This window comes from Phoenix dactylifera, chromosome 15 (assembly GCF_009389715.1).
Source record: "Phoenix dactylifera cultivar Barhee BC4 chromosome 15, palm_55x_up_171113_PBpolish2nd_filt_p, whole genome shotgun sequence".
Taxonomy (NCBI): Eukaryota; Viridiplantae; Streptophyta; class Magnoliopsida; order Arecales; family Arecaceae; genus Phoenix; species Phoenix dactylifera.
Genome location: NC_052406.1, coordinates 2,645,464 through 2,717,552, shown reverse-complemented (window position 1 = coordinate 2,717,552; position 72,089 = coordinate 2,645,464). Strand labels below are relative to the sequence as shown.

Below are 72,089 nucleotides of genomic sequence, written 5' to 3'. Positions count from 1 at the left end.
CTTTCGGAGGTACTGGATAATTGGTGGACAGAGTGTGATGAATGCCATACAGCAGTATTTCAGCACAACCGTGATGTCTACAGATTGGCAGAGGACCCTAGTCACCCTGATACCGAAGCGACAAGATGTTTCTGAGCCTAGTCACTTTCGCCCAATCAGTCTATGTACTATCCTGTACAAGGCGACGGTGAAGTTACTAGCCTTGAGATTGAGGGATATTCTACCGAGACTGATCAGTCCAAAGCAGGGGGTTTTTGTGGGAGGGTGGAGTATTACAGATAATGTCCTTATTGCCCAGGAGTTTATGTTTGATCTTGGTAGGGCCTCGAGTAGGAGGAGTTTGATGGGAATCAAGCTTGACATGGAGAGGGCCTATGGTAGGATGAGATGGGATTTTGTGCAGCAGTCTTTGCAGGGGTTTGGCTTTCCTGAGGTATGGATCAGATGGGTTATGGGATGTATCAGAGCCCCCTCCTTCGCTATCCTGGTAAATGGAACGCCATCACGGTATTTTGTGTCTTCTGGTGGATTGCGTCAAGGCTACCCCCTCTCTCCATTACTGTTTATTATATGCGCAGATGCACTTTCTCGGGCCCTTCGGCATGCAGTGATCTCCTAGGAGCTGGAGGTTTATAGGCCAATGCTGGAGGCCACACCGATTTCTCATCTGCTATTCGCCGATGATTGTCTCTTGTTAGCCCCGACGACTAGGCAGGCTGCATGGATTATTTGGAGGATTCTTCGAGACTATTGTTCTATGTCTGGTCAATGGGTCAACTTATCTAAGTCAGCAATTCGTTTCAGCCCGAAGATCAAACTAGCTGTGAAGACCTCCATATTGGAGATTCTGGGAGTGGGAGAGCAAGAGGGCATGTTGAGGTATTTGGGAGTGCCGCTATCCGGTCAGCGTCTACGCAGCAGCGATTGCTCTTCCCTCGAGATCAGTATCAGACACAGGCTGGAGGGTTGGCAGATACATTCACTCTCCATGATGGGCACGATTACTCTGGTATGGTCAGTTCTTTCCTCGATCCCTGTCTACCTACTATCTAACTCCCTTATCCTAGTAGCGACAGTGAGGAAAATGGAGCAGATCTGTAGGAACTTTATTTGGGGGAGGAACAGAGGCAGGGGGGCATCCCTCTTATGGCATGAGAGGTTGTATGTCAGCCAACGAGATATGGTGGTTTGAGGGTGCAGTCCTTGGTGGCGAGACGGGAGGTCCTAGCAGCACGGCACGCCGCTAGAGTTGTGTTGGAGCCTAGTGGCATGTGGTCCTCACTGATGAGGGCCAAGTATGGCGTCCTAGTGCCTGGGGCCTGTTGTGAGATACGGGGCTGAAGTCGGCAGCCCTCGCCGACTTCAGCCCCGATTCGATTCGGGAGGAACCGGAACAGAGGATCGCGATTGCGATCCTCTCCGGCTCCTCTGGGGGACAAACGGGGCAAGGGCGCCGCGGGTATCCCACGGCACCCCTCCCAGTCCATCCGCGGCCAATTCACGGCCACGGATCTCGCTTGACCGCCGCGAAAATCGCGGCAGAGGGCCGTTACAATGGGGCGTTAAAACCCCATCTTTCCTTCCCCTAGGGCCACCGCCGAGCTCCCTCTTCTTCCTCTCCTCCCTCCTCCCTCTCCTTCCTCTGCCCTTGCCTCCCAAGTGGCTGGCGTGCCGCCGGATCCACCACCATCACCACCCGTGCCTTCCCCTATTTTGGAGATTCGCATCCCTTGGTTCCGAGCGCCGCCACCACCGCTTGACCGCCAGATCGAGCCTCCCCCGGCCGAGATCCGTCACTTCCGTCGACTGCCGGTAAGCCCTCTTCCCTTTATGCTCTCCGATCTTAGCCGATGCATACTTTCCTCCCTTGGTTTTGGCCCCATGAACTGAGACCATTCTCGATTGTTTCTTCACGCCGGGAGCCGCAGCGGCCGCCGGCCGCCACCATGATCGGCTGGCCATCGATCGGGCGACCGCCCCCAGCCGCCTAGGCCGGCCACCCAGGCCGACCACCCCGCCGTTTCCCCCTTCCTCTCTCGGTTTCCATCTCCCCTGTCCATGGGGAGTTTGGGGGAAGAAGGAGGCCCATCACGGGCCAAACTGGGCCCATTGGGCCCTGTCCATTTCAGGCCCAACTTGGGCCCAGTCCAGCCCGGTTAGGCCCAGTTGGGCCATACCCTATATGGGCCCAATTTGGGTCTATTTGAAATCCGAACCCGAAATCCAGTTCAACGTCGAACCCGAACCCGAACCCGAAACCCAATAGTATTATTTTTGGATTTTCGCTTAGCTCTGAAATTTACAAAGAAATTAATTAAATGTTAACAGGTGAACCTGATCTGCCTGCCTGAAGTAGGAATTAAGCGAGAAGAGGTAAGTAACTTAATGCTTCAAAGTGTATTTTTCTAAATTATTTGGTAAAATAATTATTACTGGATTAAATTTTGAAATATGTTTTGTATTTAGTAAAATGGGTCTGACATGTTAAATTTTATTTGAAAATCATGTTATATGCTCTGAAATCCATGAAATATGACTGTACAATTTATGAAATCTATTTATATATATATGCATTCTCAGCATGGCTATGATCTGTTCTGCTCTGTTCTGGCCCCGCCAATGGGGATTATACGTTGGACCTGTTGACTTGTAATCTGTGAGGAACCGGTTTCGACACCGCACCACTGGTAATTAGAATAGTGATTTCTAGACACCGTTTCCACCGGTGACTAACAATAGTAGTTTTTGGCACTCTGTGCAACCCATGCCACTGGGTTACGTGGCCGTAGCCTATCATGTTGAGATTCTGATATCATATTTTGCAAAAATGATAATAAATTTTGAAAACAGTAAAACGATGTTATTTATGATTTATTCCAGTCATCATCCTGTATTTTGATCTGATATGCTCTGACCCCACTTTAGGGTATTTTGTTGCTTACTGGGCTAGTGTAGCTCATTATTTTATTTTTTCTATTTTTTTAAGATCCAGAGGCTTGATCGCACGGGATTGGGAAGTGCGTTAGATTTTTCGATGATTTTTCAGTTATTGGCATTTAGTTAGTTTAGTTTGGACATTTGAATTATGTTAGCAAATGTTTTTTTGAAACTCTGTAAGACTGCTTTTGAACAATTTAAATAATTATGTCATCTTTAAATATTTGTGATTGCTTTGATATGATCTGCTGCCTTGCACGCCTGCGCAGCCCGCATGTCGCGCCTCGGGCTCGGGGCATGACACCTGTGCTGGACGTCGTCATTCACCGGTCTGGAGGGAGATTTGTGCTAGAGCAAGGTTGGTGTTTCCTACGATTAGATGGGTCCTTGGTGATGGTCGGTCCATTGATACGTTGGAGGATTGCTGGGTGACGGAGCAGCCTATCAGTAGATTACCGGTTATGGAGGATACATCGAGTTTAGCATGCCTCAGGGTCAGAGATCTGATGGAGCTCGGGGGCGATCGCTGGAGGGTGGAGTTGATCAAAAAGACTTTTGGGGAGCAGTTGGCAGAGATGATCCTAGCCCTACCTGACCCTTTCCGGGAGGGGCCGGATAGACTAGTCTAGATGCCGTCAGGGCGATCACAGGTGCGAGCTAGGGATATTCACACGTTCTTGAGCCGAGAGCCAGCCCGACAGATAGAGAGAGGATGGATTTGGAAGATGTGGATTCACCCGCGTGTGGCGCTCTTCATTTGGAAGGTGGCATGGGGCTGCCTACCGAACAGGAGCTTGCTAGTACGGCGAGGTATGAGGATCACTCAGTGTTGTGAGAAGTGTACGGAGATCGAGGAGACAATTGATCATATTCTTTTGCAATGTCCCAGAGCTAGGGAGATTTGGCGCCTATCACCATCCTTATTACCCCATTTAGTCGAGTCGACACAGGATTTGATTCATTGGATGAGGGTTCCCATGAGGAGGCCTAGCACTGTTGTGGCCGGTATTTGCTGGGTATATTTGGCTTATTCTATTTGGTTGGACATGAATGCTGGCCTTTTTGAGGGCAGGCGGTTACCTCCGCGGAGGGTGGTGGACAGAGCCATGCTTTATGCGAGGGAGGTTGCTACAGCTGCCATTAGTTTCTCTTCTAAGATGGCAAGGGACACCTGGGGTACTCTTTCCGCTGTCACAGCGCCCAAGTTTGCCCTAGTATCTTGGGTACCCCCACCCCTTGGTCATCTCAAAGTGAACTTTGATGGTAATATGTCGGTGGACGGGGTGTCAGGAGGAGTTGGCTTTGTCATCAGAGACCATCTGGGTAGGTTGATTGCAGCTGGTGGGCGTCGTACACCGGGACTTACAGCAGTTGGGGCAGAGTTGCAGGCAGCCTGAGAGGGTATATCCTATGCGAGGCGAGTACTTCGTGCTGAGCATATATGTCTTGAGGGAGATTCCTCTGTGGTGATCGATTGGATTCGGGGAGTGGATAGATATAGTGATGGTCATCCTCTCATTTGTGAGATTCGGCGATTGGCTCAGGAGCCGAGCGATTTTCAGGTTTCACATGTTTTTCGGGACGCGAACAGTGTAGCAGACTGGGTTGCCTTATTTGTTGCCCGGCACTCCGGAGAGATCATATGGACATCTGTAGGAGATATTCCTCCCACCTTTTACTTTTTGCTTTCTTTTGATATGGCTGGATGTACTCAAGTTAGAGCTATGTGAAATGCCGTTTTCACTAAAAAAAAACTAATTAATATCTGCCATGCATTAAGTGCCATTATATAAACCTCATCTTGATTGAAGATTTTGTGCCTGCTCTTTTATTTCAATTATTTTATATTTAGGCAAAACTATATACATAAATTGATAAAATTATGTGCAAAATATTAACTTAACTATTGTATTGATTGCACATAAAATACTGATGGTGAAAGAAAAATTCTCAGTTAAATTTTTTATTTTTTTTGATATTTTGTATAATTATTGCTGAAATCTACTATACATATACTGTATTAGAAGACGATAATTTTAAATTTTATCATATTCTACTTTAGGTTCTGTTAACATTTTAGATAAAAAGTTTTAAAATTTTTGCCAAAATTATCGATATTTTAAATAAAGAAGAAAATTAGCAAGCTAACAAAAAAAAAATTATTTTAACTAAAGAGCATGTATTTTTCCTCTCAATTATCTTAAGTGGGTGATGTGAGATTGTTTAGTGCGCTGCCTATTTCATGCACTGACTACTTCATTAAATTTCTATAATAAATATATACTATAATATTTTAGTTAGAATTATATATTATTTTAAAATTTTGAAGAAAATTTATTCTTGACAATATTATGCTAATCTTAATGCTCGTTATGCATTAATTGATTCTTTTTTATCTTTTGTTACCTTATCTCATTTATATAGTTAGATAATAAAGAGTATATATGCATAGGCATCTAGATTTTATATATAAAACATGCAAAGTCCCATCGTAAAAACAGAGCATGGCGGACTTCAATACACGGGGCGGACTTTTGGAGGAAACGGTAGTGTGCGTTCACTCCTTTCCATCTCACCGGAGCAGGCTGGATCTAGGGTCGTACAAGGACGATATCCCTAACACGACTCCACGGCGGCCAGGAAACGGCCTCTCAACCGTTAGATGTTTTAAATTAGAATCTGAACCGTCCGTGGCGGCTCGGGGGCTCGGATCACGCGGGCCGCGTGAGAAGCCGCTAATCGCGGCGTGGCGGAATACGATATTCCGTTCCGCCTGCCGGCAAGCGGAGAATAAGAGCGGTAAGTTCACCGTCACGGTGAAAAATTGCATGAGCTGTGGTTCCCTGGAAGCTGACTCGTCGGCCGGCCGGTCTGACATGGACCGGACTTTGGATGGGTTCAGAACAAGTCCTGGAAAGTGGGGATTTCTTATTCTTTTAGGTGAAGATCTTCCATGGAAGGATCGTGGGAGAATTGAGACTAGTTTGTTCTACTTTCTTGACTCGTGTTTCGTGATTAACTTGTATTGCTAGCTCAAATATGGTTCCTGACTTCCAAGGCAGAAGCACGGCATGTTCTTGACTTAAAAAGTGTTTCCTTATTACCTCAACAGTCTAATTTCTTGGAGAAAAGTGTCTGCAGTTTGGACTTTAGGTCTTGGTAGGTTTTTTTTATCAGAAGTTCTATCCTAATTACAGAAAGGATCTATCATAAGCTTGAGTAGTAGAAAGCCAAATATTCTTGTGCATTTAACACAATGAGAGGGGGAGTAATGAAAAGATTTTACAAATTGGTCTTGCTGCAAATACTTATGGTTCCATTGGAGAGCTGTTCAGCTATCTGATTCCCTGGAGATTTTGCAGGAGTTCTTAAGACACACTCCATCTGGAAGCAGACTTCATTAAAATGGCAGTGAGCTGTTAGGGAGAGGAAAGGAGCCATTAGTGAGAGATGGAGCTCATGTGAGTGTTCCTAAAGTATGAATTAGGTGTGATCAAAAGGTTGGTCTCACTCCAAGAACGTTTGTCCCCATGCAAGGCGTGAAGAATTAAGATGATGGGAGCATAGCCGAGGCTACGATATCGGAGCATGGAAAGAGGCCGGCAGAATAAATAAATAAATAAATAAATAAATAAATATATAGTACTTTGTGTGCATCATCAAATGTGTGGCTTTGGACAGAGAAAAAAAAATTAGAAGAGAATAAGCACAGCTCAGCTCTGGAGTGTGGAGGTTGAAAACGAGTAACAACACGTCGACTTGGATCCTTTTCTGCTGTTATAAGTTGATGTATTAATAAAGGTGAAGAATGATTTTTTTGGAGCTTGGCTTTCTGATGCTTTGGGTTCAATTTCATGGTTTCTAAGTTGTCAAGAACGGCAAGATAGGGCTAAGGTTGAATTGGATTGGGTTGTTTTTAATGTAATCTTTGTGGATTTTGTCTAATCTTAGCAGATCTTTAGATAACAATGAAACTATAGTTCATGTTCTTGGCAGCGCCAGTTTGTGTTATATGAACTCAATGAAAAAAGTACATTTCTTCACAAAAGAGGAAAAAGGAAATATAATGTCAATAATTAGAATCAACATAACTCCATGATAGTAAAACTCGTTTTATGTTTAGTAATATTACGTCAGGTAGGAATAATAACAAAATAAGAAGAAAAAAAAAGAATAAGAACATAATATTTATATGGTTCATTCTGTTGACCTATGTCCATGGGCAGATACTTAATCAAACAACATCTCAAATATTTGTTCAATATATACACACACACATAATCCTATAATTATTTTCTTCTATTAGCATAATTGATACTATTTATTTTGTACTAACTTGTTGTATAGATTAAAGACTACCAAAATATATAATTTTAGTTTCTAAGCATTTTATTGTAGTAGAGATCATATTCAATTATTTGGATCTTCAATTTCAATAGTATATCGTTGATTTTAAAATCACTAACTCTATTTTCAAATAATTAATATAAAGTATATAGTCGAATTTATATACGATAATTATAAAATAATAGTTAATATGCATAAATTGTTTATATAAATAAGTTTCTAGCTTAGCTGAATTGGGCCCGAGCGAACCAAGCTTAGTTCTAGCTCTGCTCATGTACTAATCATGCAAGCTAAATTTGACTCAGATTTTCAATTGAAAAGAGCTAACGAGCAAGCATCTCTCAAATTCAACAGTCCTAGTTACTAGCAAGTAGCAAGGAGTGCCTTCAAGATGGACTGAGACAAGGCTGTGGAAAGCTCATTGGGACCATGACATTGGGATTAGGTGGACTATTGCCTTATTTTGGCTTTATTGAAGAAAAACTTGTTCAACGGAAAGTTACCAACCAGAAAGTTTGTGCTTTATTTTTTCAAGCCAAACCCATATTTCATCTTTGACTTCTAGCCAATCCAAGATCCATTAAGGCCTATATGTAGCAGAGGCAATATATCGGATCGGCTTAGGTTTCGATCGAAAATTTTTGATATTAACCTATTTATTTATTTTATATAAACCTATACCCGCATATTAACCTATTTAAATTTCCATTCATCAATCCTACATACAACTGAAAAAAAAAAATCATCATACTCAAAGATCGCAAATAAAAAAAAAAATCAAATTTAACTTCAAATATATTATTACAATTACAATAAACTTAAAAATTTAGGATATGTGATAGTTATTAAATAATTAAAAATAAAATTTGCTTAAAATACAATCTCATATCCTCAGACCCCATGGCCCATCCTATCAATAGACAGTACCTGAGAATTCTGCTGTACTCTGTGGTGCTATGGTTATTGATCCTGCGATTCTTCATAAACTTTTTTTTTTTTTTTTTTGAAAAGGTAAACTAAATCATATTTAAAAAATTAGAAACTTGACCTGGCAAGTTTGTCAGGTCCTGGGGACTGAACCGAAACCTATCTTTTTATAACTGAGTTGATTTTGGGTCAACCAGGAACCAACCTAAGTACAAAAAGGCCCCATGTAAGCCTGGGTTCATGGTGGTTGGCGGGTCTAGGTCAGATTTTGCGACCCCTACCTATATGTGATCTGACCATGAGCTTATTAGTGTCAGTGACAAAGGGTCATGCGAGGCAGTATATTGGGCCCTGATTGGGTTTCAGGTTTCCAAGGCTGAGTTCAAGGTTCAAAGATTGGGTGATGGGATGCTCAGATGGTGATGAGCACATTGACATGAACTAGCCAAGTTCAGTGCATGGGTAGAAGCTAAACATGGATGGGCTGCATGCAGAGGCAGCAAAACACATTTGGGTCTTAATACTATGAATTATGAGCTAAATTTCAAGATTTTAGTTACAAAAAACAAAATGAATAATTGAGATAGTAAGTGATGAAATCAATATGCTGGATCAACCCAATTTCATTGTGCTTATTCATTTACAAGAGAATTCATATCCATATTATAATGGCTGGATTTTTATTACCTTTTATAAATGGGATCCTTTGGTTCACCAATCTATTTTTCATTTATCACATTTAGTTTATTTGGAAATTATCAACCTCCCCCCTTTTTCTTTTGTCAAGTTGGGTAATTCACACTGTTCTAGCACGACTACAACCAAAAAAGTTAAAAAGCAATATATCCCAAAATTAACAACACTTTTAATGGATCACAGGTTAATGGCTTCAGTCCTCGCATAAATTTTGGGTCACTTCAAGTTTGATAGGTCTTCTTAGCCTATGGCTGGCTGGTTTCTATAGACAAAAAATGTAATAACCCAAATTTTGGGCTCGTGGGCCGGCCCGAAGTGACCGAGCCCAGCCCGAGAAACAAGGGCTAATGGGTTGCCTGAGAAGAATAAGCCCATTAGCCAGAGCATACTCTGTTGTAGTAGGAGAAAGAGAAGAAGACTCCAAACCAGAGTCTTTTTTCTCTTCCAATTTTGGCAGGATCGAAGAACATCTGAGTTCATCTAGAACTCGGGGGCTTCATCTATTTAACCCTCCTCCTCTGCTGAATTTTATCACCAATCTCTCAAGATATAGCTGTGAATCCTAAGCTTCTCCAAATCTCCTCATTGGTTCCTTGTTGGAAATGCCGCCGAAACTCCGTCGGACTGAGGTAATGGGTCAAGCTTCTTCTTCCTCTTGGTTTTTCAGCTTCATCGTTGTCGCCACTGCTTGATCTAGGGCCGACGAGCTGCTGGAATGCATAGAACAGGGTAGTCCCTGTTTCACCTTCTTCTTCCTCCAAGCTTAGCCACCGCCAACTGCTAGTTTGGCCGGGGCTATGGCCATCAACGAGTGGGGGTTGGGCCGCCATGGTTACCCCCTTGGACCTATAGAGAAAAGGGGGAAAAGGAAAGGAGAAGGGGAGGACGAGCCTCCCCATTCGTGAAGAGAGGAGAGAGAGGATTTCTCTCTCTTCTCCCCTCTTCTCTCTTTCTCTCTCCTCTCTTTATTTTTTCGCTCCAATTTCTCTCTCTTTCTTCTTCCTCTTTCTCTCTCTCTTGGTGTCTTTTTCTCTTTAGTTGACTCAGGTAGGTGGTGACAGGGACTCGGAGGACCGTGTGATGGACTCCTAGAGGATGTCGGTAGGCAGTCTAGATTACTAGTCCACTGTTTAATTTTTTTTAATATTCAAATTTGATTCTGTAGAGGGAGAGTCATCTATATAAGAAGATTCTGATCGGGATACTCTGTACTCTAGCTCGTAGATCCTGAAGCGAGTCAATGATCATTGTGTTAGTCAGTCTTGGTAAGAATTCATACACTTGAATCACCATATATATATATATATATATATATATATATATATATATATATATATATATATATATATATATATATATGTTTATTAATTTGTATCGCTGGATTTACATTGCGAGATTTGTATCAGTTTGGCATGTGACGATATATTTTTAAATAATTTTCAGTACAAATATATTTGTATAGTTATTATACGTATCACATGTTGAGCACATGATTATATAAACAAAGATATCTTGAATTTGAGAGAAATTCATTGTATATATGATAATTGATTTGACAAGAGTAACTTGTAAATCAAACCGATAAGATATAATTTGGACTAACTTCGTCATAACGCCATGGGCTGACACATGGAAAGCAACCACGAGGCTATAATGTGGGATTTTAATAGCCACCACAAGCTATAACATGGGTTGGATAGCCACCCCGGGCTATAACATGGGATTTTATAATAACTACGGGCTATAACGGGGGATTTGATAGTCACCTCGGGCTATAACGTGGGTTAGATAACCACCACAGGCTATAACATAGTACGGTATCAGTCTTGGACTGAGTTATGATCTTAGTTAGTGCAAAGCCCGAAAAAAATTTGATAAGAAGCAGGAAATCAAGTTAATGAGAAACGAATAACATGACATAAAAAAATTGTTGTTAAACAATTGGTTATATATGATATATACACACACACACACACACTTCTTTGAAAAGATGATCATGAGAACTTATGTGCATGTTATTTATGAGTTTTTTTGACTATTGATACAATATTCATTTATCTAGCATTATTAATTGATTATTTTCTTATTACTTATGGTATGTAATTTGGGATACGGATTATAAAGCTCACAACTTCCTTCCTCTATCTCTTTTTCAGAGTTGTAGATTGCATAGCATATGGCTATGGTTGAAATCATAGATGGAGTAGATGATTAGATAAAACATCACTGATATTGGTTGAAAGATTAAATTTTGTAATTGGAACAATTTTGTTATCTGTCATAAAATGAGATCATTTTGTTTCACAGATATTGAAGTTGTGATAAATTTTGAGGCCTAGCATATTCTCTAGGGATCTGCTCTAAAAAATGTGCAGCCATGTCGCATTTCGGACTTGGATGCCTGATCTGAGGTGTGACAAAGAAAGCCAGGCATGAGGAATAAAAGCACTCATACATCTTTCTTCTATGAAGGAATTCTTAGGATTGATAATACACACATACGTAGGTATGTATATAAAAGCAGTACTTCTTGCATGCTTGGGGATTGGAATTGTGTAATTGCAGACTAAAGTTATTGACACATGGACATGGGATCTAAAGGTTTAGGAAACACTTAGATGATCACTTGCAGGAGGATTGCATTAATCCCTCCAGCCTACTTTCAAAGCATTGTCTTTCCACCAAGCCCAATACAAAGGTCTGGCAAGATCATGGAAGCAGGTGCATTATGGGATTTTTTTTTCCCTTCAGACATCACTTATGCAAGACCTCGATCACCGAAGAATATTACATCATGTGGTTGGCCACACTTAGGATAATCTTTTTATGCAGAACCAACTTGAAATAGCCAAAATATCTCATCAATCGCCTCTTTAGCAAATGGCTTTGGTTCTTCTTTAGTAAGGCAGGCCTAATAGTTTAAAAGGCTTATGGTGGGACAAGAGCACCAAGAAAGTCCTGCCAATATGTAGCAAGGTTGGGACATGTTCATCCGCAACCTTCGATGTTGTGTCTGGAAAAAAATCCTGCCCATATGTGCTGTAAGATTACCATTGTTTTGTTTAGCTCCCAATGACACATTTCGTTGTGCAGATAGGAAGAAAAGAAGATTCAGGTATGATGGTAGTTTTATTTTCTTGCTGATTCAGCTACAAAAGATTGGCAGACATTTGCCTTGGCTCATTTGTGAGTAAACATTTCTAACTCTGTATATAATATGACTTCAGTAATCCCATATCCGGATATGCAGCCCGTTAGGTGCTTCAACTCTTGGAAATTTCAGTAATCTGTCACCTCCAACTTCTTCCCATCTGCAGCAATGACATCCATGGAATGATATGATAAATTAACACATTTCTCAAAAAAAAAAAAGAAGAGAAGGCTATGATAAATGAACAGAGAGTTCGCAAAGGTAAATAGGCATAAATGACTCGAATTCGTTCTCACAAAAGAGAGAGAGAGAGAGAGAGAGAGAGAGATCAGAATTTGATAGAAGCAGCATTGGAAAATGAGGCCAAGTGATTTGTTCATTATTAAGATGGAAGGTGAAGAAAACTATTGAAGAAAGAAGATTAAGACCTGTTTAATTACACTTATTACAGCATATCTATTTATAAGAATGTACTACAAGCACTTTATTTTATGGTTTAATGTACTACAGTTCGGGAGCTGGAAAAACTAAAGATCAACCCTCACTCGTGGTCATTAAATAGTGTCTCTATACATACATATATACATATGTACGTACGTACATATAATGTACATATGTACGTATACAAACATATGTATGTGTCTATGATTCATTCTAAATAATATGCACTATAGTTGAGCGATAAACCACCCTGCATTTCGTTGAACTAATGAAATCAGAAAACAAGGTGAGAAACAGCCCACAGAAGGCTAGTCCCTGAAAAGAAAACAGGGTAGGAACAATGCAGTGCCAAAAGAAAAATAAAAAACACAACGGCAGGAAGCTCTCCTCCATCCCAAGCAAAAAAACATCATAAAAAGGAGAGTGTTAAGACCATAACAGGAAGAGAAACAGCCCGCTCGCAGAAAAAAAAACATAACCCAAGAACAACAGAAGATCAATCAAGGAGGAGGAACCAAAGGGAGTAGAAGTAAATGGGCCAAAGAATATGAACTTCTGAGAAGTTAAAAATCAAAATAATGGATCCACACCTGTATTTAGTCACAAAGTGATGAAGAAACATTGCGATTTCTACTAACCCCAGTTCCTTCCCCGGGCACAGCCTGCCACCTCCACCGAATGCCAGGAAGTATTGGTGAGACTCCAGGTTCTTATCCTGTTATTGGTGACAGGGTAGATCAGTGAGTGAAGCTTCATTAATTTCAAATGAGAGTTCAGTTGTGATTTATAGGAGAAAAGTTGCTTATCGAAAATAAGATGAGAACTAGAAAATTTCGGTGGGAAGCCTCATGCTCGCTCACCAGCCATCTCCAAGGATTGAAGGCCAAAGGTTCAGGGTACATGAAAGGATCATAGTTGACCTCCCTTGTGTACACATAGATTCTCCATCCTTTCGGAATAATATATCCTGATAACAGTAGAATATAATAGAAAAGAGCAAGATCTAAAACACTACAAAAGCTTAAAATCGCCTCAAGGATATAATAGAGCAGTTCCTTTTTTTAGTTTCTGAGACCAAAAACCAGAGTACATTAAAGCTATACTCGATTCAGTTGCTTGCCCAACCTTTCATTTCCATTTCTTGTGTCGTTCTCCTCAGCACCCCGTTAACAACTGTGGCTAATCTCAAAGTTTCAAAGATCACCTACAAGAAGCGTAAGACTGGTTTATAAAACTGATGCACTGCCTACATTACAGGCTAAACGAAAGCCCATGTTGAACTCATCTACTAACCGCACGAGTAAAAATCATAGATTTGTAATCATTCCATTGCAACGTGTCCTCAGGTGACTTCCCTTTTCTGATGTCAAATTGCTCATTCTAGAAATCAAAACAATCACATAATTAAAAACAAAACAATGTAAGACAGTGAAAGGATAACTAGAACCACAACGTTTTTCTTACTCTTAATTCTTCGAGAGCTCTTGGGTGCTCACTTAGGTACTTGACAGCCATCATTGAAGTGGTAGAAACGGTTTCGAACCCTGAATAGACGAGGGTGATGATCAGATCAATAATCTGATCATCACTGAGTTTTCCTTTCGCATCATCATCATTTCTCAGGAGGGAATCAAGCATATAGTTCAGGAAGCTTGGTGAGGCTATTCTTTCCTCAATTAATTTTTCCAAAATGCTTACAATCTTCCTTCTTGCCTGCAGGAGAAGGCCACTAGTATGAAACACAAGCAACCAGTTAAAAAGATCAGGAGAGCTGGCAGAAAACCAAGTTACCTGGATCCCGCGACGGTAATTTGTACCTGGAAATTTTATAGGTAGAGACAGAGTTCCTAAAACTAGGTTCATGATCTCTGATTTGAGTTCATTGGCAAGTGGACCAATTTCAATGCCAGCAATCAGCTTCAAGGCTGAGAGACACCACAACTGGAAATGAAGGGCAAAAAGCATCAATTTTTTTCCAAACTTTTAGTTAATTTCATTGCAGACAAATTTCTGTGAGCATAGTACGTCTCTCTTTTTTATTTCTTTAGAGTTTTGTCTCGCTGCTAGCTCTCAAAGCAAAGTTGTAAAGCATAACAAGAACAGAAATAGGACTACGACACTTGGACTGTAGCTTCGCAAATCTCTATGTTTCTCTCCGTCTCTATACGTGGTGTCAGTGTCATGGGGTCCTTTTTTTCTTGATTATTGAAGTTAAAACTAGACATTGAGTACTGATTTCTAAAGCCATCTCTAGAGCTAAAAGAGTTCTGTTGTTTAATTGGGTGGTGTAGTCCTACCGACCTCCTTGGTTTTCTCCTGGATATCAATGACTTTGCCACTCCAGTTGCTGAGGTAGGATCTCAAGAATTCATCAATCTCTGAAATTAGTTGGTCTTTGATCAAACTGGGACCAATGAGACTGAGCATAGCACTCCTCATAGACTTGTGGAGAGAACCATGAACAGCTGAAATATTCCATTTACCCATTAAATCCTGCATGGATTGTGGATAACCAGGAACAAGGCCCTTCCCTTCATTCATAAGAATATATCTGTTGAGCTCTGGATCCATGCACACTACCGTAGGACTTCCCAATATGTGTGTTTTAAACAAATTCCCATACCTGTGAATGCCAAAAACAAATTGAAGTAAATTTAAACTGAAGTGAAAGGAACCTTACCTCCCAATAAGATATCGAGCTCTTGAAACTATGCATAGACTTTGGCCATAAAAGTTCTGAAGAAATATATGATTGGCATGCTTAGATTTCATGCTTGCAGACATCTAAAACAACTCGTCTTAAAGGCCACGTTCTGTGAATAAAAAGGATGTTCACATATATAAACTAAATAATCTGAACTAGGGATACAGTTGGTAAGGCCCATTAGTAGCTTCAGAAAAAGAGAAGCCAAAAGAACAGTAACGTAATTTGTAAGTACCTACCCATCAGTTGCAACAGTAATTAGGAATTCCATTTAGCAGGCATTCATCCTGGAAGAACAGCTTCAATATAATAAGACAAACTAGTTTTTAGTATAAACCACTAGAACAGAAGTCCACCTTTAAACTCTACATAGGAAGAGCGAGAGAGCAAGAGAGACACATAGACAGACAGGGACGGACGGACAGACAGACAGAGAGAATTTATCTCAAGAAAGGCTTGAGAAAGGATACTATATTCATATTTCCATGCAAGAAAGAGGTTTCTTCTTTAGCTCAAAAATTTACAGTTACCAACTAAAATGTTTGCTCATAGAATGCCTACACCATAGGAGAAAAGAATAAGAACTGCATGCACCGAAGCAAGAAAGAACAACTTTCTCTAGGCACCCCCAATTCAAATACAAGAATAAAAACATAAAAATCATTCGAAGGGATCTTCTAATACAACACATCATGGTCCACAAGAAAGTTCACAGAATCCACAAAAGACCATCACCCACTTCAACTCACCTAGCTCTCTGGTTCTTCATAAAGTTGGGGCCTTGCTTCAGAAACTCTGTGGTCTCCCCAAACACTGGCCACCCCATAGTCCCTGGTGGCAGCCCCTTCTTCCTATACCTCACCTCATTCCATCTCAACAAGCCACTGAAAATAATCAGCAGCCCAAAAGCCAGCCCAAGAACCACCTCCAAGACCACCATCTTTCCACCCCCAACAGCTCTCAGACCACCTCAAAAGGTCCGGAAATAGGATGGGTTGTTTATGCTCTTCTCTAGCCTCAATTGCACAGCTTTATATAGCCCTCCCAGATAGCACAATGCATCTAAAACCCAACCTTTTCATAACCGGTGAAACATAAAAAAATCCAATGAGTTCCAGTAGGCTCAAAGCAGCTAGCACCCATAGTCGAATCCTGGCCAGCTCAATCCTTTTGCATGCATGGACCAAGTGTTTTGTTTAGATAAGTGTTTGGTAGACCACATGACAGTTTGCAACATAGACCCTTTATAAGTAGACAATGAGATATTGGGAGGAAAGTAAAAATTGTGCCAGAATCAAAGGCAGGTGAGTTGGCACATGGTCTCCACTCCATTGGAGCAAGGACGAAAAGCGGGAACTGAAAGAAGATCCGTCCCATGCCTCTCAATTACCTTTGCTTATCCTATTAGATACGTTAAAGAGTCATTTGGTTCGTGAGAAAAGAACGGAGAAAAGTGCGGTCAACGGGAAATGAAGGAAGACTTCTTGTTTAGTTGGAGTTTTCAAAAGAGAGATAAGAAAGTAGCATTCGCATAGAAAGAAGATTTTCATATTTCATGAGAAAGAAAAACCCATAAGAGAGATAAAAAAGCTACTTTTTCATTAGATAAAAATTAGGATTTTTTTTTTTTTCAAAACCATCAAAATCCATGGATAAAGTATTTCTCTTTATTAAGGGTATAATAGATATTTCACACAACTTTTCTAAGAAAGTAGATGCTCAATCAAACATAAGCAACTCTGAAATAGCTATTTTCTTATGGTCAACCAACTATACTGAAATTATTTTTTTAGATATTATATTCCCAAGAATCAGGTTCCTAGAAAGAATATTTTAATGAAAAAAATTCTTTCCACAAACCAAATAAGTCCTAAATAATTACAAAACTTTTAGAAGCAAATAACTAGAGAGAGAGAGAGAGAGTCCCTAGAAATCATGGAATATCGGCAAGTCTACCATAAAGGGGCTTTTGACATAGTCCCTTTTTAAGACCCAATTTCAAAACAGTCCCTTTTAATGAAGTTAGTATAATGAAGTTTCTATTTTTCAATTAATGATCTATTTGTTAATAATCATCGGTTTGATGATAATTAGTTTTCATTTTTTAGCATTAAAAAGAAAGTCTTTAAAGGAAAGGAGAGACGAGAATAAATTTTCATTCAAGGATTTCTATTATAATAATAGGACAACTCAAATACAATTATTGTTCAATAGATGTGATGATAAACCAAATTAGTTGAATAATAGAAATTATTTTATCATACCATCTAAAAAGTTAGATGCTGTACATCTTTTAAGAAAGAAGGACTATTTTGGGATCAGGTTGGAAGAAAGGAAGAAGCATGTCAAAATCCCAACAAAAGATATTTCGATATATTTTTTTCTTAAAAAAGATATTCTACATATATCCTAGATTACGCACGTTTATTTGATACACTTTTCTCCATAAAAAAGAAAGAAATACTTTTCTAGCAAGAAAGAGATGCAAACATACACAAATAGGGGTTTGCCTTAATAATAGCACGTCTGCTTAGCAACAAGGTTCTACGTTCAAGTGTTAGATACTATATCTGTTTAAACCTAGCTAATTATATAATAGGAGTGAGTAATCTTTTTTATCTTAAAAATTAAAAAAAAAAAATTGGTCAGGAGTGTCAAAAACACAACATATGACTCGTAGTTTATAGGACGCTTCATCTCGCAGGACTCGAGCCATTACATATTCATCATCATCATACTTCAAAATTAGAAGAAATGGGTACTTGTTAATCAAAAGTTAAATGACGCATCGTGCATCTATACATACCATGATGCATTCATAAATATTCAGTCAATTTGATTTCTCCATCGACTATTACATACTCTTCCAAATTTCGTAAAAAGTCTAAATTCAGAATAAACAGATTGATGATTTTGGCAATCAATGTTCAGCTGATAACTAATCCTATTTTCATTGAGTAATACCATAGAGAATCCATTTCATATATTCACACGTGGCATAAGGGGACTGGTGCAACTCAGAAAATTGGTGCAATACATATGAATAGAATCCTAAGCTGCCAAGTAGGCACTATGTGGAGAGAAAGAGGGAGAGAGAGAGAGGCACTGAAAATAGGAGGCTGTACTTGAACTGGACCATATGAGATGTGATTCATATTATATCCTGGCCGGAGCCAAGAGGGCACATGGATTGGGCCTGCTGGCCGGGTCAGGGCCCAGCAGAGCGGGTCTACAGGGCTGAGGGAATGGTGTGGGTGGTGTCAGGGCGGTCCCGGCCAGGCGGTTGGAAGGGATGGCTCAGGGGTTTTGGTCTGGTCTCCCCACTATAAAACCTCTGCCACTGGCCTTTTGGCTCAGATCAGGGCTGCAAGTTGGTGAGGGTGGACCTGGACACCACCTGATCCAGACCTGAGTCTGGACCCATGTGTCGAGACCTGAGTAGTGGTGCAAGTGGGTGGGGTCAGTCCAATCGGAAAGTTGGCCATATCGGTTGGATCAGGGTCCAAAATTTAGGTCTCGGAAATTGTTCTTAAGGATTAATCTGCTTGGATACAAAGATCTTAGTCATGCTAAGTTATGCTGGGTCTGTAAGCATATATCTCGAGCCGAAACCAATACAATTAGGTTAAAATTATCAGATGAAGATGTTACATTAGCAATGCTCTTCAAATTGATACCAAATCTCCAGTGGCTATCAGAAATTGGACCCCAACCCGTAGTTGTACGAGTGCATCATGTCTCTTCCATTCATGTGGCTCGCATGGAAGATTGTCTCCCTTTTTGGGCTCAAGCCTGTGGGGCATGGAGGGGGGCGGTGTCCTTATCATTGGACTAAATAGCTAAATGGCATTTGCATGGAGATTGGATCAGAATTAAAGTCGAACAAGTCGAACAATTGATCTCCTAATCATTAATTATATAATTAGCTGGCAAATTATATGCTTAATCATTGCCAAAATTTTGATAAGTGACTGCTCACCACACTCGTAAGAAAGCTTAAATAAGTGCATGATAAAACTAAAAAGTGTGTGATTTTGTCATGCCCCCGCCTACACGGGCCACATGAGGCACCTAATACCCATATGGGGGCCATATGAGAGGAAACACGGGGCTTCCCTTCCAGATATTGTCCGATTTTGGGGACCGCATGCGCCACTTAGACCCCTCTCCGATTTTGTTTGCACCCAAAATGTGTCTACAGGATTTAAAGACACCCGCCTCATATGCCCAGGCTCTGAAATGAGTCTAACCGATGTAAGATCTTTTATTCACCCATCCTCGGACTAGAACCGTCCTCGACTCTGATACCACTAGATGTCACGCACCGAATCCGAGTCGTGACATGGCTGTACTATTGCAAATTTTTGCCCACAATAGCATGCAGCCATATAAAACTAAATGTCACGCCTCCGCCTGCGCGGGGCACGTGAGGCACCTAGTGCCCACGTGGGGGCCACATGAGGAGGGAACACGGGGATCCCCTGCCTGATATTATCCGGTTTCGAAGCCCGCATGCGCGCACACGCGCCGCTCAGACTCCTTTCTGATTTTGTTTTCCATCCAAAATACATCTATAAAATTTAGAGACACTCACCTCATATGCTCAGGCTCTGAAATGAATCTAGCCGATGTGAGATCTTTCAGATTTAGTCAATTTTTATTCATTGAAAGTTACAGGCCATTGTTTCTCAGAAAGTTTTGAGCCATTTCTTTAGCCTGATTGGTGTCGGTACCTTCCACATTCATCTCTTGATGTCAGCTTGTCTACTGACATGAAGCAAAAAATAAGCACAGCTCAAAGCTCTATGAGGGAAGGAAGACAAAACTTCTTCTCGTACCCAGAACATAAGTAGTCTAAATATGTTCTTTTGATTGACAAATCTTTATCCTCTTAGCAGTGATAATATCTCCAGAATAACATATGATTATCCACATCTAGAAAAAACATGATGATGGAACATTACAATCTACAACATTAAATTCCGCTTTGGTGAGTGGAAGAGTAGAGTGATTTAAATGCATGAATGGTTCTTGCTTCGTATATTTCTGGAATTAAACAGCCGAGCTATCGGCTTCGACTCTTAACTCTCTCAGAAGTTGGGACTTGCTGAACCTGTGACTTTTCATGGAGGGGCATCTTGTACATCTTATACACTTCCTGATTGATAGATGATACTCACTGCCAGAACTGGTCATTTTTCTGAAACAATGAGAAGAGCGATGAAAGAGAAACAAAATGGAAATGTTTTGCATGATTACCATTGTATGCTATAATAATTTGTTATGAAGAGGTTGTTTTGCAAGCTGAGTTTCCTCCTTTCATGTTAAGGAGTAGTTAGCACCATTATCATCATGGACGAGTACATGCTCGTACGAGCCCAACTCTTATGGGCTAATGAGCCGGCTTGAAGAGGCCAGGCCCATTATGCATTGATTAGAGTCGACCAATCATGGTCGACCGATCGTGAGAGAGGCGGAGAAGAAGACTCCAACCTCCCCGGTCGTGTCGGAACTCTAGAGTTTCAAGGCAATCTCAATGCCGGAACTTGCCTATTTAAGACGCCCATCCACCTTGTTAGGGGAAAAACCCCAAGTCATATATCCACAGAGGCGCTCGGCCGAAGAGCGCCGACCGGAAAGCCGCTCGGCCAAAGGATGCCGACCAGGAAGGCGCTCGACTAGAGGGCGTCGACCAGAGCGCGCGCCAAGAGGTGCCCTACCCAAAGCTGCTCGGTTAGAAAGTGCCGACCAAAGACAGCACCAAGGCGCTCTGCTAGAAGGTGCTCGCCTAAAGGGCGCCGACCAGGAGTACTTGAAGCAACCCCGCCACAGGGCGCCCCATTGGGCGACCAGCTCGGCTCGGCACTCTTGCCGAGCCGATGCCTTAACCAAATGTTCAACCTCCGCCTAAAGTCCAAGGGACTGACAACTCCTACGGCTTGCGACCTGCCACTATCTCCAAGCCATCAAGGCATAAGATCTTCGCAGGTATTCGGCACGACCTGCCATTAATGCACGAGACTCTCTCAAGCCTCCGATGCACTCAGTCATTTAATGAACACGGCCCAAGACGATCTCCGGATCACTGAACCATCAGAGCGCATGGCTCTACCTGACCGCCGGTTCATTCGGTAATAAATGCACTTACCATCCACAGACCCCAGGCCCGCTACGGCCGGCGGTTCAACCACTCCAACAGGTCCGATCGACCGTGACAACTCCCTGATTCCGGTCTGATTCGGCCCTGTTCTCCACTATGCCATAAATGGGCCAAATCGTGCCCAATTATCACAGACAGGGACAAATCCCCCGGTTACCTCCCAGGTAACGTAATCCCCTCCTATAAAAGGGAAGCTGGGAGAACCAAGGGGAGGGGGAACAAACAAAAAACGGAAACAGATCCCCGGGACTGAACCCGCCGGGAAGCATAGACACAATTGAGGACATCATCCTCTTCGTCTTCTTTATCCTATCCAAATATTCTTGCTGTCTTCTCCATATACTCTCTTCCCTGCTCTCTCCACATACTTGCCCCCTCTGACTTAGGCATCGGAGGGCCGGCGCCGGGGAGCCCGGCCACCGGTTTTCCTTGCAGGACTTGCACACCCCCCCGCAGCGGAGGACGCAGCCGGCCGGTGCACCGCCGTCCGCCCCCTGTAGCAGCGGAGCTCCTCCTTCCCCGGCTTCGCGGCGGCCCCCGGGTCCAATTTCCAGCAACACACCTCCTTTGAGATCCATTAAAAAATAGGCAAGAAATCACCATGATTTTAAGTTACTTCTTTTCGAGTTCTTCCACTGATTCCTATCAGGAAGAGTCATCGGAACGCCTTGTTGGACCGAGGTAAGATTTCTTTACCTTCTTCCCTTTCTTCTCTAGTGTTTTGGCCTTCGTTCACTTTGATTTGAGCTAGCAACCACTTGAATTTCATACAATCAAGAAATAATGATGCCAAAAAAAATTCTCTCTTGTGTAATTAAATAGGATATCACTCACCAAGCAATAATAATCTCTATAATCTATTCAAGCAATTAACAAACAAAATAATCAAGCAATCTACACACAAGAGGCAACACAATTTTTTTTAATGTAAAAAATTCTTCGATGTAAAAAAAAAATCACGGAGGCTAGTCCAACTAAAAACTTCCACTATTTAGAATAATAGGATTATAATAGATCCTCTCTAATTCAAATAGAGGTTGCACAAATATCAACAAGATTTAATCTTGGCTTCTACAATAAGAACATTCATCGCCAATGAGGCGGATTTCAATAATAAACAGCAAAATAGGAAATGAATCTCACCAAGTGTTGATGCTTGAAATAATTAATAGAAAAAACTTTTTAAAAAACCAAACCGTTCAATCCGTAGCTCTTAATGTCGGAAATAACATACTAAAATTTTAAACAATTATGAATAAAATCAACCATCTGACCATTCAGCAAAGTAGCATTATTTTCTCTTTTTCTCTGTTTTTATTTTTTGAAACTGCCTTCTTATTTTTTAAAAAAATTAAAATGATGTGGGTCCCATATGAGGAAGCACCGTGTTGCGGGGACGGCATTCTGCCGGAGCCAACCCACATTAAGCTAGCAGAGAAAGAGGACCGCGTTCCTCTCGAGGTATTGTCCGCTTTGGGGGTCGAGCGTACTCGGAGCCCTCCTCACGGTTTTGTCCCACAAAAGAGCCCTCGAGAGGAAAGGATTTCCACCCCCCATTTAAGGCACGGAACATTTCCGCAACCCCCCCCCCCCCCCCCCAACACACACACACCGCACCAACACTTACTCAACAACCCATAGCTTTGAATTTGTGGTGTAAATTAGAAATGCTCCATTAGTCAGATGCACTCGTGTGCATGGGAGTGTTGACAGATATATAGTGATTACGGAACTAAATGGGAGCAAAGATTGATAATTTTTCTCATACATGAGCTTCAGAATACGGTGGGCTTAGCATTGATGTTTACGTTATGGACTGGTCGAAACAAGGAGCTCAGCCTGATGTTTAACTAGTTTTCTTCTAAGGTCAAGTAGTTTCTTTCAACTTGGTCTCCCTTGTAAGTGTTGACATTTTATGGTTCAACTTCATTGTTCCTCAAGAGTGTTTCACTTAAGATTGCACCAAGTTAGGAACAGCAAGAAAAATAGTTTCCAATTCAACAAGCAGTATATTCTCTCTGTCAATGCCGAGATAACTTGGAATGGAGGGAGTATATATAATATTGTTTTGAGAAGTTTTGGCATTAAAAGCGATGGTCAACATTAATTTGTTTTTGTGTATACGCCAAGGCAATGGTTTAAAGTCATCACAATGAGCATGTAAAAATAATCTTATGTAACTTCATATAGGTAAAGGGCAGACTTTGCATTGGATAGTGGATATCAGCAACCCTGCATATTAAAGAAGTTTCTAAAGCCTTTCTCCTGGACTAAATGGATCAGATCGGATTTCTCTGAACCATTAGCATGACCAAGTTGATTACACAAAATGTTTTTGTGTAAAGAAGTTTCTTGCCTTAATTCCTTTTATTTGAAGCAGACTGTAATTTATTCTTATTTATTTAAAAAATATATTTTTTTTCTATATTTGTAAACTAAAAGTGGGAAAGGAATACTTTCTTCCCATTTCCTCATTCTATTCAGTTCACTCTTTTGTTTTTTCAGCAATGCCCTTTCAACTTTACACTCCCCTCCCAGTGCCATTATTTGTGTAAAAAGTAACATTTCAGATTTTTAATATTAAGTAATCACTACTATGATGGCTATTATAAATGTACAATAACACTATTGTTGGACTCTACAATTATTTTAGGTACTTTGATTAAAAAAATTAAGATTTTGAAAAGTGATATTTTATTGATAAAAGGTACATGCAAAAATAATGATCATTATTTATATTATAGCGGACCATATATGGAGCGCAAATGCATAAAAAGATTAAATAAATATTGAGAGAAGAATTCGATATAAATATTGTGTGTGTGTATAATGATACAGAAATACGAAATTGAGAAATATAATTGTTTAGATCATTTGGACATGCAACACAGTGCATAAGAGGCTTCTATAAGGTATAATTTGAGTTAGAGTCATGAAAGAACTAAAAAAAATGAGTTGGGACTAGAAATGGACTTGAAAAAATTTGCAACGGCAAAGGTTGTAAGCCTCCATAGTATTAAACTAAGAAGTGAAATCACAAGCTGACTCGAAAAAGATGAGGAGATCGAGATGAACAATATATATGATAAGGTGTCGACAGTTGAAAACATTTTTTCAATTAATTCAGACTTCTTTTGTCGTTTCAAAATGGTGAGTGACGGATTCATAGGAACAAAAGGATGGATTGGGATGGTTTGACTGCTGCTCTTTGCTGATCAATCTAGAGGGAGAGAAACAATCACAAATTCAGACATTTCAGTCGGAGTGGAAACTTCCTGATTGATGTTATACTTCACGAGAAAAAGAAATAAAGAGTAGGTTAAAATAAGTTCTAGTATCACAAATAGTGTGAGCTATAAATTATGTATCCATTGCTGATTAGTTATTAGTCATAGATCTCTAACTTTTAGTACCTTAAAATATATAAAATCCAGATCACTGTACTGTTAAACATGCCAATATTTGATGCTAATCACCGTAATCTAGTTGAAGGAATCTGAAAAAAAAAAAAAACAATTCACCTTATATTGTAAGTGTATTCATTGTTAGCCCCAGAGAATCTCTGAACAAAAGCAATGCAAATATTGCTACTCTACAGGACGGCGCAATAGATCAAACTGAACCCATCTGATAAATAGCCTGAGACACATTTAGATCTATAAGACAGGACAACAAAAAAATCAACAGGAAAGATGCACAAAAACATCCCCAGCATCTTATTACTTTTCATCTTCCTCATATGATGTCAATAGCAAACCACCAATCAGAACAAATGAGCATAAGTTCTCTTCAATTCAGTCCTTTGCGTTACCTCCAATCTACAGGAAGAAGATGTTCATGGTTCTAAAGCTTGTAGAAGAAGTACATCTGACCATCTTTAGCTTTATAGAATATAATATTTGTTTGAGAGCTGCCTGCACTAGAGAACAGGCTGGCTAAACCTGAGAGGGGAAAAAATATGGCATGGCCTGTAGGAACTCAGTTGAGGAGTATTCTTCAAATGGGGACTGTTTACTTGTTGCCAACTCCACCTCCTTTGTGAATTATATAATAATATTAATAAAAAAAACAAAAGATCTTCCTTAAAATTTCCATTCCTCACCAGGAGTAAAAGGAAAAATTAATCAAGTACAGTTTCCTTAAAATTTCATAAAAGATTTCCAATCACTCTTTGATGGCCAAACTACCCTTATTCTTTTTATCATTGAAATATACTTTCACACCATCTACCATGGTGAATTGAACATCTAGTGTGACAACATGTAAAGATCTAACGTAAGATACATGATATACAATGGATGCAACCATGAATCAATTGGTATGGATCTGACATTAATTAAGCAATCCACCATACGGATCATGGGTATAAACACTATTGTGATCGGGTGAAGTCAAAGTTCTGAGGTAAATTTTTGCATCACCCTGTTGCTTGGGATCACTTATCAGAAACATCAATTGAATGGCAAAGCAGGCTTCTTTATAACTCTATTTTACTATCAAGCATTTGAAATAGGTTAGGGGTAAAGGAGTAATATGGGATGGTGGTTAATATTTTATTAAGGTGTTTAACGGTCCCTGTCAGATCAGCTGACCGTTGGGAGGTTACCTTCAAATTTCCCACATCCTTTTCTTCCTTCCCTCTCACCAAACGCATTGCTTCAGAACAGATGAATTGAAGTAGAAGAAAAGAAGACAAGGAAGAGAGGAGAGGAGCACAGATTGATGAGAGTTTTTTTTAAGTGCCCGACAAACCAGTAGGTGAGCCATCACTCTAATGGATGAGTTCTCCTTCGATCGATCCCCTCATCTCTTTAGGAGTCACAAGCCCCTTCCTCTTCCTCTGGCCACCCAGGCTCTTAAATCATTTGTAAGAAAGCTCATAGCTTGGGTGAGAATGGAGAAGGAGAACAGAACAGAATTTTATGGGAAGTGGATGTTTCATTATCAGGCAGTGTCCATGCTCCTTGTTCAGGAAATTGGGATTTGTTATGTCAGTTCTCCTCTGCGGCATGATGTTCAATCATGCAGGTTTTTGTTCTAATCCAATTTTGTTCAAAATGCTTTGAAGTATAAATTTGTTGCTTCAATTTTTATTATTTACTACTTTCATTTGATTTGTCGATTGGTGGCATATGATCTGTTGGATCCAAACGGCAACATCACAGTAAAATGGGATGTAATTTCATGGACTCCAGATGGATATGTGGTAAGTGTCACAGTGGAATTCTGAATTTACTTTATGAGAGAACATTGTTCTGGTTTTATTGTCACAGTGGAATTCTAACATTAATTAGATTTTTTTTTTCCTGAAGGAACTGTGTCATCCAGAGCAGAATTAAAAAGTAAAAGTTTTGGAATTCAGGAAGACATTGTTAAACGTAAAACTTTGAAATTGGAAAAAAAAAAGAATTGGAAAGTCCCCAAATGGTTCAGAACTATTGAAGTGAATAGATGTTAAAATAACTGGTATATCTTTTTAAGTGTGTATCAAAGATCCGACTAATACCAAAATTATCATCAACTATTCAATAGTTCAGTTTATTTCATGAATAAATCTGGAGAAACTTCATACATTCTGTGAAGAATTGCACATATAATAGATATTATTTTGTGATCAACTTATAAAATCATTTGGCCAATGAATAATTAGTAAATACTGAGAATATTTCATTAATTGCTCATTAGACTGCAGTGGTGAACAATTTCTCCCTGATTCTACTTTTGCATCAGAAAAAAAAAAGTCTCACTCAATTATCAACAACTTTTAAATCTTACCAGATGGCTTCAGAAAAACTAATCTCTACAAGCATCACTTGTATTGTTTGTGTCTATTGAGGCAGCAACTTAGAACATTTACATCGATTTAGTCTTACACAATGCTTAGCACAAAGGTGCAGGAAAACCAAACTACCTTGAATCAATATGGAATGAATATCAAGAACATACTATAGAAAATTGAATTGAAGAACCCATCTGACATAGGAATAAGTAATGTATAGATACTGATACTGGTTCTAGTGTTCACTTCCTAGGCGGTGGTGACGATGCATGAACAATTACCAAGTGTACCGACACATCATGAGCCCTGGGTGGACCTTAGGATGGACATGGGCAAAGAAAGAGGTGATTTGGTCCATGGTGGGTGCCCAGACAACTGAGCAAGGAGACTGCTCCAAGTTCAAGGGGAACATACCTCACTGCTGCAAGAGGTCTCCAATGGTCGTCGACTTGCTCCCTGGGGTCCCTTACAGTCAGCAGATTGCAAATTGCTGCAAAGGAGGGGTGGTTGCATCCTGGGGTCAGGATCCAGCAGCAGCAGTGTCAGCCTTTCAGGTGAGTGTTGGGCTTGCTGGGACCTCGAACAAGACGGTGAAGCTGCCTATGAACTTCACACTGCTGGGACCTGGTCCAGGGTACACCTGTGGACCAGCCAAGGTGGTGCCATCCACTACATTCCTCACGCTGATCGTCGCCGGAAAACCCAAGCACTCAGTGAGTTTCTTGTGCATCATTCTGTAAGACTCACTACGAATGGAGGAACCATTGGTAAAATTCTGGTTAGTGCAGGAATATTTCTTAGAATGGTTATCAGCTTATGTTTGAGTTATGGTCTAAAGACAGGAAACAAATATCCATCTAGTCTTCTACACTTTTTAGTATTCCTGTTGGGGCTTCTGTTGATCTTAAGTTAAATGAGACTAACCAGTTGAAAAATCTAATAATAGATGCTTTTGACCTTTTTACTTTCTCAGCATGCACTTGCGTGCAGTTTTAGTTTGATATTCAGTGGAAGGATTTTTGTGTTTTTATTTTAGCGTTATGCAGCGTTAATTTGGATTTCTGTTGCATTAGTTTTCATATAGAAATGAATATTGACTTTGACATTAGAGACTTGGCATGTTTGCATCAAAACTCGGACATTTTTGGAAACCTGTTATCATATCATCAGATTTTGTTAATTAATTTTAATACTGAAAAAACTCAATATTATGTCATTTTGCCAGAAGTAGCACTATATATTATTGTCGTATGATCATGACAGAATGATTACATTACGATGATATCGGCATTATATGTGTGCTTTTATCAGCATTATCACTAATTCAGCAATTGTCATATGTTGTGTTGAATTTTATTTTGAAAAAAAATTCATTTGCTGCAGCGAACCCAAGGTTTGTCGGTATGCTTTATTTAGCGCCCATTTAACCAAATCTGATTCTAAAAAATCAAGAGTTGATATAATCCTACCTCTTTGATGACTCATGAGCTTATCTTCAATGGTTCTCACCTCTATTGGTGTGATGAGATAATGGAATATTGGAATCCCCAGATCTTGTTATCTATTCTCAGCTTTATTCCTAGAACTTAATAGCCAAATAGGGGAATCTCCCTTCACTGCATGCATTACAAGGGCAACTGGCCAGAGGCCAGCATAGCTTGCTGGATTCTATTTTGAAATGATATCCTCTCTCCAAATTGAGATCATCTCTTAGACACTCCGCTGTTTAAAGAATCTTCAATCCCTCCCATAATTGCCCTCATGCAATTAAGGCAGATTTTAATGAAACTAAGGGTTCCTGTAATTTGGTTAAAAAAGCAGAAGAAGATATTTGGGGTGATATTAATAGCCAACAAGGTGAGGAAGAACTATCTGGTATAGGCAATATGTAATTCAGGTCAAAAGACTGCCATCAAGGAAATAAGAGATATCCAGCTGAATTGTCATCCAAAGAAGACTTGGATTAGCAGGCTTTGTCATGGAAAGTTATAATGGCGAATTAAGATCTCTGGCTGACAGCATATCTAGATTTTCCTCTTACATACTAGATTTTCCACATGTTTCGGATTTTTGATGAAACCAATTTGAGTTAGGTTTCATCCCAAGAAATGGTCTATTAGGTCAAAAGATATCACTGAACTATCATCGAGGAAAAAAATTAGTCATCTTGTTTATGCTGTCACCCACCATGCGGAGGAAACTCATTAAAGCATACCTATAGTGAATTCTCAACAATCTCTTTAGAAGGCAAACCGCTGTTCCGTCTGAAACTGAACACCAAGTCATGAGCATGAGAATCCTCTTGCCAAATTAAGGACAAACTTTTTGGCTTTTTTTTGACTATTTCAGATACATACATGCATAATTTAGACCTTAGTCTGAACTATGATAGTGTGATCCCTACCGATCCTTTTGCCGTTGCTTGAGCTCTTCCTCAAACCACAATTGACGGAATGCTACATTGCTGTGCAGTGACCTGGAATGTGACTTGCACCTATTCACAACTTTTGGCATCCAAGAGCACCATCACCCCTTGCCCTGCTGCGTCTCCTTCTCATCCTTCTACAACAGCACCATCACCCCTTGCCCCAGCTGTGCCTGTGGCTGCCACCACCACAAGAACTGCATCAAGTATACTATACTTCAGACTCGAAAACTCCAATTACACATCCATCCATCCATCCATTCATGCATGGTGAACAAATCTTACAATGAATGTTGTTACAGAGGCGACTCGAAGCTGCTGACCACAACAAGGATCAACATGCCGAGGAAAGACAACACTCCCCTGTTGCAGTGCACTCATCACATGTGCCCCATCCGCGTGCGCTCGCATGTGAAGTTCGACTACAAGAACTACAGGCGTGCCAAGATTGCCATAACCAACTTCAACTACTGCCTGAACTACACGCAGTGGACCCTCGTCATCCAGCATCCCAACCTCAACAATGTCACCCAACTCTTCAGCTTCGACTACAAGCCCCTTGTCCCCTATGGCTCCATCAGTAAGCTCCAACTATACTGCCTTCCCCTTTCACTTCACGCTCTCACAAGAACAAGACATGATCCATTGGTATGCTTGCAGATGACACTGGGATGTTCCGGCATGAAGTATTACAATGATCTGCTCATGGAGGCTGGGACATTTGGCAATGTGCAGTCGGAGCTGCTTTTGCAGAAGGACCAGAACACATTCACTCTGAAACAAGGGTGGGCGTTCCCTCGTAAAGTATACTTGAATGGTGATGAATGTGCAATGCCCCCTCCAGATTCATACCCTTACCTGCCTAACTCTGCTCCTGTCATGCTACAGATGTTCGCCACTTCAGTGCTCCTGCTGATAGTATTGCTGCTGTCATGAGGGTGGGCTCGGTAAGCTCGTATTTAAGATTAACTGTTTTACAATTTTTGGACAATGCAGATAAATTGTTCTCAGGGTATAGAAGATTGGGTATTGCTTGTCACAAGGAACTTAGAAAAATTCAGGGGTTATAGAATCACCAAGCCAGTTTTGTATTTGTTTCATGAGATGGTGAATGGTCGAGGTTCTCAGTTCCTGGAGTCTTAAATGCCTACAGAAAGGTTCTGTCAAGAGCTAGACATTCTTGATGCAAGCTCTGTGCTCCCACACTTGACTACCCAAAGTCCTTCCTTTTTTATAACATGATTGAAAAAAGACTGAACAATTCACAGATTGCAAGATAGAGAAAAATACTTTCTTTCATATCCAAAACTGCTTCCACAATGTTGCTTATGCAATAATTGATGGAAGAATTCAAGAAGTTTTCAAAGTTACCTTGTAGGATTCAGACATTCTACAACTCCAAATATTAATGTCTAAGTGAATTTTCAGTTCACACATGATTTTACCATCATTTCTCAATATATCTCAGTATTTTGTATTTATGGACTTCACGATATAGTTCTTACATCGAGTAGAACTTTTCACTTGTTACAATATGTATTTACAAAATTTATTTAATGCATATAAACATCATCCTCCACTCTCCAACAACCATGAAGACAGCATAAATGACAATAAATGACAAGCTAGAATTTCCTGCGAAAAGATGCAACTCAAGGTTGAAACCAAATCAGTAAATAAAATACATATCAAATACAAATTCTCACTTTCTACAACAAATAACTACGTGTTAGTGAAATTTATTAAATTAAATAAACACCATCCTCCATTCTCCTGCAACCAAGATGACCATATAAATGACAATAAATCACAAGATAAAATTAACTGCAATCACTTTTGATTGAAGTAACTAGCCGGGGAATGGATTCAGAGAACCAATATACACTACAGTAGATGCAATTTCACTGGCTGAGCATGACACACCTGAAACTTCTTTGTACCAAGACAATTGATCCAACTTGCTTTTAAGAAATCAAAATCCACTCCTAGAAGCTTTCAGTAATTTACGCATACAAATAAATCAAAATTTTCTGGCAAGCCCAACGCCCTTTACTAGACATAAACCAGCAAGCATGCCAAGGTTGCCCAGAAGACCATGACTGGAAGAAGCAAGGGGCCTAGCGATCGAGGACTAGCATTTGGTAGCCACGGATATGCATCTGGAGGGGGCATGACGCAGTTGTCGCCATTGAAGTATATGCGCCGTGGAAAGGCCCATCCCTTCTGGAAAGTGAAGGTTGACGAGTCCTTCCGGAATAGAAGTTCAGACTGTACATTTCCAGCAGGTCCAGCTGCCATGAGTAAGTCATTATAGTACTTGACACCCCATAACATTGCAGTATCATCTGCCACACCAAAACAAAAGGGCATGCCATGAAACATAGTTTCAGAACCGCATTATTTCAACATCTAAAATATATGCAGGTACACATCATAAACAGTAAAAAATACATTCAGCACACGTGGTGCCCTCTTGTGATATTAGATCATCAAGGCATCAGGTTTGTGAGAAAATTTGATTAGCGATTATAATTAATCAGCAAGAAGACAGCGTATGGAAAAATTTCATGAGAGTTAGCATTAAAAAGGAAAGAAGAAAGAAAGAATGCTCAAATGAGTGAAGATAACTCACTTATCCCTCCATAAGGAGTTAATGACTTATAATTGAAGCTAAAGATTTGGGTGAGATTGTCGAAATTAGGGTGTTGAACAACTAGGTTCCACTGTGTGTAGTTCATCCGGTAATTGAAATTTGTTATTGTGATCTTCACCCGCCAGTATTCCTTGTAGTTGAGTTTAACATGCCAATGCACTCTTATCGGGCACATATGAGATGTACACTGGACCAATGGTGTATAGCTGTATTTTCCAGGGCCATTGATAGCAGAGGCTAAATAAGGTGAATCTCCCCTGTAATAATACAGAAGAATTAAGTCAATAGAGTAAGTTGAAACTTGCATGACAAGAAAATAGCGTTGTTAGTATTAGAACTCACTCTACACAGCTTCCTGGCTGAGTTATATTATTTTGGCAGCCACAGGTGCATGTTGGGCAGTTAACAATTGTGTCATTGTAGAAAGATGAAAGTGATACACAGCATGTGGGGGTTTTCTGAGAGAGAAACTGAGAATATGTACATGTAACATTCCATGTCACTGCAATAGAGACACAGGTTTGTGAAGAAAAGAGAATACCATGATTTCATAACCAAACCAAACATCACAAAACCTGAAGTCTTAAATTATTATCAAATAGTAATATCTCAAATTATTAATTCTCAACTCACATTTTCCTTGTCCACAGCTAAAACTATTAAAACGCTTTTAAGTATATTCCATTTAAATGAATCAAGCAACGTGCAGATTTTACTTGCAACAGAAAATGAAGGATAATGAACTTCATGACAATTTTTAGTTAGACTACTTCCATCTACAAGAAAATTTTATGAATTTCGGCATGTATCCAAGAGGTTCTTGCAATTTTTGGATAGATCCTTATAGCAGCTTAGAAATTGGAGCTCACACCCTTCCAATGGGGCATGTAAAGAATGGGCATCAATGTCATAACCTATTCCCAGATGCCTTGTCATTCCCCTTTTTTACATTCTAGTTATTAATATGCGAAGAAATGAAGCAAATTTGGGGATACAATTCTACGTGACATGACTAAAATTTCATCCCTTCTGTTTTTTTTGAGTTTTTTAGGAAAGGAGGAATAGGAAGGAAAGAAAAAGATAAAGTTTATTGAACCTCGACAAAAATCTGGTGCAGGCAAGAATAGCACAATTCCACTGTCCGGATAAAGCATTAAAATTTTATCCTTTGATAGAGTACGCATTATATCTGTTGGTCTATAATAAGTTCTTTTATTAATGTGGTGGACAAAGATGAAAATCTATATGACTCGGTCAGCCCCAAAGGTATAACAATCAAAGAGCTATACTATAACGAGAAATTTTATTGTGGTTTTTTTTTATACCCCTTTTTTGCTTTTTGTGGCATGTTACAACAACAGGATAACTAGTACAAGAGATGCATTACCAGACAAACAACCAAGCCTGAATCAGAACCACGGTCATATATTCTTACTCATGCAGAACTGCTTGTTCTTATAATATCCAGTCAGAATTAAAACTTCTAGTAAAGAGATTAATAACTAGTTTATCTTTGGACCAACTGAAAACCATAAGTCAGAAAGAAGCTATTTCAGAAAACAATCTATTGAAAAAGTGGGGAAAAAACAAAGAAATTTTCCAGCTGATATCTTACTCAGAGCTTGGGTTGTTCTCCTTCCATCCTGTGAAACAAATTTACTAGATTTCACAATTTTTGCAATCCCACATGTATACCCCGGGCCAGGGGCTCTGAGGGTGAAGTTTTTGGGCACACGAACAGTCTTGTTTGTAGTTCCTGCTTGGCCCACACTGAGCTGAAAAGAACTTGCAGCATTGGCCTGGTCTTGAACCCATGAACTAATCACTCCCCCCTTGCAGCAATTTGCAATCTGCATGTTATATGGAGTTCCTGGAAGTAGATCGACGACTGTGGGATCTTTCTTACAGCAGTGAGGAATGTTCCCTTTAAATCTTGAGCAATCCCCCTGCTCTGTAGTTTGTGCTCCAACCATGGACCAGATTACCTCCTTCTTTGCCCATGTCCATCCCAGAGTCCATCCCGGCGTTTGGATGTGACGGTATTGTTGGAAATTGTATATCGTAACAACAGCCTGAGAAGGGTTCACAAGTGGATAAACTTAATCTTTTTTTTTCTAACAAGAAAAACTTTCCTGCCATACAGTCGATTAGATATCGAGGAAAAAAAAGACGATTCAGGAAGCTTTTGTTGTGATTTAGATAGATTAGATTCACTGAATTGCAGTTGCTAAGGTAGTGATAAATCCCTATAGTTTGAACACTTACAACATAACCATCTGGAGTCCACTGCATAACATCCCATTTGATTGTTATATTTCCATTTGGGTCAAGTGAATCATAAGCTTCTGCAGGTAAATGAATGAAAAGAATTAGAATTTAACCAATTTAGCTATGAGCACTAATTTTGAAAACCTTAATCTCTTATAAAGAACATGACATGCAAAAAAAGAAACAAAGAAAGAAAGAATAAGGTCAATGCTTTCTTAACATTCTGAAAACAAAAGGTTTAAATTACTACATGCAGCAATAATTTCTTTATTATTATGATCTAAAACTCCATCTCAAAATTAATTCTCTGACTAAGAATAGCTCTCTATGAAATACACAAGCAAACTTCAATGAGTTTAGCCACTGACACCTTGTAACTACACTCCAAATGAGATTTTTTAAAAAATATATTCTTTCTAGTAAACAGCATCTTTCTTCAGCCTGAATGCCTGTGTAGGAAGGTCTCTCTTTTGAGCCTACTGATGGCTAATTTTGTCGTCTGAAAAACTATCTTGCAGAAACTTAGACAATATCAATAAAGACTCAAATTTCATTAATTTAAAAAATAATGCTTACGACATTTGGAGGTGCCGACTACTAATGGAAACTAAAACTTTACCAAATTTACCCAGAATTTTCGAGAAGAGGATCTGAGGTCCAAACCTGCTGCAAAAACACTGTACATATTCTTATGTTCAGCTTTCAATTGATTTGATCCAGATGTCTTTTATATTTTTCACGTTAAGAAAGAAAAAAAGGAAAATGGCAGTTCCATCAAAAACCCAATGAGTTAAATTCTTGAAAAAGGGAAGCAGATTTGAATTTAAAACAATCAAAGTACCTATATTTTAGAAACATTTTGAAAAAGTATATTTTTGTTGGTTCCTAAGCAAATTGTTGAATATATCAACGAGGCATCCTGTGATTTTCTTTTCCAATCCATGAAACCCCAAAACTACAGAGTCTACAAGAAGATCAGTAGCATCCACTATCTTCCATATAATCATAATTACAAAAATGACAAAATGAGCACAAGACTCCAAAAATGATCAAACTTTTAGAAGAACGGACATAAAAAGGTCGAATTTTTAGACGAATGGAGGAGGAGCTCGAAAGACTTCAGGTGTCGTTGCATTGACCTGTGGAAGTTAGCGAGGAGAAAACCCGAAAGAATGCGAGGAAAACGGCCAAAGGTGTGAGCTTTGAGGTGGATCCGGCGATGGAGGAGTAGGAGGAGGAGCCCAGACCCATCTCCATTGCCGACGCCGTGGAAGGTCCCAGATCCGGCGCAGGGAGGTGGAGACAGCGGCTCCCGAAACTCAAATCAGACACAGGTTCCTCCGCGGCCAACCGACGGCGGAAGTCCGGCCACCGAGGCGTCCAAATCTGGCAGCGTTTGGGGCCAGAGTGGGGAGAGAGAGGAGAAAGGGTGAGAGGAAAGGGCAGAGGCAGATGTGAGAAGTTCCAACCAAGCCTTTTCTTTTATATTTTTTGTTACTTCCACCACCAAGTAGTGTCATATGGACTAGGGCTGTTAATGAGCCGGGCTGCTCGGGCTCGGCTCGGTAAAAGTCCGGCTCGGACTTGGCTCGTTAGTCAAACAAGCCCGAGCCCGAGCCCAATATGAGGCTCATTTACACTCGAGCCCGAGCCCGAGCTCGAGCAGCTCATGAGCCCAAACGAGCTCTCTCACTGAAAAATTTTATTTCAGCACTATAATTCATAAAAATCTGACCACATAGAGAAAAATAGCCTGTTATCAAGCCCGATTACGAGCTCGAGCCCGAGCTCGAGCTCGTTCTGGAGCTTGTAATTGAAACGAGCTTTACGAGCTCAAGCCCGAGCCTTTGCTTTGCCAAGCGAGCCCGAGCTCGAGCCCGAGCCCGAGCCCGAGCTTCTGTGAAACGAGCCGAGCCGAGCTCTCCCAGGCTCGGGCTCGGCTCGGCTCGTTAACAGCCCTAATATGAACAGAGCCAAGTATAAACTTTATTATTACTGTGGAAGACTCTTATACACTCCCACTATGCCCTCTGGCTTTCCTTCATTTACAACTAAATTGAGTGCTTAGTGTATTTGAAATTTTGAATGAAAGAATTAATATTTAATATATTTTTTTTTTTACACGATGGGTTAAAAGATAAGATAATACAAGAAAAAAAGGCATCAGCACAAGCTGTGCCCAAAAAAAGCCTTCAGAATGGTAGGCCGCGAAGAAAACCACCCAATCAACTGCGCTATTTACTTTTCTATAAATGTGTGAAGTTCGTGATAGACCACATTCGTCTAAAAGCCTGCAGATATTCTGAAGCAGGCGATCTGAAATCACGCCACGTCTCTAATCCCGAATCCATTCCATCATCATGGCCTTCAAAAAAGATGCAATCCACCCCAGCATACACCTCATGTAGGTAATACCCAGGTATCATAAATTTTCAACCTTTCGGTTGTGTCACGATTTATTAATATGGTCCAATTAAATTATATTAGTCTTTCACGCTCTTTGAGTAATGGTCAGGAATAGTTTTTGTCCATTTTTTTCACTTTTTTGTAAATTTTGAACCATTTTTACATATTTTTTTTAAAAAAACCTGTCTCCACTGGTTCTATGCCTATTTTTCTTCAATTTACTAACATCTAATCAATATTTATCCTCATGAGAAAGTTATTTTCTATAAGAATTTTTCTTATGTAATGTTCTTGAATATAAAGTATATTTCTCAAAGAGGGGGTATTTTTGGAACTTCAAAAAGTGATAGTATTTTGCTTGTAAGAACTTGTTCATTAAATTAGGAAAGTTTGTTGATGTTTTTCAAATCTCCCATCATGTGTGGGTGAGAGCTCTTAACCTTGTCCTCACTCCACAATGCGGGTTCTTATTCACAAGTAAACCTTTTCTTAGCCCATCACTATTTTTTTGGTGAAAATAGCCCATCTCTATCACTAGTTGGTCTGGTGTCCATCAACAATGACTTTGCATGAGTCAATGGTGGCTTGATTTGTCCTAATGCCCAAAGAAGACTGATCGAATGATCCCGACCGACTGATCAATATCACAATCAAAGAGGGTCCACAAATTATTTGGCCAATCTAACAGCAAATCCACCACCAAATGAAACAATTCCAACCCTTGTTGTCCTTCAAACATGTTTATATTTGATAGGCCATGCAAATTAAATTCTTTTTTGAAATGTTTTTTCCATACATCAATCTCTGTGAAATTCTAATAATATTGGTGCTAGGCCAGCTTTCCAAAGGACAATTTAGCCTTAATATGTCATTTCCTTTTCCCTTCTCAGAATTTTTATCCATTTGAATCTCTTCATCACCAACTACAAGCAATTCACAACATCTACTCATGGCAGTCCATTTAAATGTAAGTAAGGGAGCAAAATTGTCGTTTAAAATTTAACTTAAAATGCTAAGCTAAGTTCAAAACAAACCAATGGTGGTTGTGGTAGAGCTATTGCAAATGATCTAAGAAGTATAGATTTTAGATTGTTAATAAGAAATTTATATAAAATTAAAAGCAAAAAAAAGATCTCCCACATCCACTGCAGTGGCTCTTCAATAGCTGTTATGCTTCATGCTTGGTCAGTTATATTTTTTAGATTTTTTGCATTAATACCCTTCTAAATATCGAATTTTACTTGAATACCCTTCCAAAATTGATATTGCATGTATACCTCGTAAACTCTGTTATTAACAAATCCCATAATATAACGGTTGTTTCTAATTGTGTTAAAAAAGCATATTTATATTAATTAAAAATAAAATAAAAATTTTAAAATTATGCTATTGTCCTAGTTCTTCTCTGCTATCGAGATCGCGATCTATTTGCATGTCTAACCCATTAAGAATATTTTAATCATTTTAATTGAAACCGTTAATTTTTTAACCGTCCTTAGAATAGCATGGGTATATAGGCAAAAATAAAAATAAAAAAAAGGCAGAATGACAAAATAAGTATTTTACGATAATTTTGGAAGAATATTCATGCAAATTCTATTATTTAGAAGGGTATTCACAAAATATATATATATATATATTTTAATTTCTTTTACAAGTGTGTGGTTGGCATCACCCTTCTTTACACGTGCATGGAAAAGGCTGCCGAGTCCATGCCTCATGAGCAACCGCAGACGCACGGCTAATGCATGGGTCTTAGCATCATGCAGATTGGCTGGACTGGGCAAAGCACAAACCGTCGTATTCAGGGAACCAGATTGCGGCATGTACCATTTCGTCGTTGGTTATGAAGAGGTTTGGTATGAAGAATTTAGTACTATGTTGGTCGTTGATTCGCCACCTAAAGGTGTTTTGTGTTCCAGATAGCTCAGCACTGAACGTCCCGTTTGAAGCACTGAAACGTGGGTCTTCATTTATCTGGAGAGAGATTTGCTCTCGTGCCCCGGGGGTGCTGCCTATGATCCGGTGGGAGATTGGGGATGGTCGGACTATCAGCATTCTAGAGGACAGGTGGCTTCCGGAGGGCATACTGCGGGACTGGCCTACATTGATGGACCATGTTTGGTTGGAGGGGCGCACAGTGAGTTCTCTGTTTGTTCAGGGGGAGCAGAGATGGGATGCAGATCTTGTTAGACGGGTCTTTCATGAGCAGCTCGCAGAGCGAGTACTGGCCTTGCAGATTCCGGTGGGGCTGACAGTGGATAGGAGGATATGGAGCTTGTCCGGGCGGACGTCAGTGAGTTCTCGTGACATAGCGCAGTGGAGAGGAGGAGTCGTGACCCAACATTTTGACGGTGCCTGGATATGGAGACTACAGGTCCATCCACGCGTCGCACTCTTCCTGTGGAAGGTAGCATGGGGTTGTCTACCTACTAGGAGTGTTCTGATGCGACGGGGTGTACGGATAGCTGGAGATTGTGGAGTCTGCCCGGAGGTGGAGGAGTCCATCTATCATGTGCTAGTCAAGTGCCCGCGGGCTGTTCCAGTCTGGAAGGGGGGGCACGGATCTCCTATGACCCCGGGGCAAGAGGTGGTCGTCCATTGCGAGTTCCTCCGCTTCCTGGAGATCCGGGAGGTGGGCCCGAGGCGGAGGAGAGAGGGAACTCGCGTTGCATACCTGGCTTACCACTCCTGTTAGACAGGAATGCACGAGTGTTTGAGGGCGCAGATCGCCCGCGGGGTGGTGGTGGCCAGGGCTTTATTGCATGCAGAGGAGTTCCTGAGTACTGCTGTGAGGCCACCTTATGGGTTGGCCAGGGACATCTGGGGTACCCATTCTGCTCTTGTAGCGCCCAGATATGTGTTCGATCCTGGATACCCCCCACCCCCTGGTTTTCTGAAGGTGAACTTTGACGGGCAGCATGACAGCTGATGGGAGAGGTGGAGGTGTGGATCGTCATTCGAGATCACGATGTCAGGCTAGTGGCGTTGGGGGTCGGCGGATCTTCGATGCGTCGGTGTGTGTGTGCTGAGCTCCGAGCCGCCTGGGAGGGTGCATCTTATGCGAGACAGATACTGGGTGCAGACCGGATTATTCTTGAGGGCGACTCGGCTACTGTGATTGACTGGGTCAGGGGCCGAGATCGTGCAGGTGAGGGCAGACCGCTGCTTCTGGACATTTGCAGACTTCTGCAGGCGTGTGATACCTATCAGGCTACACATGTTTACAGGGAAGCGAATTGTGCAGCTGATTGGGTCGCTTCCTATGCGGCTCATCACACTGGAGGTTTTATTTGAGGGAGTCTGACACAGTGCCGGAGTCCCTTTTAGCTTTACTTTCTTCAGATTTGCAGGCTGTATCCCACACCCGTAGGGTGTGAGCCGCCGATGTAACAACAAAAAAAAAAAAAAAAAAAAAAAAAAAAAAAAACGTGTGGACCATTGGAATTGGAGTTAATTGACCAATAAGGATCCATTCGTGAAGTCGCAATTGTTTACTCAAAAGCAATAGAGGTAGGGAATTTTAGAATGTTAAGGAGTTTAATGATCTTTTTAAGAGACTTAGATGATGAATTGAAGAGTAATATTTGGGACATCTTTGTTTAGTCAATCAACAAGTTCCTCTTGCTATGTGATACAGGTGGATCCATATAATTGATGCAATGTACACAATTGATCATCCATGTGTTGCCATGTCGACTAATCGTGAGGTTAAAAATCCTTTTATGATCGATCCAACACCTCGTTGCATTTTGTTAGAATTATTTGAAAACAAGTTCTAATGTTTCAATGGTCATTCTTTGGTGGTAATATTGTTTTAGTGGTTTACAATTTTTATTTTTAGAGGAAAAAGGTCAGGAAGCCCAATCCTTTTTTCATTGAAAAAGATAAGAGAAAATATTTATATTAGAAGACAATAAAGATAAGGAGGATGCCCTTGCAATCAATTACGGGTAAAAGTGAATCAAATAATATTCATCTGGACTTATTTTCATATCTGAATCTATCTGAACATAGATAGAAATTTAAACCATCCAACTAATATAAAAATGGATAAATAACTATCTGATTTGTATCAGAATATCTGATACTATTTGTAACCCTTTTTAATTTTATATGGCACTCATAATTTTTAAGAAAACTAAATGACCATATTAATATGCTATTATTTGATTTATTATCCACTAGTATATCTTTTGATTCTATAACTATAAAATTTAATTATCTGATTTATATCCATATTTATATTTTCAGTATTCTATTTGTATCCATATCTGTTTAAAACAAATATGGATATAAATTTTTGCATCCGACTAAATATCTGCATCCATATCTTGGCAGGTGTGGCATGGTTTTGGCTTTTGGCAGGTATGACAGGGTATAGCTCTTGGCAACAAGCATGGCTAAGGCAGCAGACATGGTCCTTCGTTAGCATGTCATGGCGTGGCTAGCAAGCAATGGTTCGTGGAAAGGGGCTGACTAGGCCTGGGATGTTCAACCGCATGTGTGGGTGTACGGGTGCAGCTGCGAGCAAGAACGAGCAGGCTTGGAGGCCGCGGCATGTACTTGGCAAGGTCGGCTCGGCCTTCAGCGGGATTCAAGATTGGCCTGGCTCTCAGCGGGACCGAGGCTTGGCCTGCTCCGCGGGAATTGGGTAGTTCCACGCTAGAGCATATTTTGCCTTCCATCAACTAATATCCGATGCAAATCCGTTCTGATTTCAGCCTTAGTATCAACAAAGAAGAAAAATGTGCCATTACATGCCAACAGGTGATTGGTGGTTTATAACAAAACCTATCATTTTGCACCAATCTTGTAAATTGAGCTGTTTCCAAAAGGTGCTTTTTTTTTTTTTTTTGGTACCTTAACCGGGTGCCAAGAGCAATACTCCAAAGACAAAACCTTTCTTAATGAACTATACAAATCTAACTCACTCTCTTACTAATCAAATTCCAGATTGATGTATGACTAGCTGGACATTCAGCCATCACCCATATATTAAGACAATATGTAATTTAAACTAAAACAAAAGTGGCATTTATCATTTAATAATTGAACTCATTTAACGAAGGCAAATCAGTCACTAAGTAATGCACAGAAGCATGTGTTAAAAAGTGGCGGAGATCATAATTTTGTTTCAGGAAAGGATAGTGAGGCTACGGTTTAAAGCTCCATTTGGAAGAAGAATAAAGAGGACCAGAAGTGCGTACCTACTTACCCCACCATTTTTTAGGCAAACCAGTCATTGAGTATAGAATTAATCATATATCTTCAGGAGGAAAGAATTGGTATCTCAAAGAAACTGGTGCATCATAAATGTTATTCTTTTTCTCTTTCTAGCATATTTACCTTACTTAATCCAGGAATAATTTACTTTTATAGAAAATAAGGGAATATCCCACTCTTTTCTCCACAAATTACTCCATTTAATTCAACTACTCCATAATTTTTAATCCGCATTACAAATGCAACCTAAGTGACTACCATGCTGATTGAGAAAACAAGGTAACATCCTCTTTGGCAAACCGACTATTACTATGTGGTTATTCCTCCTCTATTCAGATAATTATTTTTGCTCAAAACTTTTGAAAAGGAGTTCTCCCAAGTATTGGACGAGGATTACTATTTCATCACTTCTATGAATGGGCTTTCAGAATTCCTACTGCAGTAAGTGATTGTCTTCTACCATGATAACATTTTAACTTAAAGAAAATTTCGGAAAGCATCCCGCACTAAAAGTCTTATGAAGCTAAAGTTGGACATGGAGAAAGCATAAGATACGATTGTATCAAAGTATCTAATAAATGTCCTAAACCATTGTGGCTCTCATAGCCGACTTGTTCAATGGATAAGGGCATGTGTTGCTAATCCAAGGTTTGCAATCCTGATAAATGGCATGCCATGAACATTGGATGGTTTTTGCCATATCTCTTTATTTTGGCCTCCATGGTGCTATCCCATACCTTGCAGGTTGTAGTACAAAATAATGTGCTTCGCACTTATAGACCGTCCAGGAGCGAGCCTAATATATCTCATATCTTATTTACAGATGATTGCCTATTGATAACCAGAGTAACTACGCAGGATAGTTTTATGTCTCAAACTAATCCTTAATATTTATTGTTCACTTTCAGACCAAGAAGTTAATACATCCAAATCGCATATTACTTTTGGCCCGGCTATACCAAGAGCCATCCAAAATCAAATATGCCACATTTTCAGATGTCAAGCAGAGGGAGGCTTTGGAAATATTTGGGAGTGCCACTATCAAGTACTACACTTGTTAATACAGATTTTAATCATGCAATGGATATAATGAGGAGAAAAATAGAGAGTTGGCAATGGAAGGCTCTCTCCTTTGTGGGGAGCAACCTTGCTTCAGTCTGTACTATCATCTGTTCCCCTATTTTGCATGTCTTGTGGCAAGGAGATTGAACCCACTTTTAGAAAAGAAGAAATCGAATGCGCCAATGTCAATGCATTTGACCACCGATTGAGAGATTGGATTAATTACGCCCCTTAAAGATTCACTAAGCGGGAAGGTAGATGCGACCAATTCAATTCGACTACTTGGAAGGCATAGCAGCTCCGGCTGAAGCAATTGTAGCAGCTCCAGTACCTATTGATTTTGCACCTTCTAATATCTCGAACGAGATTTGCTCGTCACGTTCCTTTGCTGCTCTTTTCTGGATTCTTCTTCGATTCCTCTTCCCCACCCCGCGATCCAAAGTATATCTCGTGATATGCCTTATTAGTTTTGAAACACTTAAGAAGAATTTTTGGGCTTTTGGTGGGGGCATCATATAGACTGAAAAGGACTGCATCTCACTTCTTGGGACACAGGTGCATCTCATTTCTTGGGACACAGGTGCATCTCATTCTTGGCATTATCATCATTGCAAACAGGGCAGCATGCCTTTATTGTGCAAACTTGCAACTCACAGGGTGATACCACTTCAGTCTCTCTTTATGGTCAAACATTGGTAGAGTGCTAAATACAGACTCAGTAGATCTTGGCATTCCTTATACAAGCTAGCTGGTTCTTATGCATATGGAGAGAATTTGTCTCCCAGGCACCTAAATTTCAATATAGCTTATGTGGGTCTGTGGGAAATGGCTTTGACATTAATGTGATGAATGATCCTTGCTTGATACCATTCCTCTTAGACTATGGGCTACATACATTTAACGTAGAGATGGATGGACCTTTCTGATGTGCAGGTGGCTGCCTTTATGAGACCTGATAAAAATTGGCACCGGACCTTATTAGCTCCTGTATTCCCCTGAGATGAATGACCAAAATACTATTAACCCTTTGTTACTCCGAATCCGGAACATGACATGACCGTGAGAGGTACAATCCACGAGAATACAAAGCCCACATTACTTTTAGCTTTAAAATCCATCATAACAAAATATAATAATAACATATCCAATTCTATTGTCCATTAAATAAAATCAATATTGTCCATTAAATAATAATTAATGCAGTAAGTAACCATGCACTACCTTACAAGATCAAGCATAAATTTTACCATAATTTAATGCATCATTTAGAAAATAGTTTTTACCGTAAATAAACCAATTCGTAGACCACAATAATATAACAAACCACAATGTAACAATCAAATCATGTATGCATAAATTATGGCATGTTCATTGAGATGAATTTAAGTGCAATTTAAAACAACTGTAGTCATCAAACAATTGCCATTTAGCTAGATCATCTTTTAAAACATGAACTCACAGATATTTTGTGCTACGGACACCATAACCTGTGACAAGGTTGTTTTCATAATCACAAATACATAGTTCATTTTTTTTTACCAACTTTAGCCCATTGTTAAAGGATTGTTTTTATTGGATGCTAGCTCCAGGATGTGATTAGCCTCAATTTCTAGGGTTGGTCATAGAGATCCCGAAAACTTGTAAAATATTTCATATTTTTCATAAATCATACCTATATAAGTAGGTTGGAAAATGCTAAATGGCATTGTAAAAGTTTAAAATGCACATTCGTGCCATAATATATCATTTTCATGATAATATGTAATTTTTCATAATCATAATTCATATATAATCATTCGCCGTAAATATCAGTAATAATGCTATTTGGCCTCAACATAGATCATTCACAATCATATGCTTGATTCTAAATATTTAAGAAAATGCGACCAATCATGTCATTATAATCATAACTTTATACTTGAAATTGATTAGTAATTTAAAATTAATAAGATTGTGCAAGAGTATTATTTTGGTTCGCCTAAAAGATCATGAGGTTTCGGTTTGCAAATCAACTACACTATTAAAGCCCACATAAGAAAATAAATAATTCATACTCAACTTTTTAAAATTTAAAATAAGAAACTTCAAGGACCAAAATGGACTTGATCAAAATTTGTGGAAAAAAGGAAAAGGTGGGGGGTGGGGGATGGGGGGCGCAAGTCAGCACTCACCATCACTCATGCTGAGCATATGGCGCCCAATTCAAGTCGGGAGTTCTTCGTCTCTTTTTTTTTTCTTCTTTTTTTAATCTTTTCATGATGTTGCTAGGTTCCATTTTGTGTAGCTAATATACGATTGGGATCATCCATGGGACAATAGTTTGGTCCTGCCCGATCAAGCGAGCCAGAAGGACCGAGTAACTCACACAGGATTGTCAAGTAATCTAATTAAGCACTTGTTTGGTTTGCGAGGAAAAAAAAAAAAAGAGAAGAAAGTGTGATCAACAGAAAAAACAAAAAAAAATCGCTTCTTATTTAGTTGAAGTTTTTCAAAGAAAAGAGATGAAAAAATAGCATTCTCATATAAATAAGATTCTTATATTTCATGGGAAAGAAAAATCTATGGAGGATATGAGAAGGCTACTTTTCCACCGATTGAGAATTGAGATCCTTTTTCTCTCTAAAAGTATCTTTAAGCCATCAAAATTTATGGATAAGGTCGTTTCTTTATTAAGGGTATAATAAATATTTCAATGCAACTTTTCTAAGAAACTAGATGATCAACCAAATATAAGCCACTATATAAAGTGCCACTTTTTCATGATCAACCAAACATGTTAAAACTATTTTCCATGCATCATATTCTCAAAAATCTTTTCAAAATAAATATTTTAGTGAGAAAAAATTCTTTCCACTAACCAAAACAAATCCTAAAAAAAAATCGAGAGAGAAGCCCTTCATACCAGCCTCACATGAAAAATGTCTTGCTCCAACTTCCTCCTACTCGTAAATGCATGCATAGACAAGCGTACTCTCAAAACCAGACTCACTAAAAAAAGTTCATTCGTCATTTCAACATTTGTAATCTTGATGATAGCGAGTCTTCTTGTCTCGAATTATCTTCAAATTCTTTCGTCGGCATTAATGCTGACAAATAAACAATCAAATCATCAGTCATCTCACTTAAAAAATTTGCTCATCTCGATTAGGGCTTTTGAGAGTTGGTTTCCAAATATCAGAGTTTGCATCTCCCCCTCACCCTAGCCGAGAATTTCTCTGATCCTGTCCTAGTTCTCAAGAAAGGATCACCTGCAATTTCTCTGGATGACGATAATGCAGATCACAAATGCATACAGCATCTTTAGTTCATTCACTATTACAACACAAAATTTAATCCCTAAAGATTATAATTTTTCCATCAACCAAGAGTGAATAATCCATGACAATCGATGAACAGTGAGATCAAATACATCCAGACCCGAGTTCAATCATGTAAATAGGGGAAAAGAGAAACGATCAAAGGATAAACGATGCACAAGCCAACTCAATTATCTCAACAAAATACAAGTTCGCATATCTATATCACTTGATGAAATTAAAGGTGGACTCACATTTGGAAAAAGAACATTGAAAGGTCACTGCTAAATTCCAGAAATCAATTTTCATGATGGTAGGCAGCATATGAACAACAACACAACACCCTCCTCCCTAAATCTCTACATTAAATAATCACTGTTTCCATTTCTAAACCATTTCCCAGCTGCAAAAAAGGGCAAAAAGTTTTGTGTTGAAACTGACTTATTATGTTCTGTACTAAACACCCTCAATCATATAGCAAGTACACACAAAATGCCCCTCCACCACCACTACCCTCAGAAAATTAACAAAAAAACCAAAGGCCAAAACTAACATTCTTGTCAATTCCCTCATCTACATACATTAACACATGGCAAAAGATGGTCCTACTTCACTCAGCATGCTGAGAGCCATTGTTACCAGCATCAAGAACTGAAGCAGCCTGCCTTATCCAAGAACCAAACCAATTTCCCATCGGCTGGCCGAATCATCCGGGCAGGCAATGACACGGCATCCAGGCCATCAATGTCATCAGCAACAGAACGGTGAACTGCCCTGGCTTTGTCTTCACCTGTAGCCACCACGGCAACATTAGATGCTGAGTTTGATCACAGGGATTGTGAAGGTGATCCTCTCAGGTGGGGGCTGGGGAGAGTTGGTGATGTAGGTGACCCACTCCTCTTTCTGCTCGAGGGCTGGATGGTGGGGGAACAGTTGAAGCCACAATGGCCATCAGCGCCCATGCCAAGAAGAATGAGATCAAACTTGGGACAAATCATTGCTCTCAGAAACGCCTATGATGCGGATCTTCACTAGCTGGCGAATAGCAAATTCATACTCCCCTGCTGCATCCTCCACAGTCACATTGTCATTGATGGAGCAGACATGGCTGTTTGAGAATAGACACCTGGCAATGTAATTCACATGCATGAAATGGTCCAGAAAGATTAGAATCGAGTGGAAACTAATGATCGGCAAGAGAAACTTCATGGTCATATGTCAAAACAAATTTCTTCAAAAATGCCATCAGTTGGATTTACAAATTCCTCTTAGGTCGGGAATATTATAAGTTCTTAAGAAAATCATGCTAGTGCAGTAAAAATAAAAATGCAGATGAAAATGTTATAGATAATATTTTTGCAAAAAATAGAGATAGTGAAACAGATATTACAGTTTTTAGGAGTTCAAAAAATTACAGCAATCTTAGTTTTTACATAAAACAAATCTTAGAGAAGAGCATTTTCTATCAAATGACCATGCAGCACAACCACAAAAAAAAGTGAACCAAGATTGCTGTCGCTGAGATGGCAAGTCCTCATCACTCAGCCTCATATAGCTATATAGTAATGCATATGCAGGCATGTAGTACCCAATATTATTTCTATAAGAATATTAACATCAGAAACCAAGATATGCTATCTAGGGTACCGGGCCTTGTATCGGTGACACCCTATCACTATATCAATACATCCGATATTAGAGCTGGTTCAGCATACCAAGTATCAGTGCACCCCCCATACGACATATTGGTACCTAACTCGTATGGTACAATACGTTTCATACCATCCAGTTCAGTACGATATGGCATACCTTATCAGAAACAAAGAAGATGTTAGACATATATTTTTATACCTTCCCTCAAAATAGTTATATTTCACTGAACTGCATATGCTGGCATATGGTACCATGTTATTTCAATATGGATATTCACTTCGATAACAACTGAGATGTCCCTTTTTGATAACTTGTCCTACAAATAGTTCAATATTCTATCGAGCAGAAACTACATTTTCAGTTTTACGAATGCTAAGGCCAACATTTATTTCTAACATGCCATATCTCACTGCATAAACACTATATAAGCATACAGCAAAAAAGCACCATGCAAATTCTTGGCTCATTAACCACAGCTTCAGTTTCTCTTGCTTGGATTTAGGAGCTGAAATTCAAACAAAGTTCTATATACCATAAGTAAAGAGTTGGGAGTAACAAGGAGAAGAATTTTAAGAACAGAACATGTGTGTGACAGACGTGCGTGCTCTGCTCATAAAATCTCTAGCATTCAGAACATCCTTGAGTCCTTATGGTGTCACTTCCATTCTGCAAATTAAGACGAGCTCTTACAAGAATATTTCTACAAAGCTGCACTTCCTGTATAGATTCCGTGGGCTATCTGTTACAGCTAATTTTTGGATGAGGTTTACAAGTGGTACAAATCAAGAACCATTGGCTTTAACAATGTAGTTTAATTTTGGACGGGTTCTAATAGTCAAGCATAAGGCAAACCCGAGGGGCTACCCATATGGCAGAAAAAGGTATCAAAGGGTTTCAATTTCTGATTTCAATTGCAAAACAAATTAGTTCTGAGGCTTCATGAACTATAGCTACCTCTCAAGCAACTGAACCTATCAGATATCCATCTGAAATTAACATGTTAAAAGAGTAGGCACTATATATATGTCATGTATTTATTTTTCAATTGCTTTTTTTAAAATTTTCAAGATTTAATTATCTGAGTCCAACAGTTGAAAATGCTCTTCATCAGAACTTTAATACAATCTCTAGCTAAATTTTTTTTTTGAGATACTTAGCAGTGACCAGCTGTAAAACCCAAATATGTAGCTTCCATAAAACACAAAAGGTAAAATACAGATTAAGACATCATCAAGTTACATCAGTTTCACTGCATGCATAGACTAATATATTTCAAAATCACATTCAATGGTGCATTTAGGCAATATATTGAAAAAACTGGTAGTTCTTGTTGGACACAACCTTGTTATAGGAAACTAGCTTAGGAAAAAAATGCCATAATCTAAATATTCCAAATCACAACAATACACATCAAGCATCATCCCAACTATTTGGGGTTGGTTTTATGAATGTTTATTTGCCAACCACAAAGACGGTGTACATGCCAAATCAACGATGGAACCAATGAAGGGAACTGTTGGGTACACACGTGCATGCCTTAAACACCCTTGATATGGCATTTTTTGACCTCCAAATTCTGGTTTTGGGTTACCTATGATATTTTCTTGCCTAAATGCTATAGTTTTTGCAAGGAAGAAGGTGCTGATCAAGTTAACTATCCTAATTATGGTTTCATGTGCATGTTGAAGTTAGAAACATTTATATTTATCACAAAAAATAATATATCATACAATATCCAATTTACATACATAACATATAGACATTCATACCAGCATTTGAAAAGTTATTAGATTACTAGAAGTCATAAGCCCATATAGAAGGGGCGTAGTAATAGTTACAAATAAACTACTGGATTCATGTGCAACTAAAGAAGTTTATAAATATATAGGTTAATAAGATGTGTTTATTTCAAAAAATGCACCATCTGTCTCAGAAATTAACATATAATTATCTAACACCATGTATTTTTTGAAACTACAATATTTTAATATATTTACAACAATTAATTAAATATTTGCCCATATCTAACTCAGGAAATAGTGTATGATGAGCTAGGTTGGTTTAAGGCCTAGATGATTGGATATGTGGGTGTAGATTGGGTTAGCCTCAAAACCCCCCAAAATCCTAACTTCTAAACCCGGATTCACGTTCTAGAGCATATATCCTTCAAAGAACTTCTCTCTAAACAAAAATTTTAACAGGATTTCCATATATTTAGCTATTTTTGCATAAGTTATGTGTTTTTAAAAGAAAATGGAGGAAAGAAGAGACTCACCTTGGGAAGATCAATTTTAGAAGCTCAAACCCATGATTTTCAAGTTCAAGTGAGCTGATGTAATGTCCTAAATACTGCTGCCAAACAACCTCCATCATGAAACAAAAACTGGAGAAAAGAGCCATTCGGGAGCTCTTCCCTCTCCCAAAATGTACTGCTGGGTATCACTCACAAACAGCTCAGTTCAAAGCCAGTTCAAGGGCAGTTCGCCTTAAGTCGCCAGTTCCAGTACGATTAGCAATGAGAAAACCTTGAATCGATAGAGACAGAACCGTTAGAACCTCGATTCAATATGAATTTGGTAGTTCTGTCCAGTTCGGACGATTTTTAAAACCTTGTTTTGAACAAACACAGGAACCTCTAACCAAGGCATCCTCAAATCTTTTCTCCACAAAATTGTACTATTTCAGCAGTCTTTCCCATTACTTGTCCTTAATCACTATCGCTCCTACATTTGTTTCAATACGCTCATTCTCAATCTTTCCTAGTTTTTACCACACACCCATCTCAGCATTCTCATATCTACTATGCCCATTTTGCTTGCTTAAGCCATTGTTTTAGTTCCAAGCACTGACCGAGCATTAAAAGCTAGAGGTTTTACTATGTTTCACAAAATATTTCCAGCCAAGACATTTAAGATGCTGGAACAAATTTTCCATTTAAGTTCATAAGACACACATTGGTCATGAAACACCCATGGAGCACCTTCCAATCATCTACCAAAGTCTTGACTCTATTAGCTATCTATTCATCTATTCTCCAAGGACCTCCGAACCAGTACTGGGGCTCCTATCAACCAGCAACCCTTTCGATACGGTATAGGTCTGTACCATACTGTGCCGAAGCATACCAAAACAGGGAGAGGGAGGGTTACATGGAGAAGGAGAGGAAAGAAGATAGAGAGGGAGGGAGACGGAGAGGTGGGGATGGATGGAGGGAGGGAGGAGGGAAGGAGGAGGGGGGAAGAGAGAGAGAGGAGGCTTAACAGTGACGGGTGCAAAAGATACCCTAGACTCAAGGAGGGCAAGGTCTTCGAGCACTCCACCGCGAAGGATTAGAGAATCCGAGGGATTTCTCCTCCTCGATCGCTTAGCAAGAAGAAACCCTAGCCTTCGAAAAAGAGAGAGAGAAGAGGAGAAATAAAGGGAGGGGGAGAGACTTACCTAACGACATGAAGAGGGAAGAGAGGCACGAACATTGAAGAGAGGAGAGAGGCACAAACATTGAAGAGAGGAGAGAGGCATTGGTCGACATCAAAACAGGGGCGAGAGAAAGCGAGCGCGCAAGAGAGACATCAAACTCTCTCAAATGTCAAAAATCCAACACTTCAACCCGAACAAGGATTTTATAAATGGGGTAGGGAGGATTTTATAAATGAACCAACCCAAACATCTAAACAATCCTGGGCCAGCATCATACGGCATCGTACGGACTAAACCACCCAATTCGGGTTGGTCTAGAATTCCCTGGATCACTCCATACTTTGCAATAATAGGCATAAATATGGAAAGTGATCAAGCTATTGTATTTCTTTGCCATCAATTTTAATTAGACTCTCGATTTCATTTCAATTTACATCAAATTTGCTTTCCTCATTATCAATTTTCAACCTACTAACTTTTCGAATCCTTCTAAGCAAGGTTCGTTGTCTCGATACCAAACCCTATACCGGTGCCACACTAGCACAGTATCAGTATGACACGATGTAAAATTTTTTGACGTACGGAATATCGGTACACCATCCGTACGGGGGTACCAGTACCAAATCGGTACGGAGCCCCATACCGCCTGGTTCAGGCCGATACGGCGTACCAGGCTTCTAAGGCTTTTCTGCAAATTTCAATTTAATATTTCACTTTGTCAATTCTTATAAATCAATATTATATCTTTTGCGAACGACATACAAAAATTGTATCTCTTCTTAGCCATTATTTCATCCATGACTAAACGAAAACCATATGGGCCTAATGTTAGCCCCATGTCTAATCCCACCATGAAATATGAAACTTTATTTTGAAAATCATTAAATTTGTGCAAACAACACAACGAAATGCATTATAAACTTGCAAAGAGACAATGGCATGTTTGTACAGCACAAGACCAAGTGGAACTATTCCACTCGATAGAGGTTGGTTCAGCACAGATCAACCGAAAAAACCGAGTCATGCCGAGAGTCTATGAGCATAAGATAAATGTGGTGTCGTATATGTTGAGGTGGATATTTGTTAAAAACTGGGGGGGAGAGAGAGAGTTAGATTACAATAAAACTGGAAGTGGAAGTAGTATGAGAATACAAAATGAAGCGAACAATCTAACTTGAATGTATTTGCACATCTTCAAGGGACAGCACCTGGGAGAAGGTGCCTCAAACTACATCTACAAATGTCAAAAGAGAGGAGAGCCAAGAGGGTCTTAATGGAGAAAAATGATTTATAGAGAATTTGTTCTGCAGGGTGATGACCTTAAATAAGAAAAGGGAATCACATTAAGATCATTGTTAGTAACCAAAAAATTGATAAACTAAGGCTTGTTATTACAATATATTTACTAACGTCTGCTTTTGCTTGCATGTGCTGATATTTACTGGCAATCCAATGAAAATATCAGGATAGAAGGGAACTGCATACATGACTTTTAAAAGGAGAAAGGAGATATAATTCATGAAAATTGAGAGTGGATGTTCTTTTGGATAGTGTCGGCCTATGGAAGCAGGAGGTTTAGCAGAAAGATAATTAAGATTCAAGAGTCACGGTTGGGCGACTTTATTATTTTCCTTGGTTTTTTTTTTGGGGGGGGGGGGGGGGGACCATTATTTTCCTATCTATTTTCAAGTGGTTTTTTTCCCAATTTTAACTTGGTTGAGGCTTAATTGCTTCATAAAAGCAGTCAACCACGCAAGGGATTGTGTCACATCTAAAGGTTACGAGCTCAAAGGAGGTTCTGAGACAGTATACATAGAATATGACTACTAAGTTCTAAAAAAAAAGAAAATTTCAACCCAAAAGAAACTTCTGATGAACTATACTGGAGGAAGCCATCTTATGCTGCTTCTTTCCAATCCAAGCAACAGGGTATGATATATTTACAGATTTACAAGGTTGGACATCACCATGATGGATGTAAAAGATATCAACAGCCATTTCTCAGAAGGTAATGCATGACTCTGAAGTGTAACATTCTAAATTCACATTATCAAATCTCCCTAGGCGGTGTTAATCTAAAAAAGTACATAGTAGATATACCGTGATGTGATGTCCGATACAATAGTTAGAAACTTTAGAGTAAAAGCGCACATCCATGTTACCATGATGTCCGCAGCTTATCAGGCAAGCTTGTACTACGATACGGACAGACTGATCTTTTAAACCATTGGTCATTTCCGTCACTGATAAATCCTTGGTCAACACAAGCATTTCCAAATTCCTCCCTAACAATTTCCATCTGGGTGTAGATCTCCTATCTCTTTTTTTTTCAAACCCTTCCACATAAGTCCAGGTATCTCAGCACAACAACATGACTATTATATGTGTCTTTAACACCTCAGAGAAGCACAATTCGTCAACCACATGAAAAAAAAAAATTGAAGTACCTAACTGAAGAGACAAAAAAATCTACCAATAGGAGTATAAAATACTTGCATGTATACATTTCGTTTCTTTCTATGCTTCTCAGACACTTCAGTGGAACAATCAAGCATCCAAAGTGCAGAGACTAATGCTTACAGGTATAGCTACAATATTACCCAAAAAGAAAAGGTATAGCTAATAAAAGAGGCCAGATTGATAACCATGCTTTTGCCACAACAACTGGTGCTGATTAGAAAAAGGTCAGAATTTTGCAAACTGAAATGCTCTATAGTTGAGAGTCCCAATTAAAACTTTATAAAATGAAATACTTTCCATTAAAATATTCTAACACAACAACCATCCCCTAAATGGAATAGTTTTCGCAGAAACTCATGCTCATCAAATATGATTATGCTCAAGTGAAACATAAAGTTCTACAACTTGTTTGTCTATTAAGCAACAGAGAATTGGTATTGATTCATATACCTTGGAAAGAAAACCATCCTTTGTTTGCTTGTAGTTACTGTCTCCATGATTCTTTGCCACTGCACGCTCATCAGCCCAGAAGATATACCATTTTGCCCAATCAACTGTCCTGTTGTAAGGAGCCTCACAGAGTTTCCTGCTTCACAAAAAGTAAAGCTTGAAATCCTTCTCATTTTATGACAAAATGGCTACTTATAAAAGCTTTAAGAAATAAAAGGATTAGGCAAAGCAATTCATCAAGCAAATAGCACTTCATTTATCCATATAAAACAAACTTGTAACAGAAATCTATTTAAGAAATTACCCAATCAAGCTGATAAGAGAACCTCCAGATAAAGCAATAGTAAAGCATCCCCTCTCCCTCACCGAAATCTCTGATAGTTGTGCAATGTACTCAGCGAAATCAGTGGCCAGCTCATCTGAACTTTCAAAAACTCTCAGTTCACTCTTCTTCCTAGCTTCACCACAAGCTGCCATTTCCTTCAAAATGCTACAGTCAATCAAGTCCTACAAAAATAGCAATGAAACTCAGAAACATGAAACTTCATAAAAATTTCTTGGACTGGCATAAACTAAAGGGTTGGCTCAACTGAATGTGAAAGAAAACATACGCCACCATTCAAAACTGGAAATAGGGATCAACAAAATTCAGTAAAACATCAACTCAAGCTCTAGGATTTTGACCATCTGAGTAAGCAGAAGGCAACCAAGTATTCCCATAAAGAAATTTAAAACATATATTCTGAAGCAGCAATTCTCAACGACCTTAGCTTGAAAAAAAAAAAGACAATCAAATGAAGGATTCAAGGAAAGGAGAGAAAAAGAGAAAAGAATCCTCTGGCATTCAATATTATAAAAACAACAGCAAGAGGAACAAAGGAGTGCATCCAGTAAATTACAACTGTAAAGAAAAATACCATTTCACAAGATTGAAAATTACAAAGAAGTAGGGAATGTGTTTCCATGATGAACAAATTTGACCAAAATCATATAAAAAAATAAAAGTTAGACATTTTTTTAAAATTAGAACAGAGACTGATTCTTTGTCTCTAGATAGCAAAAAAGAAAATGATTCAAAGCAAATCCAGCTCATGAATTATTAAAAGAAGGAGCAAGAAACTAACTCCATTTTTAGATGGACTGTGACTTTAAAAACATAAAAATATATATTAGTTTCAAAACCATCTTTAATCGTGAAAAGTAAATATTTGCATTCCAAAATTTGTCCCATATCATATTTCATATGGTATTAAAAAGCAGATAGGGATTAAACATCTGATATATACACTTCTCCGTCAAGTGAAAAAGTAAAAATCCAACCAATTATTCACAATCTATAAATGAAGTAATTATTTTGTCAAAATGGCCACATGCGAGCACAGGATCCTCCGCACCTGCTTTTTTTGTCATGTCAATAACCTCCTTATATACACAGAAAAGCAGGTAGTGGATCACCCCACCTCCACATGAATGTAGCAACAAGACAAGAAAATAATATGCAAGGTTTGCCGTACTGATCGATATCATATCACACCAGTACCAAACCGGTATGCAGTCTTGTACCATACCAACACTCGGTATGCCTTACTGTCTCGTACCATACCATGTACCGACACTATAATAGGATTAGTGCCAGTATGGGGTTTGGTACAAAAACAGCGAACCTTGACAACATGTATTCAGGATGCCAGAAAAAGTCATTCGTAACATGTCAAACGTGCATTTATGTCATTAAGATAAACAAGAAATATCTGTCAGTTGAAGAAAGCAGGGAAAACTAGTCACAATCAGCTATCATATTAGCATGTCAAACAATCCAAAATTCTAATATTCTCCAAACTATGCTTTTCTACCTACAGAAGAAATGGTTTCAAATTTAAAGGAGATAATAAAAGAATGGGAAAAGATGCCAGATCTCCCACTTTCCATGTTAGCGCAGCCAAATTCAGAAAGAACATATGCAACCATGTAGCAGTTCAGATTTTTATTAGGAAAAGGAAAAGATATAGGCTTGCATGTCATAAGTAAACATACAGAATTTTGTTAAGCAAAAAACAAATGAGTCCCAAAATCATCTTATGTTGATCACATTAGAGGGGAAAAATGTTTGGCAAGAGCAAACCCTTCAACACAATATGTGCAACGATCCTAAAAACCAAATTTAAAAAGCAAAATAGATACTATAAGATGAGAAATATCAAATATCTATGCTTAACCAAATCTTATAACACAAAATGAACTGAGAAAGAAAAACTATCTGAATCCTTCACTAATCTTTTGACAATATTGAAGAAAAAAAAAGAATATCTTGACTCTGTCTATGATGAATTAGGATTCATGTTCAAAAATTAAATAAGTAGAACAAGTAATCAGAAAGAAAAGAAAAACGTATATTTCTCAAGAAAAGGCATCTTCCCCACAACATGAATTTAACATCTCATTTCAAGTATCCAACTAAAGAATAAAGCCGTATACCAAAACCATTAGAACGTCAAGAGAAAAAGAAATGCTACTGTATTATGGGGAGCAAGGGAAAAAAGTGTCCCAACATGTCAAGAAAAGCTCGGACAACCATCCCTTTACAGCAGAGCAATTCAAAGATTCCATACTTTTTAGTTAAAAAAATCAGAAACCATTTTTCCCCCTTCCAGAACAAAATAAATAAACAAAATTAATTCTTTCCTACATTTAAGAAAACAGAACCTAAAGCAAACTCTCAGCTAACCACGCCACAAGAATTGAAGAAGAGAAAGATGTGAATAAGGGCATAGAAAGCCATTCCTCGACAAAGAAGAAGCAACATGATCGGCCAAAGAAAGACGACAGGCTCGAGAATCGATGTCCCATATCAAAATACCTAAGAATTCAGCAGAACAAAACAAACTCGGATCCCCAAACGATCCCAGTGCCACAACTTCCCCTCATAGAGAGAGAACAACAATAAACAATTCCCAATCTCTTAAAATCCAAGAATCTCGAAGCAAAATTTCGTGCAAACAACGTGTCAGGAAGAGAAGAACAGCCATCCCATCTCTTGCGCTCAAAGCAATCCAATTAACACCAAACAAATCAAAAAAAAAAAAAAAAGCATCAAAGACCAAACCTTTTTATATCAGAGGAATCCCAATTTTAGCAAAACTAACTGGGCTTCACATTATTCTCATTAAAAAAGATCTCAAACGGAACAAAGGCGAAGAAGTGGGTGACATCAGAATCCTTTTTATTCTAATCCATTCCAAGAAAGTATTAAATTAATCCGAGAAGACGCCCAGAACTCACCCTCTCCAGCTGCACACACGTGCATCCGCCGATCCAAAAACCCTTTAAAAAAGATTCAGAAAACCCCCAGCCCTCCCCAAAACAAAAACAAAAAAAAAAAGAACTCCTTTTTCCCACTCTTAGGGCCACTTCTGCAGAGAGAGAGAGAGAGAGAGAGAGGGGGGGGGGGGGGGGGGGGGGGGGGGGGGGGCAAAGTAGAAGGAGTCTTTCTCTCTCTTGGTTTAGACTTGGAGAGAGAACGAGTGGGGAAGGACAAAAGCCACCATGCAAACAATTTGTTGACAAGTGACCACCAAATATCTTTTGCTCCACTAGAACCCAAAAAAAAGTCCTGCATTTCCCCAAAGTAGGGGGTTGCCTTGCCCATGGCAAGCAAATGCCCCTTACCCCCTCCCAGATTAGCTTTTGCAATTTTGTATTTTATTAGTAATCTTAATTTTATTATAATGGTATTGTTATTCTATACATAATTACACATAGATTGAGAGACGTATTTAATAGTTGATGGTTAGAATTAATATTGGAAGTATGCAATTTAAATCTTATTGGTTGTTAGGCCATGCATGGAATATTTGAAATGTGTTTCATGTTTATTATCAAAAGTATGATATTTATTAAGTTTTTTTCTTGCATTTAGGTAAAATCACTTTGTATGCAATAACTAAATGTTGTTCTTTGACCCATTCTCATAACTCTTATTTGTTGTTGGATGTTATCAATTTATACAATGCATTATTGCATCAAAATATATTGCAGTCTTTTTTGACCCATCTTCTATCATAAATTGTCTTATAAATTTCTATATTTATGGTGGTCTAGTTTAATACTATTGCAAAAGCGTGTTGTAGCCGGATGATTTGTCTGCAACTCCTTATCTTTTATGTAATATGTCAATGATAAGTTTCTCACCAAGAACACCCTCAAAAGATGCCTCAATAAGCAGAGATTGAGAAAATGAAATTAGTAACAGGGTGTGCAACAATTTACCTTTTTTTTGGGATGATCCATTCGATTTAAGTAAACTGCAAAATACATATTTTAAAGATCAAACAAGAGGTGGCCCAGGAAACTCATTCTGTTTATACTATTTGAGGGGTAAGAGGGTTCTACTTAAAGTTAGGGATGTTTAAGAGAATACAATTAAGAGAGTATGCTGAAAACACCAGCAAGAAAAATAATCACAAAATTTTAGCAAAGGGTAAGATTTTCTATGGTAATTTTGCAAAATATCAACTAGTTTTAGTGCATTGTGGATAAAAGCATCACTTACCAAGAAAAGGAGGAAAGTCTAGGCTATTAGGCAATTGCTATTTCAATAAAGAAGAAAATGGCTCACAATCCCAAGCTAATGCATCCTCACATGCTCATCAGCCATCCTAAGATACTAGCTTCCAGTGATTTGTTTAGGAAGCTCACATTTGGAACTTGTAATATTCTACTATGCATGAGGGTCTAACTAATATGTTCTTCTTTTGTTTTCATCAGAACTTCCCCCCTTAGGTTTAGCATAAGACATCCAGAGTTTTTTTCTATTTTTATTACATTTCTCTCATTCCATAGAAAGATTTTAATTGGTGCTTGCCCCTAGTTTGCCCTTCAAAAAAGAAAGAAAACAAAGGTGGGCTTGTATGATTGCATATTTCAATACATACTATGTGCATTAGCATCATTTTCGATCTAATGCGATGCAAAGCTTGCCATTTGATGCGAATACACCGTTGGATAAGTATTACGCACGTTTGCTTACTGAAGAACTGGTGTTGCGTCAAAATTATTTTTAGGAGTATTTTGGTTATTATCCATGTGATAAAGCATGACATGATCTTTAAGTGGGACTAAGTTAATACACCCTAGTATTTGTTTATTTAGAAATAATATTTTAAGGAAAACTTTTCCTCAAGACAAAATCCTCACCTTCATTTTGGAAATTTTTGATTATCATGCCTCCCTATTTTCCTAAAACTAACATAGAGTCACCTAATATGAACATCTTTTTCACTAATAAATAATGAATCAATGAACATGCAAGATAGCACCCTCCCTCATATATATCCAACACTAGTTCTTGCCTGCTTACCTCCCCTTGCAACACACTCAATCCTTGTCCTCCTTTTGCTTTAACCTCACTAGGTTTATGAAATCTTCTTTTTTAGGTGGGGGGATGTAGGGAAGGGCAAGAGAGAGACAGAGAGGTGAATGGTTGCCCCGAAAGAAATATAGGATAGGTTGTCAGTTGAAAACCATACATCCAGATTTCCAAACACCAACTTTACTTTTGACTGGATAGGGTTTGGTTCTCATGACAATGACTCAACGAGTGGGAGATGGGTTGTAAAGGCCTAGTCCGGCACTCTTTGTTAACGACGCAATATTATTGTTGTGCCAAGGCTCACCCTCAAGAACCATATATTTTAAATATTCTTCGATGTCGTATTTCTTTCCCTAAATTTATATTCCATTAACATGCTTCAACACCTATTTCAAGCACCATATACAATGCTACACCAACTAATGATTTTTTTGAAGCCTATTTGAACATATACTAGCACATTTTGTATTCACACGCGAAAGACAATTCTTTCTCTAATTTTTTTTTCCAGCAAATTCCCTCTCTAATTTTTCATGCTCTTCCATTTTCATCCTTTTATTAGATTTTTATTTCTTGAAACTTCCGATCATATTCACCGCAGATTTGTCATCATTTTAAGCATATTGAGGCTATTCTATCTTGCAGAAATTACATTAGAAGCCCGTGCTCTTTTGGAGGCGGCAAGATCTCCAAGGATTACATCAAAGCATACCTCAAACCCTAACAAATAACTTATAATTGTTTCGCAACAAGCTTATTATATAGTATTATCAATCTCATGTCTAGTTCTCTAGTATCTTAATTGAACAATATAGTTAGGACATTCTAGAAAGTAAAACGACTTGTAATGTGAACGCTTATTAAGTGCGCCAAAGTAGTAAATTGACCCTAGAAAATGCATCGGCGAACCTAGCAAGGGCCATTGTCAACTAGTCTAATCTACATGTAATTTTTTCTCAAAAAATTCTCTCTAATGTAGGATGCGCTCTGGTCAAAATCATGTTGAGCCACCACAAAACAAAAAAAGAATACCTAAGGAACATCAACAACACCATAAAAGTATGTTGTTAATTGCTCAATTTGACCATGGGGCCTCCATTTATGACAAACAATATCAGTGACATGAATACTTTTTCTTGGAATGACTGCACCTCAATCATGTCTCCTTCAGAATGGTTTCCCCCTGGTTTTCTTTAACAAAGGAGTTAGGCATAAGTATCATCACAGCCATTTCATGAGAGTTTGATATAATTCTTTTATCAAACAAAATGTTTCCTGATATTTGTGGATCCTAAACTGCCGTATAATGTCGTCTCCATATAATTATGTCCAAAACAAACTTCTTGCAAAAATTAGAGCTAGACCTCCATGAATGCAGTCACATACTATCAAGCAAAATAAGAAAGGAAGTTAGGTACTTCTTAAGTAAAAGGAAAGTAAAAGAAATATAAAGGATAAACTGAAAAGATTATTATTCTTGGATCAAGTTCTTGGCTGCAACTTCCAATTTCTCACCATCCCCTACTTCTCACTCTTCTAGGATTATTTCTGTTTAACATGAAAACGAAAGAAAATAGAAATCTAATGGATGAAGAAAATAAAAGAAAGAAAGGTAAAGGGAAGAAAATTAAGAATTTTATTTAATTGGTTTGCAATAAGAAATCCATTGTCATTGGAAAATTGGTTTGGATTATGACAAAGTTCATTGAAAATTGTCCTTCTTTCCTCTTTTGCTATACTGTGCTTTAATCATTTGTTGTGCAAAAAAAAAAAAACAAGCAAATCCACTTAACATAAATATGGTACCTTGTTTTTATTTTTTTATATGATTTTTTTTCCTTTTGATCATAGATAAGACATCTTTGAAAGTTTTCTATAAAAAAAAATCTTCAAAGTTTAGTTATTTTTAGTTTCTCAACAACCAAAAAAGACTTAGTGTTAATTCACTGACATCTGTCAATAATTCTATGATGTGATATAAAATTAACGTTCTTCCCTCAAAAACATATCTTTTACGTAAAATCACTGGTGTGGTTGCACATTTCCATGCCTCTCAAGCATATTATGTACATCTTCAACTCTTCAAAACAAAATTAACTTCTTTAATGTACATTTTTTGGTGTTTATCTGGACAAAGTTCGCAAAGAGGGAGAATAAAAGAAAATTGAATACAGCACAAAAAAAGGAAATGCATATATTAATTATCCTTTTACAATTGTGACGGGATTACGTCTAGGGAATAGGTCCATAGCTTGTATTTCTATCTTAGCTTAAAGATTCTAGCTTATAACTTATATAATAGCTTTCAATGCTACAAATATTCAACTAATTTTTTAATCTCAATATATCAATTTTCTCAGCATCAATTATCTCAATGAGTAGTCGAGACTATAAGATGAACCGAGATTTTATCTTGGCCAATATGATATGTGGAAAAATTTAGAGAAAAGTAATAATTTTCAAAATCCCAACTAATATTTTCAGACTAAGATATCAAATTCTTGATAGATATAGTAGATCTAAAATTAAAAATTATATTTAAATATTAATTTTGAGATTAATTAATTAAAATTTTATTTAAAAAATAAAAAATAACTAAAAATATCAACTAATATGAGTACACAGCATTGGCCAATATCTCTAGTTTTATCAACTTATAGTGATCGAGATGATAATATCAAGATTTTTATATTTATTATACTGGGAAGTGCCTCATAGTTATCTTTTCAACTCATTAATTTACTAATCAACCATCAAACCATCCATCCACTATGAGTTCTTTTTTTTTTTTTAACTATCTCCTTGGACCTTTCTCTCTCAACACAAGCACCTTTTTATCTTAGAGCCCACACTTTCTGAACCCATCTCTCCTTCTTCCCCTCCCTAGCCCACTAATAAGTTTCTTATATGCAACTGCGAAGTGATATGTCACCCATCATTTTCTAGCTTCTCCTCCCACCACCATTGAATTGAAATCATTATCCCATCAAAAGAAGCAGTAGAATCTCATCTTCCCACGCTCATTTGGGCAATAAAAGAAGCTGGTATGGTGGTAGGCAAGGCCAATAAATCAATGCCCACTATCATGACAAGATCAAGCTCCCACCTTGGAGCTCAGCAATCCAATGTTAGTACATTCAAGTGGGTGATCGAGGCCGAGTGTCAGTCCTTTTGTGGGGCAATTACATGAACCATGAATCACACCATAGCTGACATCTCATTTGCTATCAAACATCGAGAGAAGGTACCTCTGGTGCTAAAGTTGGCTGGTTAGCACTTTTGAGAGCACTCTAGTTTTTCTCATATGGGTGTTGGGGAAATAAAAAGCTTTTGATGGTTAGAAGTGGACAGAAGCGGCCATATGCATTTGGAGGCCTAAGGTGAACTTAAAGGTCCTAACATAAATGCATTTGGGAGCCTCAATGCATAAATAAAAAAATGGACAATAATTTTTTTTAAGTAAGATATATGTTCCAACATAAATATATTTGAGGGTCTCGATACATTTATAGCTATAAAGATACGTAGCATTTGAAGCTCCCAAATGAAAAAGGGCCTTAATGCATTCGGACGCTAATTTTGGAACTTACTATAATAAATGCATTTAGAGGCTGGGACTTTAGGCCTAAGAGATGAGCCGATCCTGAAGGTGGAGGCATATGCTCCCAGGAGTCCCTGCTCAAGTTCACAAGCCTAGGGCTATCCAAATAAGAAGAGGATGCAGATGATTCTGATTCCCATCCCCTTAGGTAGACATTGTTGCAAGGTTGAATAGACTGCTAAGCTTGTCTAATTGCAAAATTGTCTCGGAGAAGGTACCCATTTTGTCATACCTTCCCTCAGGGGAGCAGCTTGCCGCTCAATTTAGTTATGTTACTTGAAGAATTGGTCTCTCAATCATTTTAGGACAAGTATTATGTACCTTGTCATGCATAAATAACATAATTATGAAGGATGTCTTGTCACTAGATACATCAACCTCAGGATAAAGAGAGATTGGTTATATTGGTTGTCAATATATTACTTCCACAAGAACAGACGGGGGAAAAAAATCTTCCATGCATTGAAAATGTGATAACGATTGAAGATGGAAAGTAGTGGAGGATTGATGTTAGTAGGTTGTCGATCATTAAATTATAAAATGATGCCTACAGAATGAATCATGATCAAGTAAGGTTTATTAACTTAAATAGATGGAATTTTGCTTTTTGTTCATTGGATTATGACTTGTTTGGCATAAGCAATTTACATCATATGGAGTCAAGACTTGTCTATTGCATCCATCTAGCCTAAGGATATGCCAAACCAAATGAGATGACATAAAATATTTTTGCCTTTATTATCCTTTTCCTCGAATCCTCTTTGATGTGCGTCATTTCCATCTTTGAGAACTCTCTCCTCTCCCTCTCGTCCTCGAGGTCAAATGAACCAAAAGATTCAATTTATTTGTCTCTCCTTTGTCATAATATGCACTTAAAACATTGATTGGCCGGATTTTCCAAGAATGCAATTATAACTTTGGAATAGAATCCAAGATGTATCTATTATAAATATTCTCTCTAGATAATATATTACATAGCATTAACATATTTCAAACAATGGGTGGATAATTCTTCCATCTTGTAAATGAGGGGTCACCCAGTAGTCGCACCACTCTGCTTAGTAATCAAAAATTCTAAATTTAAATCTTGGATGATGCATCCATAAATACTTGAAGCTGAATAATTGTAATACTGATGAATTTCACTTTTTCATCAAAAAATAAATATTAATAATATACTTTCATCTCTGAAGCCTGAAAAATCAAAAATTGTGTAGTCCATCTTAGCCATTCATGTGACATGATTGAATGAACCAGATTTCAGCAGGCATCTCGAGCATGCATGTCCCGGAGGAGGAAGACTGAGCACCAAGGAAAGCTTGAGTTGGAAACTCCATCACAGTTTGGCTGGTGATATCACAAATTATAGCCTTCATTCAGGAGAATGCAAGTTAATCATGCTTTGCAACAGACTCTTCTATTTTAGCAGCTATAGATCCAAATCCAGAGACCTTTGAGATGAGCTTTATATTGTTTCAGCTGAGTCATTGAGTTGGACTTGTCTAACCAATCTTTGCTCAGACCCAGCTCACCAATATCCCCAGATTCTACACAGGCAAGCAAAAGCTCTCCCATATGGCTGGAGGTCCAAAAGCCTAGAAGTGTATATGGAAAGATTATAGAAAGAGCAATCATACATATGTGGAGGGACAACAATGGCGAAAATCTTCAATTCCTGAAGCTCGGCACAAGTCTTTGCATGATATACTATAGCATATAAAAATACGATTCGTAAAACTGGAGGAGAGACTGATCAGTTCGATAGCATAAAACCAATCAAAAGTCCAACAAACACAAACTGACATCAAAGTGAAGGCAGCATATGTCAGTAGCCAAACCATTGGCCACAGAAGAGGCTACTTAAGTAAACCTGTTCTATTTGCAAACTCCTGATTTATTAAAAATTCGCAAGCCTTAAGAAGCTTATAAAATTATGGTATATAGTAGAAGCAATTCGCATGCAAACAAAAAAGATGAACAATAACATGCTCGGATGAAACCCCAAGAAAAGCAACAAGGGATGAACATAGTGGCAGCAGAATGATTTATCTACAGCTAGCTGAACCTACCTCCGGATGATCAATTGGCACAGGATCCCATTCCAAAGAAACTAACAAACTGATCGAAAACTTGAGGTCTATCCCCTTCCAGACCAAACACTTTTGCGGACAAATCAATCCTCACCGTATGAGGATCGAAATTTCCAGCTATTTGACATGCCCGCATCAGGAGTCTACACACCCTTTTTTATTTATAACCCCTTTTTGATATGCACCCTTACATCTGCCATGTGACCATCTGAGGTACTGGTATTTATATATGATTTAGAATAGGTGTTATGAACACATGAAGCTTAAAGGTGCCGTCTGTAAGTTAAACATATATATAGACTATGGATCTGACATATCCGCACCATTAGATCATAACAGTGCAAAGAGTTGATACAGTTCACAACTTCACTGGTGAATCATGATACAAGGAGAATCATTTGGACTTCCTAGAATTTGGTTTGGATCTCTTAAAAAAACAACTTGTCCGTTCAAAAGTGGAAACACTCATTGCAGTGACATAACTAGATCAATAAACTGACACAATTAATCACAATGGTGGTGTCTTAATCAATCTTTAACTTCCATAGCTAGCTTTGAGAACTAAGCAGCCCCCAAGAAAAAAACTACATTCTCAAGTATATTCTGGCATGCCTCACTATTAGCTATGCAATGCTGTTAACATGGCAGCTACATGAAGATGCTTGCAGCCATAACCATTGATAGATTTCGATAGCTACATGAAGATAGATGGTGATTCTAATGAAAATCACAACAAACAGCATGTTAGCAACTAGATAGACTAGCTCCATCTGAAGCATTACAGCATTGTCAGATATCCAAAAGCAACTTAACATAACAGTCCTGGATGATTTCTAGTCATTAGAACCTATGCGATCAGCTCATTCACAACCCAACCAAAGTACAGGATCCCAAATTTCATTGTTTATACCATGCAACTTATATTCCAATTATGGGATCTGCATCCCTGATTAAGCACAGCACTTGACAATAGAATTGCAGAAGGTAAAGCAAGGACATCAACAACATGATCAAACACCTCTCAAATTGAGATCAAATAAGACCATCATTGACATTCTTATTCACTTCATAATGGATGCATAGCTTCCATTTATCTTTAGCATTCTGTGAATCTGATAATGACATGCTAGATCAAAGTCTTATCTTTTTATCACATGCACCTTAATCATCTAGGATAAATGTACTTATATGACCATACACGTTAAGATCTGTAAATTGTTAAATCTTCTCTTATCACATGTTTCCCACTGTTGATGTGATTATGCTAACCACATCATTCTGGTTTTTTGATGGTCATTCCTCTTATTTCATGGGTTACTATAACACCAGTAATGAATTTATATACTCTGCAAGGTATTTATATACTAATATCCACTGAAATGATTTGGATGTAACAAGTATAAAAAGTAGGCATGAATTATAGGGGATGCACGTGACCCCACCTTTTAGCCAGAATCCAGGCCAAAGTCATTGCTTGAGCCTTCAAGGGCATATTACCAAGAATGTTCAAAATGTTTCTTTTTCAGGAAAAGTGCTTTCTTAAGGTTTTGAATATATTGCACCATAATAAATGGATGTATTTGACCATATCTTCTTTTTCCTGATAAGGTGAGAGAAATATTAAATAGCAATATTGGAGTTTTTCTTTTCTTTTCTGGTCGTGGTTTCAACATTCCATATCTCTCCTTTTCCTTCATCTTTTTCATCTTCTGCTTCTCTTTTTCCCTTCCCATCTAGTCTTTCACAGTAGCAGCAAGAACTGGCATCCACTACCAATAGTAACCACAACAACCAACAGGAAGCAACTGGTTCCTCTGATCCTTCTTTCGCTCCTTATTCCTTGCATTATTCATTCTTCCCCTTCATTCCTAGGTTTACCCAGATCTAAAAGCAGTTCAGATCTAATTTTAATAATCTTCTTCTTCTGTACCATCTTTGTTAGCTCTACTTTCATTAGATCTTATAACCCTTAAAGTCCAATACAAGAGGATCGCATCATACTGCCTCTATTTCTTCTCTTTTTTTTGCAATCCTAGGAAAATGGTCTTTCAACAAAAAAGGGATTATGCTATGTTAGTTTTCACCAATAATTATAATGGCAATCCAAGTTAGTGATCTTGGGGCTTTAGAGGACAGCAACTTAGAAACCTCAAAACATCCTTACTTTAAATCTCCATCTCACAGAACATTGAAGCTATCCAACGCCGAATATTTCATTTTCAGTTTAGTGCTTAGACTCTGCTAGGAACATATTACTAAGGGTTGGGCAGGAAGTGATATATCAAAATCCAATTTGCGAGGTGCTATTAATGTTCAAGTGCTTGGGATTCAATAGAGATTAGAGAAGTCAGAAAATGGATGAGATATAAGCATGCAAGAATTCTTTTCCTATTGAAACTACAATTAAAGTGGGCAAAAGTGACGACATCAGTTTCTGATTACATATTGTCTTGAAATTAGATGTTTAAAGGTGTTTGTCATAATTTTTTTCTTCTTTACAATAGAGAGAATGCCGCTTTTGGGGAGTCATGCAGAAAAGAGAGGCATGGAAATGATTTGTTTCCTTATAAACTGTTAGAATTGAATTTCATCTAAAATGTGAATATGCTGAAACAGCTAGGCATGCACAACAATGATGTAGAGATTTGAACCAAGAGATGGGACATGGGGAGCGGCATACATTTTTTTGATTATTTCATCTCATTACGTTTCTACTTGATCAGGAACTAAGTTTTATGTAATTGCAATGAACTGATAATTTCAAAAGCGATAGTGTGGTCGAATGTATGTTTGCATGAATTGCAAATGATTGACTAGTTGCTTGGTTTTGTTCCCTAACAGATGCGTAATGTGTGAAAAGGAAAAATTATCTTGTTACATTCTTCCAATTAGTGTGACTTTCTATAGAAGATTTGTAGTAGTGTAATGGCCTAGCATGACTTTATTAGGCACCTATAACTTGTGTATAGAAGTTAATGCAGGATGAAGGGATCTTCAATACAACAATGATGGTTAGGATCGAAAGATAACAGGTGAAAAAAAGAAAAGAACTGGATAAGAATTTATCTGGAAGCAAGAAAGGAACTTGATATTGTTTACGTATCTATTCAGATACAAGGGGAAAAATCCCTTCTTCCAAATACTCCAAAAGTCCCAAGCAAAATAGAGAGTGAAAAAAAAGCTGAGGGAGAGATTATACATATCAAAAGACGTCCCATCATGGAATTGACCTCCAAGTAAAGAGAATCATGGAACCTGTCTTTCCTTTCCCCACTTCTCTGTTGAAACATCTATAATAAGGAGGTTATTATCGTCTTAAATCTTAATATAGGTGAAGTTCTCTCCCTTCTCCATGAAAATCAGGTGAAGTTCTCTCCCTTCTCCATGAAAATCAAAGAAACTCTTTGACATGGCTTGAGATTGAGGGTTGTGGGTTCAAGGAGAGAATGACAATGAGAGAGGGAAGGAGAGTAAAGATCAAATGATGTTACTGGAAAAGGATTGAGTGTGGAAAGTGTGGTCTCAATTCTCCAATCACATAAAACCCCTCCTTTGGTTACTATGGCTCATGCCATGATACCACGTTTTATTGTGGACTCTCCTATTCAGCTGAATCTTGATCAATGGCAATAGACTATGTTCAGATTTCTCAATAGATAGTAGAAGACATGAGTTACAAAAAGGACATACAAGAATCTTCAAGCAGTTTTGTGGAAGTTAGACAAAATGTTGAGTTTGATTGTTGCAGAAGTTATGTTATGGAGAAAGAACAAATACAAAGAAGCTAATGCTTAGATTATACACTATTACCCACCCACACAAAAATATATATATATATATATAATTTTTTCTTATTCAGGAAGACTTCAGTTAGCTGTTTCTTTAAATGAAAAAAAAAAGATGCAGTGTAACAATACATACAAATGACAGTCGCTATGATGACATGAAAACCATCCCAGATTAATTAGAAGGTGTATGGTTGTGCGCAAAGCCACAAGGCATATGAAATTGAACAACATAACATCCATGTCGAACAAGCGTGACAAGAACATAAGCAGGGTAGTTTTTCAGCAAAGTCATTTGAATGCCAAATGTCATACCATATAGAAGCAACCCAGTTCAGCTGAAATCCTGGAATTTATGTGTCGATTGAAGCAGAAACTACACAACAGAAAATGAGACAAGGGAAGAAGATGAAACTACACCCGGATCGCATCTGAGAATCAAATAATCCTCCGCAGCGTCCTCGGCTTTGGCTTCCTCACGAAGCTCAACCTCAGCTTCTTCAGCCGCCTCCTTTTCATCACCTTCTTCTCCGGCAATGTCAGCCTCTTCTTCTCCTTCTTCACCTTTTTCACCTTCACATACCTCGGATTGACTTTGCATACCTTGGGCACCACCGGAACGCCTCGAGCCGTCGCCTCCTTGAACAGCGCATTCGCCCTGTCTACCTGGTTGTGCTCCGCCAGCTTCCCCATCAACAAATCATAGGTCTTGATCCCTGGGGCATGGCCATACCCCTTCATCATCCGAAACACCTTCATCGCATGCTCCGCCCGCTCGATCCCACACAAAATTTTGATGAATCCATAGTACGCCTTAATGTCAAGCATGTCGCCGAACCCGGCCGCCCTCATAAATCCAATCATCTCGTCGCCCTCCGAGACCCGGGCGGCCTGGTACAAGCTCCGAATGAGGGCGAGGTAAGTCTCTGCGTCTGGGGAGCAACCCCATTCGCCCATTGTCCGGAAGAGCTTCATGGCGTCCTCGGTCTTTCGGATCTTGCAGAGGTTGGAGATGAGGACACGGAAGGTTTCGGCATCCCGAGGAATGCCGGCGGCTTCCATCTCGACGAGGACCTTGTCAGCCTCCGACTGGAGCCGGAGGGGATCCTTCTTCCGGCAGAGCCGGCAGACGCAGTCCAGGATCGAATTGTAGGCCGGCGTGCCAAGCTCGAACCCGCCGCGGAGGATCTCGCCCATGAGGCGGCGGGCCTCGTCGAGCCTCCCGGCGGCGGACCAGCCTCGGATGAGAGCGGTGCAAATCTCCTCGTCGGGGAAAATCTCGTCGGCGTAGCGCTTGACGGCGCGCTCGGCGTGGCCGGGGAAGCCGTGGTCGGTGAGGGCGGCGACGAGGACGACGAGGGTGGGGCGGTCGCGGCGGAGGCCGAGTTCGCGGGGGAGGGTGTCGAAGAGTCGGACGGCCTGGGTGGGGCGGCCGGCACGAGAGAGCCGGTCGACGGCGGCCGAGAAGGAGAGGGGACCGGCGGAGCGGCGGAACTCGGAGAGGAGGTCGGCGATGGCCTTGAAGTCGCGGCGGCGGCCGAGGAAGTGAACGAGGAGGGAAAGGGACTCGTCAGTGGGGGTAAAGGAGCGGTGGCGGACGATCCAGCGGTAGAGGTCGATGGCTGCGCGGCCCGTGGTGGGGGAGAGGTCGAGGACGCGGTGGAGGAGCGGGGTGTTGAAGCGGACGTCGGAGAAGTGAAGGGAGAAGTGGCGGGCAAGGTCGTGAGCGGAGGAGGAGGAGGGATCACCGGCAGCGGTGGAGAGCTTGACGAGCTCGGCGGAGATGGAACGGGCGAGGTCGGAGGGGTCGTCGGAGGCAGCGACAGTGGATTGGGAGGAGAGGGATCGAGCGGCGGCCGTGAGGAGGGGATGATGCGGCGGCGGAGAAGGGCAAGAGGGCTGGAAGAAGCGGAGAAGGGGGCGGAGAAGGGACGGACGCGGCGGCGGTCTCCACATTTCGCTCTCTCGCCCTCTCCCTCTCCTGAGGCGAAGAATGGGAGAAGAATCACAGGCTCCGGAAGTTGGAAAACGGCTACAACCCTAAAGCCCTAATTGGTGCTGCTCTAGCCAAATTTAGCTGAGACGTTCGCCTTGACATGAATCCATGATAAGGTGCACGGTAGAAAACCAAATTGATCTTAGACATGTAACTCCTATGTTTAAAGGGTGCAATTGGATAGGTTGCACTTGGAAATGCTATAGTTAATTGCAGGTGTGCAAAAATACTGCAATTGAAATGTAAAAAAGATCCAAATGTTGTAATGTGGTAAATTGGCTACAATTTTAATGTAAGATTTGTTGCAATTGAAGGCAGATAACCCTTCACCGCGCCTCAACCATTCAAATTTAATATCAATAATTTTAGTATATTAAATGAAATATGAAATATATCAATTATTATTGTAGTATATGTAATCATCATAATATCAAATAAGTTTTATAATGTTATATTTGCTAAAATAATAATAATTATTATTATATTAACAATTTAAAATATTATTACAATGATCAAAATGTACTTATTTTATTATTATATAATAATCATTTTTTATTATAATCTATACAATATTATAATAATATAATTATATTGTAATTTATATTATAAGAATTATAGGCTATTACAATAATATATGCAATAAATACATACTAATTGTTATAAAATTAAATTATTTGACATTATTAACAATTATTAAAGTAATTATTTTTTAATAATCCAATAATATTTTGATAATGGTGTTTTATTATAATTATAAGAGTAGTATGTTAATAATTACACTACTATAGAAA

At 39.0% G+C, this 72,089-nt stretch overlaps 4 protein-coding genes and 1 pseudogene across 6 annotated transcripts; 1 reads left to right on the top strand and 4 right to left on the bottom strand.

The window, feature by feature from the left end:
* Window positions 1-12,007: 12,007 nt before the first annotated feature.
* Window positions 12,008-16,246, bottom strand: LOC103704209 (cytochrome P450 85A1-like). Of its 3 annotated transcripts, none has more exons than XM_026803489.2 (9): window positions 15,953-16,246; window positions 14,801-15,122; window positions 14,291-14,440; window positions 13,964-14,212; window positions 13,793-13,879; window positions 13,625-13,703; window positions 13,360-13,466; window positions 13,138-13,214; window positions 12,008-12,218 (listed from the first exon to the last, which is right to left on the bottom strand). In XM_026803489.2, the coding sequence occupies exons 1-9, from the start codon at window positions 16,141-16,143 to the stop codon at window positions 12,131-12,133; spliced, it is 1,350 nt and encodes a 449-aa protein (XP_026659290.1). In that variant the 5' UTR covers window positions 16,144-16,246; the 3' UTR covers window positions 12,008-12,130. The 3 variants fall into 3 exon arrangements, with proteins under 3 accessions (XP_026659290.1, XP_008785627.1, XP_017697553.1); XM_008787405.4 differs by having other exon boundaries at window positions 13,090-13,214; window positions 15,953-16,233; XM_017842064.3 differs by lacking the exon at window positions 14,291-14,440 and having other exon boundaries at window positions 13,090-13,214; window positions 15,953-16,235.
* A 9,566-nt stretch (window positions 16,247-25,812) lies between these two features.
* Window positions 25,813-30,999, top strand: LOC103704208 (COBRA-like protein 4). Its single transcript, XM_039134097.1, is given in 9 exon segments — window positions 25,813-26,391; window positions 26,529-26,569; window positions 27,382-27,820; window positions 27,823-27,855; window positions 29,615-29,676; window positions 29,679-29,773; window positions 29,870-30,147; window positions 30,228-30,243; window positions 30,245-30,999. Coding segments are annotated over 7 exon segments (1,152 nt in total). The 5' UTR covers window positions 25,813-26,391; window positions 26,529-26,569; window positions 27,382-27,411; the 3' UTR covers window positions 30,504-30,999.
* Window positions 31,000-31,352: 353 nt separating this feature from the next.
* On the bottom strand, window positions 31,353-35,973 carry LOC103704207 (COBRA-like protein 1). Its single transcript, XM_008787403.4, is given in 7 exon segments — window positions 31,353-31,692; window positions 31,695-31,912; window positions 32,200-32,477; window positions 32,563-32,722; window positions 33,836-34,292; window positions 34,486-34,565; window positions 35,628-35,973. Coding segments are annotated over 7 exon segments (1,416 nt in total). The 5' UTR covers window positions 35,746-35,973; the 3' UTR covers window positions 31,353-31,587.
* Window positions 35,974-46,745: 10,772 nt separating this feature from the next.
* Window positions 46,746-65,002, bottom strand: LOC103704206 (annotated as a pseudogene).
* Window positions 65,003-69,502: 4,500 nt separating this feature from the next.
* On the bottom strand, window positions 69,503-71,359 carry LOC103704205 (pentatricopeptide repeat-containing protein PNM1, mitochondrial). The gene has a single exon (XM_008787400.4). The coding sequence runs from the start codon at window positions 71,256-71,258 to the stop codon at window positions 69,741-69,743; it is 1,518 nt and encodes a 505-aa protein (XP_008785622.2). The 5' UTR covers window positions 71,259-71,359; the 3' UTR covers window positions 69,503-69,740.
* Window positions 71,360-72,089: the final 730 nt, after the last annotated feature.

Coding starts and splice junctions, on each gene's coding strand:
- LOC103704205 (XM_008787400.4), bottom strand. CDS start 71,258: ATGTGGAGACCGCCGCCGCGTCCGTCCCTTCTCCGCCCCCTTCTCCGC.
- LOC103704209 (XM_008787405.4), bottom strand. CDS start 16,143: ATGGTGGTCTTGGAGGTGGTTCTTGGGCTGGCTTTTGGGCTGCTGATT. Junction 14,213..14,290: donor ATTACCGTCGCGGGATCCAG/GTAACTTGGTTT, acceptor CTTCTCCTGCAG/GCAAGAAGGAAGATTGTAAG. Junction 13,467..13,624: donor ACAAGAAATGGAAATGAAAG/GTTGGGCAAGCA, acceptor TACTGTTATCAG/GATATATTATTCCGAAAGGA.